The 72,089-nt window shown below is 39.4% G+C and overlaps 1 protein-coding gene across 2 annotated transcripts; it reads left to right on the plus strand.

The window, feature by feature from the left end:
• Nucleotides 1–6,934: 6,934 nt before the first annotated feature.
• LOC101720934 (acyl-CoA desaturase 1-like) lies at nt 6,935–21,753 on the plus strand. 2 transcript variants are annotated; one of them, XM_004838666.4, is made up of 7 exons: nt 6,935–7,072; nt 7,538–7,829; nt 8,301–8,580; nt 11,918–12,048; nt 13,535–13,740; nt 15,117–15,349; nt 17,876–21,753. In XM_004838666.4, exons 2-7 carry the CDS (start codon nt 7,806–7,808, stop codon nt 18,073–18,075), a joined length of 1,074 nt encoding a protein of 357 aa, XP_004838723.1. In that variant the 5' UTR covers nt 6,935–7,072; nt 7,538–7,805; the 3' UTR covers nt 18,076–21,753. The 2 variants fall into 2 exon arrangements, with proteins under 2 accessions (XP_004838723.1, XP_087041251.1); XM_087185125.1 differs by lacking the exon at nt 6,935–7,072 and having other exon boundaries at nt 7,397–7,829.
• The last annotated feature ends 50,336 nt before the right edge of the window (nt 21,754–72,089 follow it).

Consider the following 72,089-nt stretch of genomic DNA (forward strand, 5'->3'; position numbering starts at 1 on the left):
GAGGGTTGTCAAACTAAGAGCCTAGGAGAAAGTGAGATATTTGTTTTGAACTAATTTAAATAAGACACTCTTCCTAAATGAGTACTGGGTGATAAACAGATAAGCACACCTTGTCAACCCGAGTCATTCCAATTTTATTTTCCAAGATGTTCACTTACTTATGACATAGACCAGCCTTTGAATTAGAGTGAGTAGAATAGCCAGTGAATAAAAAAAGGAAATATTCTAGAATTTGATACACAAATGGTAATATTCTGAATAAAAATAACCTGAGGTAAAAGTACCCATGTCCTTTATCCTCAGTGAAAGCTACATATTGTCATGAAGTAATCTCTACTGAATCTTTCTCAACTGCTTGACTCTGGATTGCATGCTTTCTGACCTGTTTGCAAAGCTCTTCTTTTGGAAAGTCTCAGTGGCATCATTCTAGCTAATCCCTTTTCTTCTCTCTTGTGTTGGATCCTCTGTTCCTTGATCCTTTGTGTTCCTTTTTTGTGGTTTACTGCATTGTTTTGGAGAAGCACATTTTGTATCAGTCTTATGAAAGTGTTTTTGGGGCCAGGGATTTAGCTCAGTGGTTCTGCTGCCTGCCTCGCAAGCCCAAGGTCCCAAGTTTGATCCCTGGTACCCCCCCAAAAAAGAAAAAGAAAAAGTGTTTTCAAGGTATCTTCTCCAGTTTCCCCAAATTCCATTATGATATGCCTTGGTATGGAACCATTCTCATGCATTATTGAGAATATTCTTTGGACCCTTTTATCTAGAAAAATATGTTTTTCAGTTCTGAGATTTTAAAAAATTTTTTGACTGATTATTTTCTCCTTATCTTCCAATTTTTTTCTCTCAAATCTCCTGAATGGATACATTATTTACAAAAATTCTTTATTTTGTTTTTCTTTGTACTTGGCTAAGAGCATGGGGCTGAACCTTTTTCAGTGATTGAAGGACAGGCAAAAGTCCTGGGCCCCAGCTGCATAAATTACTCTGCTTCCTTCCTATAATAAGCTTGCTTACTTTCCGGGAACAAAGCAATACACATTAACTTTCCTGAGGTCACTGTACCCAGGTCAGGCCATCTCTAGTGGCTGACATTTGGCTGTAAAGTGACTGCTTGGCACATACTGGCTATTCCCATATTTGAATTATTCCTGTGCCAACTTGGCTTATGAAATGTTTATCAGCAATTTATGATATTGTAACAAAAGGTACAGATAGGCCCACAGGGATTCCCCCCCCCCCCCACAGGGATTTTTGATCTCCACTTTCTTAATTTCTTTCATTAGAAGAATAAGGGAAAAAACAAAGTTACCAGGAGGATTTTGAACTGACCTACCTTACCATTTTCTGGGCCTCAGCCAGAGAACCAAAGAATGACAATATGCATGGGTTTATAAAGCAAGCTAAGAAAGTGTAAAATAAGATGACATTATATCCATTGGGTGTGGCAGTACATTCCTATAGTCCCAACACTTGGGAGGCTGAGGCAGGAGGATTGTAAAAATTTGAAGCCAGCCTAGATTTCATTAGTTCAGGGATGGCCTGGACTATATAAGGAGACCCTACCTCAAAACAAACAAACAACAACAGCAAAGACAAAATAAATACAAAAACCAAACCAATCAAACAAACAGGGCCGGGGATTTAGCTCAGTGGTTCCACCACCTGCCTTGTAAGCCCAAGGACCCAAGTTCAATCCCCAGTACCAAAAAAAAAAGTAACAAAAACCAGATAAAGTTATATCCTTTCCTGTTATCTTAATATATATCCCTTTCTTTTCTTTTCTTTCTTTTTTTTTTTGGTACTGGGAATCGAACTCTGGTCCTTGCGCTTGCAACAGCAGGCGGAGAAACCACTGAGCTAAATCCCCAGCCCTATATATCCCTTTCTAACCTCGAAGGCTGGGATTTAGAATTCTCAGACTGTTCAGAGTTCCACAGCAGAAAATGTTGGTGTGAGCAGAGCAGGCTACCAACCCTGGCCTCTCACCTCTTCTAAAGGGAAAATTCTTTGAGACATGGGAATATCCTGTTCTTCCCCAAATAGAGCCAATCCTTAGTGCACTTAGGGTTCAACACCCCACAATACATTGCCCCCTCCATATAAGAGCTCTCCTTACCCGCATTCAGGCTCCAGAATCAGTGCTACACAGCCCCTGCATGAAGCTCCCTCACCTGGTTAGATGGCAGCACCTCACACAGGGCATCCCTTCTCCCAGTCATCTACCCCCTCCATGAAGACATATGTCTTGCTTATTCAAGAGAGGAAAGGAAGAGGAGAGGCCAGGGGAGGAAAAGGAGAGAGAAAGCAGAGGGAAAGTGATAAAGGTAGAGAAGAGGAAGAGAAAGAGTAACTGATTTACTTTCATTATGGAGAAAATAAAGTCTGAAGTAATCTGAAGTAATGTTAATTCCACATTGGAAAATACTTCTTTTGCAAAGCAATAGTGCAAGTGCAAGTTGTTGGGTTCAATCCCCAGTAGCACAAAACCATATAAACAAATGAAAGACCCTAACTTTTTTTTTGTCTGAGAATGATAGGGAATAACTGCTTACACTAACTTTTAATTTTTCTTTTTCCTCATTGATAAGGTTTACACTTGATATTTAATGTGGAAAAAGTGAGAAAGGAATTTTTCTAGGTTGTACAGCAAATGATTTGCTGACTATGATGAAAAATTTGGAGTATTAAGTCTGTGACCATCTTCTCTCAAGTACGAGTTGGTCACAAAGGTAGAGCCATCTTCAATTAAGTCCTAAATTCACAATTAAATCCTAAATTTCCCAAAATAATCCTTAATCCCTCGAAGAACACAATATGGTAAAATCTATAACCCCACACTCATTCATATGTGAAAATTAATCTTTTTTTTGTTTTGTAAAATTCTTTTATTGGTACATTGTAGGTATACAACACAATTACATTTCTCATTGGGAATTGTACCTTTACATAATGCATCTTGCTTCTGATTTTTTCCCCATTCCTAGCCCTCCCTTCATCCCCTCCACCCTTCCCTATTTACAAAGACTTTATTTCCATTTTTTCCATTTCTCATCATTTTTTCCTTTCCCTTCTTTCCTTTCCCCTGTGCCTCCCACTACCCCTACCCCTTTGGACCTTTTCTTCCTATTTTACATTATTGATTATTCATTCTAATAACTGGTACATTTTAGGTATACAGTATAATGACATGCATCATTAGAAATTTTCACCTTTACATAGTCTCTCTTGGTTCTTGCTTTTCACCCTTGCCCAGCCCTCCCTTCAACCTCTCCAGCCCTCCCTATTTACAAAAATTTTGTTCCCGTTTTTCCATTTTCTCATATTAATCCCATTCCCTTCTATCCTTTCCCTTAGCCCTCCCACTTCCTTCCCCTTTGCCCCTTTTCTTCCTATTGCACATTACCTATTATACATTTCGTCCTTATTTACACTTTCAGTTTCTCACACCAGAGAAAATATTCGGTATTTACACGTGTGTCCTATTTATTTCACTTAAGAGTATTGCCTCAATGTGCATCCACTTAGCTATAAATGTCTCTAATTTCTCATTTTTTATGGCTGAGTAGTACTCCATTTTATAAAAAACCACATTTTCTTTATCCAGTCTCCAGTTGATGGGCATTTGGGCTGTTTCCAAGTTTTAGCTATTACAAACTGCGCTGCTATGAACATGGGCACACATATATCACTGTGGTATGATTCTTTTAATTCTTTTGAGAAGATACCCAGCAGGGGAAGAGCTGGGTCAAATGGGACCTCTAGTCCTAGTTCTTTGAGGTATCTCCATACTGATTTCCACAGTGGTTGCACCAGTCTGCACTCCCACCAGCAGTGGAGCAGGGTTCCTCTTTCCCCACGACCCCGGCAGCATTTGTTATTGGTTGATTTCTTGATAGCAGCCATTCTTTCTGAGGTGAGGTGGAATCTCAGCATTGTTTTCATTTGCATCTCTTGAATGACCAGTGATGTTGAACATTTTTTCATGCATTTATTTGCTACTTCTACTTCTTTGTGTGAGAAATGTCTGTTCATTTCAGATGCCCATTTTCAGATTGGGTCTTTAAATTTGGGAGGTCTGATCTTTTTAAGTTCTTTATAGATTCGAGATAGTAGACCTTTGTCTGAGGAAGAGCAGGTGAAGATTTTATCCCACATTGTGGGTTGTCTCTTCACACTGCTGGTGGTTTCTCTTGCTGTGCAGAAGCCTTTTAATAAGAAGAGATCTCATTTGTTGATTGTTTGTGCTAGTTCACGGGCAACTGAGGTTTTGTTCCTAAAATCTTTTCCTACACCGATGTCTTCAAGGGTTCTGCCTAACCTCTGTTCCAACTGGTTCAGAGTTTCTATTTTAATATTTAGATCTTTAATCCATTTTGATTTTAGTTTAGTGCATGGTGAGGGATATAGGTCTAGTTTTAATCTTTGCAAATTGAAGCCCAATTTTTCCAGCACCATTTATTAAAGAGGCTATCTTTCTTCCAGTGAGGGTGTTTGGCTCCTTTATTGAAGATGAGATGGCTGAGGGTGTCTGGCGTTGTTTCTGCATCTTCCAGTCTGTTCCACTGGTCCTCAAGTCTGTTTCTTTGCCAGTACCATGCTGTTTTTATCACAGTAGCTTCGTAGTAGAGTTGCAGGCTGGGGATTGTGATACCCCCTGCCATGTCTCTGTTACCTAGAATTGCTTTTGCTATTCTGGGTCTCTTCTTGTTCCAAAGGAATTTTTGGATTGTTTTCTCAAGGGCCATGAAGTATGCTGCTGGGATCTTAATTGGAATTGCATTGAATCTATATAGCAGTTTTAGAAGTATGGCCATTTTCACTATATTAATCCTTCCTACCCAGGAGCAGGGGATGTCTGTCCATTTTCTGATATCATCTTCAATCTCTCTTTTCAGAGTGCCATAGTTTACAGAGAAGAGGTCTTTGATTTCTTTCGTTAGGTTGATTCCTAGGTATTTCAATTTTTTGGATGCTATTGTGAAAGGAATTATTTGCCCTATTTCTCTCTCAGTGAGTCTGTCATTGGTGTAGAGGAAAGCTATTGATTTTTGTGTGTTGACCTTGTAACCAGCTACTTGACTGAATTTGGTTATTAAGTCTAGAAGACTTTTGGTGGAGTTCTTGGGGTCTTCTATGTAGAGTATCATGTCATCTGCAAATAATGACAATTTGACTTCTTCATTTCCTATCTTTATTCCTTTTCTTTCTCTTGTCTAATTGCTGTGGCTAATGTTTCCAGAACTATATTGAACAAGAGTGGTGATAGTGGACATCCTTGTGTTGTTCCTGATTTGAGTGTGAAGGATTTCAGTTTTTGACCATTTAGTATGATATTGGCTGTTGGTTTCTCATAGATGGCTTCTATCAGTTTGAGGTAGAGACCATCTATTCCAATTTTTTATAGGGTTTTTATCATAAATGCATGTTGGATTTTGTCAAATGCTTTTTCTGTGTCTCTGTAGGTAATCATATGGTTTTTGTCCTTGGGTCTATTGATATAGTGTATTACATTGATTGATTTGCCTACGTTGAACCATTCCTGCATCCCTGGGATGAATCCCACTTGAATAGGGTGTATGATCTTCTTGATGATCTTCTGCATTCTGTTTGCCATTATCTTATTAAGGATTTTTGCATCTATGTTCATTAGTGAGATTGGCCTATAGTTCTCTTTTTCGGTTGGGTCTTTCTCTGCTTTGGGGATCAAGGTGATGCTTGCTTCCAGGAATGAATTTGGGAGTATTGCTTCCCTTTCAATTTCATTGAAGAGTTTAAACAGTAGTGGCAGCAGTTCCTCTCTAAATGTCTTGTAGAATTCAGCAGTGAAGCCATCAGGGCCCGGGCTTTTCTTAGGTGATAAGTTTTTAATTACATTTTCAATTTCATTGGTTGATATTGGGTTGTTCAGAATTTTTAGGTCTTCTTCGTTCAACTTTGGTAATTCATATGTACCTAGGAATCTGTCCATTTCTTCTGTGTTGTCCATCTTATTGGTGTATAGGTTCTGGAAGTAGGTATTGATGATCCTCTGGATTTCTGCTGGGTCTGTTGTAATTTCACCCCTATGAAAACTAATCTTCAATGTGATAGTATTCGGAGAGGAAAAGATGGGGCCATGAGGGACAGGTTTGTGAGGTCAGAGCCCCTCGGGGTCCCTGAGCATTAGAGTTCTGAGCTGGGGTTAACAATTTGGGTACCAACATTACATTTCTGTGTTCAAGTCCTGCTTGCCTTGACCATGAGCGTATTATTTATCTCTGTATATCCTATTTTTCTCCTTTTAAAACTATGATCATGGAGTAATCATATCACAAGTTCATAATGAAGGTTCCAGAAAATAACTCTTGTGAATTGGCTTGCATGAATCATTGAATACCTGCTCGCTATTTCCACAGCCCCCCTTCTTTTTGTACTGGAAATTGAACCTAGGGCCTTTAAACTGAGCTACTTCCCCTACCTTTTAAAAAACTATTATTATCATTATTTTATTTTGAGACAAGGTCTAAGTCTCTAAATTGCCCAGGCTGGCGCTCTAACTTGCAGTTCTCCTGTCTCAGCTTGTACTGGGATTGCAGGCATAAACCACCATACTTGGTTCTGCTCTCTGCCCTTATTCCAAATACTAGTCTTGTGACATTCAGCTAGGTGAAAACACCAGTCTGTGCTTTCTGCTCTTTCCTTGCAGAGAAGACTCTAAAATTCCAACCTCATGATCAGAAGAATCTCTAAAACGTCCTGGAGCGGTGGGCAGGGGGTAGGATTGTCCACTGGTTGCCTAGAGCTGGTAGTTCTCTGAAGAGCTAGTCTAGTGACTGAGCATGGTGTGCCTGTGCAGGTCTACAGCTCCTTGCCAAGTGTAATTCGAACTGAGCTCCCAGTGGGCTAGGATTGGCATCCTGGAGCAAGTGGGTGGGCCTAAATTACTGTCAGTCCAGGGCCAATGCCCGAGGTCATTACAGAGGGAGCACGGATGCACCAGCCCTTTCTTCTCTGCTATTGGTAGTGCAAGTCAAACTTCCCCTCCTACAGGATTAGAGGAATGGGAAGAAAGAATGGAACTGTACTTGGTGCTATGGTGAGTTTTTCATTGTTTCTTGTGCATCTTTTCTGTGTGTCAGGGGCCCAAGCTGGGACCTAAACTTCTCTGCTGGACCGGGTCCTCTCTCCCAGGGTGCGCTCCAGACTGTCCCCTGCAACATGCCCTAGGCTCAGTGGCTGGTTAGTGAGAGGTCAAAGGCAGAAAAAGAGAGGAGGGGGAGTGAGGACCGGTCGGCAGTGGAAACAGCAGATTGTGCCGGGCCAATGGCAGCAGCAGAAAGAAGTGGCACCAAATTCCCGCTGACCAATGGCGACGCAGAATTGAGGAAGCCTAATTAGCATTTCCCTCGGGGCTAGGGGTGGGGGAGCGCGGTGTAGGCGACTACAGTATTCCAGCCCACGAGTTGTGTATTAAAAAGCGTTAGATCACCTCTTTCCCGCACTCGTTTCCACGCTCGACTGCCTCCGCCAGTCTGAGATTTTTGTCCCTCGTTCTTAATAGAACGGACCTAAGAAAATACAGGTTACAATCACGTCACTGCCAGCGGTAGCCTTAAAAACCTAGCCGTGGGACATCCACGGACGGCAGTTTCGGTTCCGGACTTTCTTCGTGTGTGGAAGGCGCAAGAAGTGTTCAGAACCGCGGCGCACGGGACCTTCGCGCACAAGAGAGCTCTAGAAACGAAGTCTGTCCACCCTCGGCGCCTGTAGCCTGAATCCGCTCAGTGGTCTCAGCCCAGGGAATTGAATCTCCGCCTCTGATAGCCCAGATGCCTGCTCACATGCTGCAGGAGGTGAGTTTCCTGGGAACGGCCTGCGTCCAGCGTTAGCGAGCACTGATTGGCTTCTACTTGACTGCTGGGGAGAGAGAGTTCAGAGCTCTGGGAGGATTTGGTCCTGTTTCTCGAGTTGCTCTGTTTTCAGTTGGCTGCTCTGCTTTCATTTAGTACTAGATTATTAACAGGATATTTGATTTCTCAAGTTTTGTTCCTTAGATGTTCTTAAATGTAAAGAAAAATGCAGTCGTGCCAGCACCTATATGTATACACGCGAGGTTTCTTTTATGTGTTGCTGGGGTGCCGGTGTTTTCACTTTCCCTTCTGCCCCTTCACTCTGTGTTGCACTCCCAATCTGCACAGTTTTGGGGAAACTTCCCTCAGTTTCACTTTGGGGTACACTTCACCCTCACATGACCTGGGTGCCCTTTCCCCCAGCTACAGTTCTGAGCAAAGGCTCTGTGTCCCTCCTCCTTCCTCTCCTTCCAGATCTCCAGCTCCTACACGACCACCACCACCATCACAGCGCCTCCCTCTGACGACCTGCAGAATGGAGGCGAGAAGGTGGACAAAACGTCTCTCTACTCAGAAGACATTCGTCCTGAAATGAAAGATGACATTCGCGACCCCAACTATGAGGATGAGGAGGGTCCTGTGCCCAAGCTGGAGTATGTCTGGAGAAACATCATTCTGATGGCTCTGCTGCACGTGGGAGCCCTGTATGGGATAACACTAGTTCCCACCTGCAAGTTCTATACCTGGCTGTGGGGTAAGCAGGTTCCCTGACTCTGGCTAGTACCCCTGGATGCTCATACTGTTAAGAGATGGGGTCTTACACACAGCAGTGGCCCCTCTCTGTCAATATATCCCAGCCATCTACCCCCCTAGGAGGCTGACTATACTGGGAATGGAGCCCAGTGCGGTTGGGATGCAGGAGTGTCATTTCTGTTAGTTTCTTAACAGGGGTGTTGGAGAGTGGCTCCTGAGCCCATGTGCAGGGGCTGTGAGAGGAAGAACAGGGCCAGAGAGGCAGCTTCCCCTGAATGAGCTTTACTGTTTGAATCATTAGCTTGGCTCCCTGTCTCAAGCCTGCGTGCCACGAAAGAATCAAGACCCCTCTGTGGGAGACATGGGCTCCTGATACTAAACCAGGGGTTTCATGAGCTATGTGTTGAGCCCAGTCATGGTACAGAGTAAGGGAAAACTGCTTAGGACTGTAGATCATTGAAGAGAAAGTAACACAAAGGGGCTCACCCACAAAAATATGTCAGGCTGGTTTGACATGGAGGGAGATAAAGACAGCTCCTGTATTACCTAATTGCATAGACATGTTGCTCTTTTGCTCCAGGTATGACTCCAGGGTATACCATATGCCAGTCAACCAAATGTTTTTAGAATCTGATTGAAGAAGTGTTGCATGTTCAATTCTCCACCCAGCCTTCTCCAGCCCTTCTCTCCTGGGCCCTGGCATGTCAACCATCCCTATCCATCCCTCCATGACAGGGACAGCCAGGCCAGAGAAAGGAGTCCTATGCAGCTCCAGCCTTCAGGCTGCCTTAGTGAAGGAGATAGTTGCCACTGTTCACTTATCTGTCCTTAGCTAAACACTTTCAGGGATCTGTGGATGTGTGCCAAGAGCGAGCCTGTGTCCTGAATCTGAATCTCTACATATGTGCTTTTTATGTGCCTGCTCAGTGCTTTGTGAAGCAGGGAACAGCATGGAACTAGGTGTGTTATTTCTGCTTTCTCAGAGCTGGTGAGCCATGACTCCCTCTGTAGAAGACAACCAGAGGTTTTCTGGAAAAGTCTCAGGTGTGGGATACTTTCTGGTACCTGTGTTGGAAGGGAGTGATGTAAAAGGGCTAGTTGGCCAGGAATTAACAACTGTTCCCCCTAAATTTCATAGCTCTCAAAGATTATAAGATCTGGTCCCTCAAGTTTTGTCCTGGAAATTCTCCAGGAGCTGCAGGGAAATGCAACTGAAAGATCCTCTTTCTCAGAAACACTGTTTTTCCTGCTAATGATTGAGGACAACTGTACTTTGTCAAAATTAGGTTGGTTAGTTCCATAGGTGAGTTGTCAGTCATCCCAGTCTCACCATTCTTCCTATTTTAAGAGGCTTCTGTCTCATTTTGTGGTTTGTAAGAGCCTTGAAGACTCTTAGAGGAGTTGAAGAAGTATCTGTGGCGACAATGACAGCCAAAGGGCAAAACACTTCCAGTGTGCTTCTTAAGGCAAAGTGATGAGGTGTTGCCTAACCAGTGATGTGGATATTAACAATCCTTCTGTGGAAGAGAAAGAATGGGTGTAACTGGCTGCAGCATCCTATTTGACAGACTCAGATGTTAATAGAATGCCAGAGTGCCTATATTTTTTTCCAAATTATTCTCTACCTGTGGACATGTGTTTCAAGGGGCAACAGGCCACAGTAATTGGTGGTGTGAAACAAACTTGGATTTTTCCTTGGGCCTCAGCTGAGTGTTTTTGCTTTGCCTAAAGCCTGTTCCTTCTTCCTGGCCATTTCAGAGTTCTGGCTCCACTGGCCTTTTTACAGTTAGAGGTGTAGACACTGTATCAGGGAAGAAGGTCTCAGTCACCACATGGCTAAAGGCTACAGATCACCTGAGACCTCAATCCCAGCTCAGAGGGTTTGTGCCAGAACCTTCCATGGACAGATGCTGCCCCTGTGGCTCTTCTGGGGATTCTGTAGGAGAAACGGGACAGAGTGCAAGAGGGAAGAAAAGGAGAAGATACTGTTTAGTAAAGTGTTATCTTTGGCTGTAGAATAACACAAGATAGTTTGTTAAAATATGTGGTGTCTCTAGACATAACTAAGATCTGAGGATCCATAGTTTCCAGCTGCCTGCTAGGGATGACACATTATTAACAGTTCCTAATAAGGCCTCAGTTCTTGCTTCCCAGAGCTGCTGATCAGAAGAAGAAAGGTATATAGGTATATACTCAGCACCCCTTTCTCCACTAAAGATCATATGAGGATGGTGAGACAGACAGGACAATGTTTCAGTGTTCTGCCAGTTTTCACTGTCTCCCAGAATTATTTAGAATTAGCATTGATGGTCAGAGTCTGGGGTGACAGAGATGTTGCAGTGGAGAGACCTGGGACCTGGGCAAAGGTCATGTGAGGTGGATGGCAAAGCTGAAAGAAGAACTTGGTGACTGAAACTAGGCTGCAGGTTTTTTTTTTTGTTTTTTCAGACAGGGTCTCACTGTAGTTCAGATTGGCCTTAACTCATTATGTAGCCCAGGCTGGCCTCAAACTCACAAGGATCCTTCTGCCTCAGCCTCCTGAGTGCTGGGATTACAGGCGTGGCTCAGGGCTGCAGTTTTACTAGCCACGTGAGTTTGGATAAATGCTTAATCTTTCTCAGAATACATTTTCTCAGCTGCAGGGTGTGGTATGACTAGCACATGGTCCAATGAAGTTGTGCAGTGAATATGAGAATATACTTAAATTATTGCTGAAGTTCGAGCCACTGTGTGCAGGGCTTATGTTCTCTAATCTAGCTACAGTCCCTGATGCAATACTGAAACTTTTTTTTTTTTTTGCCAGCTGGAAAATAGCCACAGCTCTGTGCCCCAGGAGTGTCTACAATTTAGGGCTCCTCTAATTGGTCAGTGCCAAAATTGCTGACTGCTATTTTCAGAGCATCTGTGCTCATGGGTCCTAAGGTCTCTAGGAGTAACTCGTGGCACTGAACATTTTAGAGAAGGTCAGCTGAAGGTCAAAGGAGATAGGATATGGGATAAAGCCCTTTTAGGGCCAGGGATTTAGCTCAGTGGTTCTGGTGCCTGCCTCGAAAGCGCAAGGTCCTGAGTTCGATCACTGGTACCCCCCCCCAAAAAAGATAAAGCCCCTACAGACTAGGGCAGTAAGTGGCACAGTGGTGAGAGCCCTATTCGCTCTCCTGCCTGCCTGACTCCTTGGTTCAAGTGGTAACAGTTATGAGGCCTCAGAAATGAACTCATTGTTAGTATCCAGGGAAAGTAAACCCTCACACAGAGACTAAAGACACAAACTGACATCAGGAGTGTATTCCTTGATTGAACTTGCATGTTTGTGACCCCTCACTGTCTTGTCCTGGCAGCATGCATGTACTATGTAGTGAGTGGACTGGGCATCACAGCAGGAGCTCATCGCCTGTGGAGCCACCGAACTTATAAAGCACGGCTGCCCTTGAAGATCTTCCTGATCATTGCCAACACGATGGCGTTCCAGGTAAGAAGCTGTCACTGCTTGGCTTTCCTGTCTTTACCCTACTGATGATCTAGGGAGAAATGGATGGGACCAGTGTCCAGAGAAGAGCCCTAGCAGTAAGGCTACTGGCCTTTCCATTCTCCTGTGGTCACATAAGTATAGGATAAGTGTTGAGGTCCACCAAGCATGGAGTGATTTAGATTTACTAGGATAGAATATAGGTAAATGGGACAAGGTCTTCTGATATGGAGTCATTTTTTTATCCCAAGGTCCCTATGTTATCACACAGTATGACTATTGTGATTTTTCATCATGAGGGATCATGGTGCTAAGCCAGCCATTGACCCTGGTTTCCTGGGCAGTCAGTGGCACTAAACTCATACTTTATGGTGACCCCCTTAGGCCCTATGGCAACAGGATAGAAGATGATACGTTACGGACTCATGGCCGCTGATGTCAGATAATAAAAGCAAATATTTCCATAGTGTTGACTATGTCCTGGCCACTGTGCTAAACATTTGACCTAGATGAGGAAACTGGGTCATTGAGGTGTTGGGTAGAAAACTTTGTGACACTGTCTGGAGTTGCCATGTTTATTAACTCAGGTACCGAGGTTGGATCAGATAACACGTTTATAAGAGACAGAATGAAGAGAACTGGGAAGGTGACTCTCAGACTCTAGAAAGGGGCACAGGATAGCTTGTGCTGTGGGGCTTAGCTTGAGCAAGAGGAGAATAGGAAACAATTTCCTTGTCTTTACAATGTCTGAGGTGCTTACGTCCTTTGTATAATCATCTCTGCTCTAGCAAGTTAAACCTTGAGATTCTTGATGGTATCCTTGTGAGTCAAAGGAAAGGAGTAGAGACACAGATACATTTTTGAAGGGATGAAAAGAGTTCCAGAAAAGCCCAGAAGTCTTCTGGAAACATGGTCATGATCATGAGTTTCCTGAGGCCTTGTTACTGGGTTGAGTGACCTGTCATTTGGGGAGGTATCATTATAGAGCTCCCCATAGCTTTAGCCACAAAGCAGTGCCCTAGGACCTGATACGCTTGACTCATGCTCTATGCCCAAAGGTCCCTTCAGGACCTTCTCCTATATTCCTTGCTTGAAGAATTGCAGAAATTATCACAATGCTGGGATTTACCTCCATTCTCCCCAAACATCGCCTTTAGGACACACTAGTACTGTTTCTATGCTCTGTGTTTACAAAGGTCTTTTCCACATAAGTTTTGGGGCAAGTATTTTTTTTTTTTTTTGGTACCAGGGATTGAACTCTGGACCTTCTGCTTTTGAAGCAGGTGGCAGAACCACTGAGCTAAATCCCTGGCCCCTGGGGCAAGTATGTGAAAGAATGTGATTCTTCCATGTCTCCTTTGCACCCAGACTCTTGGGGACTTGGTGAGGCTTGGGCTGAGAGCCCTGAGCCCGTGCAGACATTTGGGCACTGAATTTACCCAGAAGGTCATCTCTCTTCAGGCCTGTGTTCCTTTTCTCTGTCCTCCAGAATGATGTGTATGAATGGGCCCGAGACCATCGTGCCCACCACAAGTTCTCAGAGACACATGCTGACCCTCACAATTCCCGACGCGGCTTTTTCTTCTCTCACGTGGGTTGGCTGCTTGTGCGAAAACACCCAGCAGTCAAAGAGAAGGGCAAGTTGCTTGACATGTCTGATCTAAAAGCTGAGAAACTGGTGATGTTCCAGAGGAGGTGAGTGATGGCAGAATGGAGATAAGGATGTAGTTCTGAACATCTGGAGTTCACAGACCCAGTCTTTTCTCTTACAATTTATAAAATAAAAGCAGAAGGTTTATGAGTTTGCATGTTCAAATCATCATTTAAAATTCCAATTTTATTATTTCACAGATCCATAGTAATAAACTAAAACTCTATGAGTTATTTTAGTGAAATGAATTCATTGCAAACAAATGTTTATTGACGAACAATCAGAGACCCTAAGATGAATGCAGCTAAGTCTTACCTTCAAGAATTATGAAACCTCTTGGGAAGGGGAAGGATAAGCCAAGTGCCCAAATAGTCATGATACAAGGTAGAATATTTTCTGTAGCTGACAGGTATAAGGAGGAGGGAGCTTGCTTGGTGGGGAAATCTAGGGAAGGATTATAAACAATCTACACAGTGATTGATTTTTATAATTTTAGTGAGCCAGGATACTGCAAACAGAAAGAAAAAGGTGAGGTAAAGCCTGAAACAGGTTTCCGAAACATAGCCCTTCTATTGAAGTATAGGGGCTACAGGAAAAAGGACTTCTAGAGTGACTGAAGGTGTCATGGAGAGTCCTGGTCACAGACTACCATATGATTCATTTGGCTAAAGGTAGCCACTGAATGGAGCAATGTGCACAGCCACAGGTGAGCTGCAGGACAGGGAAGAAACTAAGGAACTAGAGATGAGAGGCAGTGTCACTGAAAGAAGTTAGGAAGGGCCCAGGTTGGGGAAGCAGTGGAAACAGGAATGGAAAGGAGTTGGACACAAGGAATGTGAAGAACATAAAAGCAGAAGGGATGACTGCTGAAGGCATGCAGGCCTTGGAATGTCAGTGGCCTGGTCTAAGACCTGCAGGTGATTGAGAACACTCATTGTACCTCCTGAGGGGAAAGCAAAGCAAAGGATTAGGGGCTAGTAGCAGGAAATGCAGGCACAGCACTTAACAGCCCCTCTGCCAATGGCCAAGATAGGCAAGTTAAAGGAGCCGAGGGACAGATACACACAGCAGCCTGGGTGCGGAATTCTGCTGATGAATTTGTGATTTGACCTTTGGCTCTTTAACTGTCCTGACCTTACAGTATCATGAAAAGGAACGTTGGATTTCAAGTCAGGAAACAGATGTCCAAATCCTTGCTGCACTGTTTCCTAGTGGGGAAATCCTTAAGTAATTTAATGTGTCCACATTGTCTCATGTGCAGAGTGAGATAATAACATTATGCTCAAAAGATTTGATGCTAGTTTCTGTCCCCTGCATTCATAGTGTAGGAGGAAAAATATAGTCCTGGCCAGTGAGAATGGAAAATAAGGTAAGCGTAAGAGGCCTTTCTCCAAACTCAGTGTGTGCTTTCTCAATGTAGGTATTATATACCCGGTCTTCTGTTGCTGTGCTTCATCCTGCCCACACTGGTCCCCTGGTATTTTTGGGGTGAAACTTTTCAACACAGCTTGTATGTTGCCACCTTCCTGAGATACTCCCTAGTGCTCAATGCCACCTGGCTGGTGAACAGTGCTGCCCACCTCTATGGATATCGCCCATATGACAAGAACATTAACTCTCGGGAGAACATTCTGGTTTCACTAGGAGCTGTGGGTAAGTCAGCTGTTCATAACGAGATCAAATCACATGTCTGCTGATTAGGGTCTTTGGGTAGACGCCATGCAACCAGAACAACCAGTTTTTATGACCAATTTGTAGCTCAGTTTTTCAAGGTATAACTAGGGTGCAGTATATTGGGAAGCCCTTAAGAGAGGTAGGTATCAACTCTTATGTAAAATGGAAAGGGTGAAAAATTTAAGTTGTAAACAACATCTCTTAATGCTTACCTATATTGTGTCCTTTTGAGTTTTCCTTTTTCTAGTTACCTCTGACAGGGCTGTAGTCTACATGAAGCAAGGAATGCATAAATTAAAAAGTAGGGTGATCTGCATAGCTGGTGAGCCTACTGCTTTATATTTAAATGTGCTGTGTAAAATGTAGAAGAATTATAAATTAGTTTTTAAAAGTTGGACATGCCATACTTTTTTTTTCGATATAGTACTGGCAGTTCAACTCAGAATATTCACTCTGAGCTACATCTGCAGCCTTTAAAATTTTCTTTTCTTTTAAAATAAATTTTGAGGTAGGGTCTTGCTAAGTTGTCCAGGGTAGGTGTGAAATTGTGATCTTTCTGACCCAGATTACCAGAGTGCGGGGATTGTAGGCATGCACGATCATGACCAGCATCATGCCATATAATATTCTGCTTACTGATCTGATATTGACTATTCTTAAATTTTATTCTCTCTATAATTTCAGTTCCAATTGCCAGATCAAAGAAATCAGGGTTCTACCATCTGTGTCCACTTTTTCCTCCTTCCAGATGAATATAGACTGACTAAGGCCTCAAGTTAGCTTTCTTATACAGACCCAGGGACCTCTTGTCACCATCAATCAGAAATGTTATTCATCCAGTACCACTTAGCCAATTGTACTGTTCACAGATTTGTTCACATCATTGCTTAATACTCATTAACCTGGGTCATGTTTATTACCATTTTTTAAAGCATTTTTCCTATTTCTTTCATATTCCATATATTTCTCTCCTCCCTTCAGGCGTCTTGTACATCGTGCATGTTCATAATGTGAAATAAATTACCCACATTATACAAATCTGAGATTTTCATAGAATTGGAATAATCTAGATTGAGATATATGTGTCCTGTATTGGAAAAAGAATTGTAGTGAGCTGCCAGCCTCCTACTTTGTCCCTACTGTCATTCACTTCTCCAAATATACTCTTTCTTCCCTCTCACCTCGTCCTTTGCTCTCCTCCAGCTCTGTTTCCTGCCATTCTAATCCCTTTGTTCCTTGAATTATCTACCACAGCTACAAGCTTACTTGTCTCAGATACAGCTGATATTGCTCTAGCCTTCCTTGGGCTGACTCTGTCCCGATTCCTATTTGTGTCCCTCCTCTCCCTGTGTCTTTAAATTTTAACACCCACACATATAGGCCTGGTGAACTGAACACTCCCTCAGAGCCTCACTGTAAAACCCTGCCTGGAAGCTAGCAATTTTCTGTCATCACCTCAGCCTTGGCATTATCCATGCACCAACTTCTACCCCACTCCCTTCTCATTTCTCACCATGGACAACCCAGTGTCTAGAGGGCTTTATACCTTGAGAACCCCTGGTTGGTCATTTCTTTGGCAGGACTTTCTCTCACTTCTCATTCATTTCATTTCTAGCCTATCTGAGAGTTTCTTTGTTCATGTGTCCAATAACCTATCTTACTGCCTATTCTTTACCCTGATCTGATAAGGGTCAGTGACTTCTGTATTGGAATAGATTCAGAACGAAGAGTCTTGCCAAGACTTGGCAAATATTTGCCCATTATGGAAATTAGCTTCATCTAGAATTTCTTTATTTCCTCTCCAGCAAAATGAAAGTCTCCCAGCAGTTCTCAGAATGTCTGAAGTTAGAGGGAATCTCTATACTCAGAGCAGTTCTATTTCATTAGGACCTCTCTGGCCTCAGGGTCAAAGCTTAGAGAATCATAAGCCACAGTAGCTTGCTGTGAACTGGCATTGCCTGTGGAGATTCTGCCCATCTCTGGGCCTCCTTTTCTCTGACTTTTGCCTGCTGCCATCCATTCTCTTGGAACCTCTGACTTAAAAAGGGAGCATCCATACAGTAGGGAAAGGTCTGCTGCTTACATTTCTTTGTAAGGAAGCCATAGTCTTTCTTCCACACTCTGCTCTTCCCACCCCACTCCAACACAGGCAAATACAGAGCCTGTGGAGTCTCAGGCTATTACTTGCTGACACTCTGGCATTTTCCAGCATAAGATTTATTCCCAGCACTACAACTTCTCTCTATTCTTCTTATCCTCTGGAGTTACTTTCTGTCACAAAGGCTTCTAGACAACCTGGTAACAAGGAATCAACTCATTGCTAAAAATGCCTCTTGAGGCATCTACAGTATTTGCTTCAGAGTAGAAGAGTGGGGGTTTATCTACTCACTCAGCAACACCAGGTTTCTATGAGGTTTGAGGTACCCTGCCAGGTAAGAGGTATGCAGAGATGAGGAAGACTGCATCTATACAGTTCTATCATTTCTCTTTTTGTTTTTGTTCCAGGTGAGGGCTTCCACAACTACCACCACTCCTTCCCCTATGACTACTCTGCCAGTGAGTACCGCTGGCACATCAATTTAACCACATTCTTCATTGATTGCATGGCTGCCCTTGGTCTGGCTTATGATCGGAAGAGAGTATCCAAGGCTGCTGTCTTGGCCAAGATTAAAAGAACTGGAGATGGAAGCTACAAGAGTGGTTGAGTTTTGAATCATCCAGGTTCTTCTTCCAAAAGTCAGCTGGGTACTTGTTTAACGTTGTGTTAATTAACTACTGAGTAATGCTTCCTAGGTGGTATAGGTGATGACCTTAACTCATTCCAGCACAGTATTCTTGTAAAATGCACAAGCATTGAAAGGTAATAACTCTACTTTATGCTACTTAGCTGGTAGACTTTTCTTCTCTCTCTTCCGTTCCCAGTTTCCTTTTTGTTGCTTAGTCTCTATTACCTTCCTTTCTTTCTACCCTCACTGCCTCCCATGCAAGCAATTGGTCAGCCATAAATTGGTATCCACCTTCCAAAGCCTGGCAGCCTTTCTAGAGTATAAAAGTAAAGCCCCTTGCTCTAGATAACTCTTTTTCCTTGATCCCTCCTGAGCTTCAAGTTATTCCACGAAGTCTGATGCAAAGTTCCTATTTACTGTCATCAGGCCATCCATTGCAAGATGAAACAGAAAATAACTTTGAGAAAGAATTTGCAAAGTTGGTAAATCATCATGCAAGATTGTTATTATGCAGGATAATAAGTAAAGTTGGGAGTTGAGCTGGGAAACTGAGCATGGGTAATCTCTTACTGTAATCAGTCCAGGTTTCTTGTTCAGAAAGACATGGAGGTCCTCCTCACATCTTTCTTCCTTTCTCTTCTGACTCTGAGTAGAGAATGGCTATTGAGCCTGGTGATCCTAGGATACAATAACATATCTCAGTGTCTTCATATAGGACACTGACAACAAAGGAGAAGAATTTAATAAATAGGAAAAGTAGTTTTTGCTGGGGAAGGATGTTTTCTTTTTAATAAAAAGGTGATTTCTTATTTCAGAGAATAAGAAGTCTTTAGGTGAGCTTTGTCCAGAATTGGTGTGTACAGGAGCTCATGGAGTTTTGAGGACTCTGTGAGTTGCTTATCCAATTCTGTCATCTTTTTTTCTGTGCCATCCACAGGATATTTGTCACTTCACTTATAGTAATAGGATGACTGTGGCATTTTTGTACATCTAACCATGGAAGAATTTTAGGAGGTGAACTTGGAAGTTAAATATACATACATATATAATCTTCATTGGAACATGAAACTATTTATATTGCTTCCTCTGAAAAATAAATGTTAAAGAAACATGAAGGAGAGGAGGAATTCCTCATCTGGGGTAACTATTTCTCCCAATGTTGAGCAGGTGATGGACAAGTTGAGGGGTAGCATCTATAGCCAATCCCAAGGAACTTTCCAAAATAAGGGCTCTGAGAACATATTTCTAGTGGGATTCAGAAGTTACTGAGTAAGCTATTGGGTCTTCTAGTGAAATGAGTTAGACATTAGATCCTTTCAATACAATTTCTCCTTGGATTGAGTAGAAACTAGACTCCTCCCTACTTTTCCCTCATTTTTTGCTTTGTCACATCCAGCCTACATGCAGGACTGCCTGAGGGATGGGGTAGGAATCTTTAACCAACCTGATTCTTGATTCCTGGCTCTATCCCATCTCTCCTTGTTCTCATTATTCCCTGATATTTTCTTTTTGCTCTGGGTAGGCAGCTTCCTGTTTGTATCCAAGGCAGCGAGGACTTGATATCCAGGCAGCTCCCTTGCCTACAGTCAAAATGCTAATTGTCTCCAAACTGCCAAGTCCCGTTAGCAATGTCCTGACTATCCTTTTGTGTAGTCTCCAGATCTTCTATACCTCCACACCTGGGGTTACTGGCACACTGATATCTTGAGAAATTTGGCAAATCTTCTAGAGAAATCCTGAGCTCAAAGAGACTGTCTTTCATGAGTTATGGCTAAGCCAAATGCACATTGTGCCAATGAACCAGCCACAGAAAAAAGGCAAGGTTTATTGTTAGTTTCTCTGTCTGGGTCAGAGCAGAGAGCATGTTCAGTGTCCCTTTTGTGTTTAGAAAAGCTATTCGGCCAAATCAGTGCTTCCAGATGACAGTGCAATGAGGAGGATGAAGGAGAAAACCTAGTCCCTTAGGAAGCACAAGAAGCAGAGGCAAATTCCCAAGTGCCTCACATTAAAAAGAGGCCATAATCCCAAGATAAATGTGGCATGTCATGCCACATAATCCATGATAGTAAGATAAAAGGAAGCTGGAAAAATACAGAACATTAGTGATTAGTGTCTTGAAGATCATAGGCCTCTCTTGTCCCTTTAACTCAGGCATCAATGCAAAAGCCTGTCTCTGCTCTATCAGGATTGGCAGTGTTTGATACCAAATCCATGTCTACTATTGAGCCCCATTGGTCAGGGAGCAGGGCCTTTCTTCCTGTGTTAATTGAATAGAGGTTCTAGGGACAAGCCTGCATGAGGGCAGCCTTGTCTTTGAGCTGTTCAGTAAAGAATCTCTGGGAAGATCACTGAAGATAAGATCTGCTATCCTGAGTGCCTACCCCTTGGAAATGCCTTTTAGGTAGTTTTAATTCTATAGGTCATCAGATGCCAGCTTTATAATCCATGAAAAATAAACTCAATTTTCTCTTACTGAATCCTATTCCATAGATCTGATTCACGCCATTTCCTATAAAAAGCTGGGCACAGACCTTAAGCTGCAGGCCCCAGGGAATATGTTGGTCTGAACATAAAGGCTTGTCAGATCAATAAGAAACACTATATTCAAGATTCTAAAGCTTAATTCAAGCAACACATTAATAAGAAACTCAGATCTGATCAAGAGTGAATTTCTAGCAGTCCTTACCTTGTGGACTGCTGACAACTTATTTGAGTGCCTTACCTCTTTTCTATTCCATGTTGAATATGAGTCTTCCTTCACTGCCTCTGTGGAGTCCCTTAATACCTTTGAGCCTCCAGCATGGCAGATATAAAAAGTGGCCTAGCTTGAGTATTACAAGTACTTCAATCTGCAGGATTCAATTATGGGCTTAATTTTGGAAACTTGTCTTAGGGCTGTTTTTATTAAGTGCTCAGATTTGATGGAGGGTGGAAGTAGTTTGAACATATTTGATTTGTAGTATTTTTAGATTAAACAATGATTGTAACATTTAAAACGGAAGTTTTCCTCCAAGGTTAGCTATTATCCTGCATATTTTCTTTGTACAGATAGCAATAGTGAGTCCTACATTAACGATGGTAGAGCCCTCTTGACCTAATCACTTCTTAATAGTCCGAACTCTCCATAATACTGCATTGGAGACATAGTTTTTAACTCTTGAATTTTATGGGATACATTCAGACCACAGCATTGGACACATGACTTTGTTATAATGTGTCTCACTATTCCTTCTATTATGAGGTAGCAATGTTGACCAACCTCTTAGTTCAGGTTTCAGGTGTGACTAATGCTTTTAATAAAGTTTTAAAATCCTCACCAGGGAAATTCTCAAGTACTATGTATTTTTATTATAGCAATGTCTACCATGTACTTAACATGTACCTAAGTGCCGAATGGCATCATTATTCCAAACCATTCTCTTGAGAGATTAATGCATTTGAGTGTTGGATAATTAGCCAGACAAAATTTGAGAATTCGTATTGTTGCTATAAAAACATGCAGGATACCTTTTCCTTCCTTGGGTGGCATTTTTCCTTTTTTATGACATATTAGTTATTTGTAACCTAAGAATAATTTTGTAATTTCTGTTAATCAACTGAAGCTATTTCTACTGACTTGAGATGTGCTTGTTCATAATAAAAATGAATTGAATCTGATTTTACTGTGTTTCGGAGCTTTTTGGTTGTGCTATTATAGTCTTGGGAACTGTCTCTGTGGCTCTCCACCATATCCATGTCATGCACCTTTAAAAGTAAAACATATAAAAGATACAGGATTGACTCATACCCCAGTAAATGGTCCTGTGCCTTTGAAAGGTAATTGGAGGTTAAGATCTGGGAAGCAGGAAACTTGCTGCCTTTAAATCACACACGTTACCACAATTTGGCACCTTGGCCTCCAGAAAAGCGAGGTCTCTCCATGTGTCCTGTAGTCACAGGGACCCAGCTTAGAGATCCTGGGAGAGACCAGGAAACCCAGTAAACCACCCCTCCACAGCGCCCTCATTCCCTGGGGTAAAGAGAGGGACAGATGCTGCACCTCTAGTACAGTAGCAAGACTAGTCTCAGGGCAAAATCTCCAGTCTTGCCTTATCCACGAAGAGGACAGTGTGAGCAGGGGCAGGGAGGACAGGCTGCCACCTCCCCGGCACCACTAAAGCACAGCCACCATTGCCATTCAGGTGCTCTCATAAACTACCGTCCTAGAGACCTTCGCCACTCCCGTCCGTCCTCTCCCTGAGCCCCCATTAAACTCCTAAAGAGCAAAGCTGCCCGGCAGCAAGAAGCCTCTCTGCAAGGCGCGGGCAGCCCTGCTCTCTGCGGCGGGGAGGCACCCGAGGCAGCAGCTAAGGCGATCGCCTGCAGACCTTTAGTCCTGCCTCACCCTTGTTCTGCCAGGGCCCCTGGCGGGGCGTGGCTGGCGAGCGCCCGCGCACCGGACGTGGCTAGGCGTCCTCTGCCCTCCCCCAGGGTTACTGAGGGGCCCCGACCGGTCGGGGTTACTCTCGTTCATTCACCCGACAGCGCCTGACTCCACGCAGCCAATCAGCAGCGAGTGGAGGCCCCGCCCCTGCAGCGCTCGGGGCGTTAGGGGGGTGGGGGGCGCAGCTTTTTCCTGTGGTGAGCTGGGCTGGGACTCGGGTCTCCAGTCTTTGCGCACCTGGCAGTGGAGCGCCAGAGTGCAGACGGGCCCCAGCCCTGAGCTCAGAATCGCGTACACCAGGGAGCTTGCGTTGACGGCGGGGGTGGGGGGTGGGGTGTTCTCAGTAGAGGCCTCCTCCTCTGCGGGAGGAAACGCAGGAGCTTTGGACTCGCGCACTGCTAGCTGTCACCCTCGGGAAACCGCGGAGTGTGCTCCGGGTTCCCGAGGTCAGCGAGGTGGGGTGGTTAAGCAGACAGGCCGGAGGCGGGGCACACTTTTATTCTTGCAGCTGTGTAGTGCATACTCCTGTCAGGTAGCCAGCAGAGCACCAGGAGTCAGCCAAACAGGCTGAGATTGGGTCATGGTAGCGGAAAAGCACGTACAAGGGCCGTGTTCAGCAGTTCCAGGCTGATGTCACCGGGCATGCAGGGGTGTCCAATGGAAGTGGAGGGAGAAGTGGAGTGAGGCTGTGAGTGCTGGCAGGGAGCGTGCAGATTGCTTCTTACATGATGAGGAGTCATCAGATGTGTTGAAGTAAGAGAGAAAAATCTCTCGTTCCAGAAAGTTACGCTGGTGGCCAGAGCCGAATAGAAAGAAATAGACTAGGGCTGGAAGGTAAGATTGAGGCATTAGTCCCACACACTGAGGTGTGGCACCCTGGGACCTCCAGATCTGAGCTGGTGGTAGTGGGAATGAAAAGGAAAGCCAAAGTCGAGGCATTTTGAAGCAAAATCAGTCACATTCAATGGATTGGATCTGGGAAATGAGGGTGGAGAGTATTCCAAGATGACTAAGAGAAGCAGTTCCACAAACTAAATTATGTAGCTTAAAAAAGCAGGTTTGGAAAAGGGTTAATAGTTGTTTAAAAAAAGAAATTGTACAAATGGTTTGTCAAATCCATTTTTGCATGAAACACAGGAGAGAAACATTGCCAGTCAACGGTCACCACGCAAAAAGTCTAAAAACACAAATTTTTTTGTCCAAAGTAATTATCTTTCCCTTGTAGCTTTAAAAAAATTCCACATCTCCCCACTGCTACCTTTGGTCTCACAGTACAATGACAAGGAGGGAGAGGATTGGTTAAAACAGCCCTGTCAGCTGTTTGCTCTTCTTTTTGTCCCACTCAGTAATTTGCAGCTTTAGAGCACTATGGAGATAAGAGACATAAGAGCACTCCATGCTTTGGGAGTTTTGATAACCAAACCCAACACTTCCTCACCATAGATCTCAAGCTGCAAAAGACATTGAGTGATATACAGTACTTTACTGCGAGATCCTTAGAAGTGCTACCTGCCAGCCTCATCACCTCTGCAGTGAGCTATTCCAGAAATGGGTAGTATACACACAGCAGCAGTAGCACTCACCTGCCTATTGTGGTTGGAATCTTCAGATCTGTAGGTATGCAGGCCAAAGCAAATTGAAGCCTGGTCCTCTGTAAGTGCCATATTTCCTTACCTTTGCCTCCCTCCCTGGTATGGGCTAGCATTGCATCTGCTTGGCTGCATGACCCTTGTTGCCACCTCACACCACCACTGCTGCTCTCGCTGCACTAAAGGTCACTGCATCAGCCCTGCATTACTCTAGCCTGCCTCAGAATGCCACTGTAAGAGTCTGATTTTTGTTTTGTTTTGTTTTTTTGGTTTTTGCCCTTGTGATACTGGGCATTGAACTCAATGACTTCATACTGAACTCTATCCCCAGCCCTTTTTTTTTTTATTTTGACACAGGGTCTCACTCAATTGATTAGACTGAGCTTGAACTTGCAAGCCTCCTGACACAGCCGTCCAGAGTGCTGGAAGTAGGAGTGTGCACTACCAACCTTGCCTGTATGTTCAGATTTTTTATTAGTATATATTTGCAATATGAAATAGTTACATTCACTATGGGTAGTTGGTACGTGTCCATGACACATCTTAATTCTTTTTAAATCTCCTTCCTGTCCCACCCCCTCAATCTATGGGTCCTCTTCCTATTTGCAAAAGATCTATCTCCCTGTTTCCTTTTATCTATCTTTTATTTTGCTTTTTATTTATATTTTGAGCTTGTCATATAAGAGAAACCATACAATATTTAAGCTCGTATATCTAATTTGTTTCACTTAATATTATGGTTTTAAGGTGCATCTATTTTTCTACACAAGACACAAATTTATCCTTCCTTATAGGAGAGTAGTATTACATTGCATATTAAATGCCTTATTTTCTTTATCCATTGATCTGTTAATAGATATATAAAGTGCTTGTAAGATTTAGCTATTATGAATTGTGCTGCTATAAATATGAGTATACATATATCACTATAATATAATGTCTTTAGCACTTTTGGGAAGATACCTAGAAGAGCAATAGCTGGGTCAAATAGGATTTATAATATTTTTAGTTTTTTGAGTAATCTCCATATTGATTTCCATAGTGGCTGCACTAGTATACCTTCCCTTCAACAATGTAGAACAGTGCCTTTTTTCCCCACAGATTCACTAACATTCATTATTATTTGATTTCTTGATAATGGCCATTCTTTGTGGAGTAAAATGGAATTTCAGTGTAGTTTTAATTTACATTTTTCTAATGGCCAGAGATATTGTACATTTTTTATGTATTTATTGGCCATTTGTGCTTCTACTTCTGATAAATGTCTATTTATTTTAGTTGCCCAGTTTTTGATTGGCTCTTTTGTTTTTTATTTTTTATTTAGTTCTTTATACAGTCTAGATATTAATCCTCTGAGGTGGAACTGGCAAATGTTTTTCTGATTTTATAGGTTGTCTCTTCTGTTGGTTGTTTCCTTTGCTGTGCAGAAGTTTAAAAATTTGATGTAATCCCATTTGTTGGTTCTTGATGTTATCTCTTGTGCATTGGGCTTCTGTTCAGAAAATCCTTGCCTATGCCTATGTCTTCAGAGTTTTACCTATTTTGTCTTCTAAGAACTTAAGTGTTTCTGTTTTAATATTTAGGTCTTTGATCCATTTTGATTTTAGTTTAGTATATAGTAAGAGATATGAATCTAGCTTCAGTCTTCTGCATGTGTATAGCCAGTTTTTGTAGCACTGTTTACCAAAGAGGCTATCTTTCCTCCAGCATATGGTTTGGCCCCTTTGTCAGAGATCAGGTGTCTGCTGTGTCTGAGGTTGTTTCTGTATCCTTCATTCTGTTCCATTGATTCACAAGTTTGTTTTTATACCAGAGCCATGCTATTTTATAACCATAGCTTTGTAGTAGCATTTGAAATCCAGAATTGTGATGCCTCCTGATTTGCTCTCTAGGATTGCTTTTTTTTTCTTAATATGCAGTACCAAGTTTCTTATATTATATTTGTTTGTTTTTTGGGTACTGGGGATTGAACTCAGGGCCTTGTGCTTGCAAGGCAAGTGTGGCACCACTGAGCTAAATCCCTGGCCCGACCCAGGATTGTTTTTGTTGTTCTGGGTCTCTTCTGGCTTTATAGCAGTATTAGGATTGTTTCCTCTAGTTTTGTGAGGAACACTTTTGGTATTTTGATTGAGATTACATTAAGTTTATATATTAGTTTTAGAAGTATGGACATTTTGGCAATGTTGGTTCTGCCTATCCATGTACAGGTGCTATCTTTCCATTTTCTGATGTCCTTTTCCATTTCCTCTATCAGAGTACTATAGTTTTTGTTGTAGAGGTCTTTCACTTGCTTGGTTAGGTTAATTCCTAAGTGCTCAATTTTTCTTGATGCTATCATGAATTATTATGCTATTATGAATTATTTTCCTAATTTCTTTTTTGTTGAGTTCATTATTGATATACAGGAACATTCTTGAATTTTGTGAGATGATTTTTGTATTGTGCTACACTGCTAAGTTTGCTTATTAATTCTAGAAATGTTTTGGTAGAAATATTTGGGTTTGCCATTTAAAGGATCATGTCATCTGCAAATAATGACAATTGACTTCTTTCTTTCATATATATATATGAAAGAAAGATATATCTATATATCTATATATCTATATCTGTTTTATTTCTTTCTCTTCCTGATTGCTCTACCTAATGTTTTCAGTACTATAGTGAACAGGAATCATGATAGTAATCATCTTTGTTTTGTTCCTGATTTTAGAGGAAAAGTTTTCAGCTTTTCTCCATTTAATATGATGTTGGCTGGTGGTTTGTCATACATAGTTTTTATCAGATTGAGATAAAGTCCTTCTGAAGCCATTTTATTCAAAGTTTTTACAAATCATAATGCATGTTGGTTTTTGTCAAAAGTGTTTTCTGCATCTATTGAAATGATCAGGTGAGTTTTTTCCTTGCCTCTGTTTATGTGGTGTATTTATTGATTTGCATATGTTTAACCATCCTCATATCCCTGCAATGAAACCTATTTGGTCATGATGTATGATCTTTTTGATGATTTGTTGCATTCTATTTGCTACTACCTTATTTGAGGATTTTTGCATCTGTGTTCATTACAGAGATTGGCCTAGTAATTTTCTTCTTTTAAAAATTAATTTTATTGGTACATTTTTGGTATATAATATGCTGACATTCATAATTGGGAATTTGTACCTTTACATAATCTATCTTGGTTCTTATTTTTTTCCTCAATCTCCTTGCCCTCCCTTCAACCTCTTCACCCCTCCCTATGTACAAAGACTTTGTTTCCATATTTTTCTTTTCTCATATTTATTCCTTTTCCTTCTTTCCTTTCCCCACTTCCACTTCCCCTTTGGAACTTTTCTTCCTATTTCACATTATCTATTATACATTTTAATCCTTATTTACACTTTCAGTTTCTCACACCAGAGAAACTATTCAGTATTTACACGTGTCCTATTTATTTCACTTAAGAGTATCGCCTCAATGTGCATCCATTTAGCTATAAATGACTCCAATTACTCATACTTTATGTGTGAGCAGTACCCCATTTTATTTAAAAACACACATTTTCTTTATCCATTCTCCAGTTGATGGGCAATTGGGTTGTTTCCAAGTTTTAGCTATTACAAATTGTACTGGTATGAATATGGGTGTACATATATCACTGTAGTATGATTCTTTTAATTCTTTTGGGAAGATACCCAGCAGGGGAGTAGCCGGGGCAAATGGGAACTCCAATCCTAGTTCTTTGAGGTATCTCCACACTGATTTCCACAGTGGTTTCACGAGTCTACACTCCCACCAATGGTGGAGAAGAGTTCCTTTTTCCTCACAGCCCCACCAGCATTTATTATTGGTTGATTTCATGATAGCAGCCATTCTTTCTGGAGTGAGGTGGAATCTCAGCATTGTTTTCATTTGCATCTCTCAAATGACCAGTGATGTTGAACATTTTTTTCACATTTGTTTGCTATTTCTACTTCTTTGAGAAATATCTGTTCATTTCAGATGCCCATTTTCGGATTGGGTCTTTAAATTTGGGAGTTCTGATTTTTTTTCCCCATTAAGTTTATTGGTACATTTTAGGTATAAAATACATTTACATACATCATTGGGATGTTGTACCATTACATGAGTATATATTTTTTATTTTTTTCCCTTTCCCCTTCCCTCCCTTCACCCCCTCCACCCTTCCCTATTTGCAAAGATTTTATTTCCATTTTCTGCCTTTTCTCATATTTTTTCCCCTTCTTTCCTTTCCTCTACCTCTCCCACTTCCCCTGCTCCTTTAGACCTTTACTTCCTATTACACAATATCAATTATACATTTTTAAAACTAAAATATCAAGACCTAGGAGACATTACTACAGATTTTACAGAATTTAAAAGGATATAGAAAGCATATTTCAAAAATCTGTTTTGAAATAAATTTGACAACTTCTAAGAAGTACCTTGGAAGACAAATTAATGAAACTAACTCTGGAGGAAATATAAAATTTGAATAGCACCTATTAAAGAAAGTATATTTTCTAGCTTGAAAACCTACCTATATGACAACAACAGGCTAGAATACATTTTAACTGATAAATTATGTCAAACATTTAAAGCAGAAAAAAACCAAACACTTCTCCCCTCATTTTAGGAAATCAACATTGTGCTAAACCTAGAACTGGATAAAGATAATAGAAGAAAAAAATATGAACATAGAAATTTGTTTAACAAAACAAACTCTTAGAAGTCAGATCTGGCAGGATGTAGAAAGTGGTTTTGTTATAGGGATGGCAGTGTTGGTTCAGCATTGGAAGATCCACCCCCATAAGTCATCACTTTAACAGAGGGGAGGAAAAAGCCATATGATCCTGTCAGTAGTTGGAGAAAAAGTATTGAACTAAATTCTACAGCTGTTCATGGTAAAAGCTCTCAGGAGACTAGAAGTAGAACAGAAACTTCTTAACAGATTAAAGACATATACTCCACACTTCCAGCGAGAATGCCTTATATGAATGGAGAAGATACAATGCTTTCTCCTTAAGGTGGAGAACAAGGACAGATATGCTTACTCTTTATCTGTCCATTAAACTTTGAAACCTAGGCCCCATCAAAATAGTCTGGCAATAAAATGACACAACTAGGATAGGATTGGCACAGCAGAAGCAAAATCTTTATATGTAGATGAAATGATCGTCTACAGAGAAAATACTATGAAATCTCTAGGAGCCCCTAGAACTTGTATTTGAATTTAGCAGGATTAGAAAACACAAGGTATATATAAAAATTCAGGTCTATGTATACTTGCTATAAATGAAGAATTGGATATTGAAATTTGAAAGTTATGTAGGAGTACAAAGGACCTAGAAAAGTTAAAAACAAAAACAAAAACAGTGTTGGAGGATGTTTAATACCTAATTTTAAGACTTCTGGTAAAGCTACAGTAATCAAGGCAGTGTTGTTGTAAGGAAAGACATATAGATCATTTGAATAAAATAGAGAATCTAGAAATAGATTCTATATGGCCCAATGAGTTTTGAAAGATTATTTAACATTAGCATTTTATAGAATATAAACTCAATTCAAGAGCCAAGGAAAAGACAGTGTTTTCAGCAAATGGCACTAGAACACCTGGTATCTGTATATAAAAAATTAACCTCAACCCTTTATTTCCATACATGAAAATAACTTTAAGGGATCTATGAACCTAAATATGAAAGCCTAAAAGTATAAAACTTTAAGAAGAAATTATAAGAGAAAATGTTTATGAATTTAGGGTAGGCAAGAACTACCTAGGATCCAAAATCATGATGTATAAAAGAAAAAAAATTGATAAATAAGATTCCATCAAAATTTAGAACTTTGAATGACATCATTAAAATGAAAAGTAGTCCTTAAACAGACCGTATTTACAATGCATATAACCTATGACAAGAATATATAAAGAACTCTTACAGCTCATTAATAGACAACCCAATTAAAAAGTAGACACCTGCTGCGCAAGCGCAAAGACCTGAATTCAATCCCCGGTACCAAAAAAAAAAGTAGACACAAGAAGATGATAAATAGCTAGTACAGCACAAGGAAAGGTGTGCAACTCTAGAATCAGAAAAATACTAATCAGTACAATAACAAGATTGAATTATACACTCATTAGGGAGATGAAGTTAGAAGTTTTAAACCTTGTCATGATTTTTTCTTTTTGTTGGATTCTCCCTCTTTGCGTTTAATTTGTCATGCCCAACGGATTCATTCTGCTGGGCTTCCTGGGGTTGTGAGCCTCATTGTCTTTTCCTAGGATATTGTCTAAAATTTTTTGGAGTGCTAGTTTGGTAATCATGAAGTTCCTGAAGTGCTCTTTATCATGAAAGTATCTTATTTCTCCAGCAATTTTGAAAGATAGTTTTGCAGGTACATCAATCTGGGTTGGAGGCCGTTTTCCTTTAGGGCCTGAAATACAGCACTCCAAGTTCTTCTTGCCTTGAGGGTTTTCATTGAGAAGTCTGCTGTGATTCTGATGGGCTTTCCTTTGTATGTGATTTGTTTCTTTTCTCTCACTGCTTGTAGAATTGTGTTCTTCTGTTGGATTTCTGGAATCCTAACTATTATATGCCTAGGTGTAGATTTTTTTTGATCAAGGCTCATTGGAGTCCTATATGCCTCACTTATCTGTATGTCAAGTTCATTCCCCCTGCTTGGGAAGTTTTCTGTCATCACTTCTTTGAACAGTTTTTTTTACGTCATCTGCACTCTCTCCTCTTTCTTCATTGACTCTAATCAGTCTTATGTTACTCTTCTTTGCATTGTCTAGCAGCTGCTGGATTGATTTCTCGTGTTCCCTTACAATTTTAAAGCAATTTTTCTTTTCCTGGCCACTAATAGCAATCTTTTCTTCTATATCTGAAATTCTATCCTCACATTGGTTCATTCTGCTCTGCAGACTTTCAGTGGAGTTTTTAATCTCCTGGAAATCTGTTTGCATCTGTTTTATGGGCTCCATTTGTTTCCTATGTTGGGATTCCATCATGTTCCTCAGATCCTCTATTTTTAAAAAAAATTCTATTGAATTTATTTATTTATTTTTATTAAATTCTTTTATTGGTACATTGTAGGTATACAACACAATTACATTTCTCATTGGGAATTGTACCTCTACATAATGCATCTTGGTTCTTATTTTTTCCCCATTCCTAGCCCTCCCTTCACGCCCTCCACCCTTCCCTATTTACAAAGACTTTATTTCCATTTTTCCCATTTCTCATCATTTTTCCTTTCTCTTCTTTCCGTTCCTCTGCCCCTCCCACTACCCCTATGCCTTTGGATCTTTTCTTCCTAAAAAAGAGGCGATCTTTCCTCCAGTGAGGGTGTTTGGCTCCTTTATTGAAGATGAGATGGCTGAATGTGTCTGGTGTTGTTTCTGCATCTTCTAATCTGTTCCACTGGTCCTCAGGTCTGTTTCTTTTCCAGTACTATGCTGTTTTTATCACAGTAGCTTTGTAGTATAGTTGCAGGTTGGGGATTGTGATACCCCCTGCCATGTCTCTGTTACCTAGAATTGCTTTTGCTATTCTGGGTCTCTTCTTGTTCCAAATGAATTTTTGGATTGTTTTCTCAAGGGCCATGAAGTATGCTGCTGGGATCTCAATTGGAATTGCATTCAATCTATATAGCAGTTTTGGAAGTATGGCCATTTTCACTATATTAATTCTTCCTACCCAGGAGCAGGGGATGTCTGTCCATTTTCTGATATCATCTTCAATCTCTCTTTTCAGAGTGCCATAGTTTTCAGAGAAGAGGTCTTTGATTTCTTTCATTAGGTTGATTCCTAGGTATTTCAGTTTTGTGGATGCTATTGTGAAAGGAATTATTTGCCCTATTTCTCTCTCAGTGAGTCTGTCATTGGTGTAGAGGAAAGCTATTGATGTTTGTGTGTTGACCTTGTAACCAGCTACTTGACTGAATTTGGTTATTAAGTCTAGAAGACTTTTGGTGGAGTTCTTGGGGTCTTCTATATAGAGTATCATGTCATCTGCAAATAATGACAATTTGACTTCTTCATTTCCTATCTTTATTCCTTTTCTTTCTCTTGTCTAATTGCCATGGCTAATGTTTCCAGAACTATATTGAACAAGAGTGGTGATAGTGGACATCCTTGTGTTGTTCCTGATTTGAGTGTGAAGGATTTCAGTTTTTGACCATTTAGTATGATATTGGCTGTTGGTTTCTCATAGATGGCTTCTATCAGTTTGAGGTAGAGACCATCTATTCCAATTTTTTGTAGGGTTTTTATCATAAATGCATGTTGGATTTTGTCAAATGCTTTTTCTGTGTCTATGGAGATAATCATATGGTTTTTGTCCTTGGGTCTCTTGATATAGTGTATTACATTGATTGATTTGCCTATGTTGAACCATCCCTGTATCCCTGGGATGAATCCCACTTGAATAGGGTGTATGATCTTCTTGATGATCTTCTGCATTCTGTTTGCCATTATCTTATTAAGGATTTTTGCATCTATGTTCATTAGTGAGATTGGCCTATAGTTCTCTTTTTCGGTTGGGTCTTCCTCTGCTTTGGGGATCAAGGTGATGCTTGCTTCCAGGAATGAATTTGGGAGTACTGCTTCCCTTTCAATTTCATTGAAGAGTTTAAACAGTAGTGGCAGCAGTTCCTCTCTAAATGTCTTGTAGAATTCAGCAGTGAAGCCATCAGGGCCCGGGCTTTTCTTAGTTGATAAGTTTTTAATTACATTTTCAATTTCATTGGTTGATATTGGGTTGTTCAGAATTTTTAGGTCTTCTTCATTCAATTTTGGTAATTCATATGTGTCTAGGAATCTGTCCATTTCTTCTGTGTTGTCCATCTTATTGGCATATAGGTTCTGGAAGTAGGTATTGATGATCCTCTGGATTTCTGCTGGGTCCATTGTAATTTCACCCTTTTTATTCCTAATTGCATGGATTTGGGCCTTTTCTTTCCTTTTTCTGATAAGAGTGACTAAGGGTTTGTCAATTTTGTTGATTCTTTCGAAGAACCAACTCTTGGCTTCATTGATTTTTTTGTATCGTTCTCTTAGTCTCCATTGCATTGATTTCTCCTCTGATCTTTATAATTTCCTCCCTTGTATGAGTTCTGGGGTTGTCCTGCTCTTCTTTTTCTAGAAGCTTGAGGTGCAGCATCAGGTTTTTTAATTGGGCTCATTCTGTTTTCCTAGTATGCATATTCACTGCTCTGAATTTCCCCCATTAAACTGCTTTCATTGTGTTCCATAGATTCCGATATGTTGTATTGTCATTGTCATTTAATTGAAGGAACTGTCTGATTTCTTTAATTTCCTCTGTGACTAATTGGCTTTCAGAAGTGTGTTGTTCAATTTCCATGTGTTTATGAAATTTTTTGAGTTTCTTTTGCTATGGATCTCCAATTTCATCTCACTATGGTCTGATAATATACAGGGGATAAGTTCAATTCCTTTGCACTTACTTAAACATGTTCTATGTGTGAGTATGTGGTCTATTTTGGAGAATGACCCATGTGCAGCTGAGAAGAAGAATGTGAATTCTGATTTTGTGGGGTGGAAGACTCTGTAAACATCTGTTAAGTTCATTTGTTCAAGAATTTGATTGAGTTCTAGTATTTCATTACTTATTTTTAGTCTAGTTGATCTATCTATTTGTGACAGTGGGGTGTTGAGGTCCACCAGTGCAATTGTATTAGTGCATATATGACTTTTCATGTTTGTTAGTATTTGTTTTATATAGTTGGGTGTGCTAGTGTTTGGTGCATAGATATTTATGTTTGGTATCTCTTACTCTTGGATTCTCCCCTTTACAAGGATGTAGTGTCCTTCTTCATCTCGCTTAATCAGTATTGCTTTGAAATCTACTTGATCTGCCAAGAGGATAGCTACTCCTGCTTTTTTTGGGTTCCCGTCGCATGGAGTATTGTTTTCCACCCTTTAACTTTCAGTCTATGAGTTTCCTTTTGAATTAAGTGTGTTTTTTGTATGCAGCATATTGTTGGATTTTGCTTCTTGACCCATTCTGCCAGTCTATTTCTTTTGATTGGTGAATTGAGACCATTAACGTTGATGGTTATAACTGAAACGTATTGACTTATCATTGCCATGACTTTTTCTTTTTGTTGGGTTCTCCCCCTTTCCATTTAATTTCTTGTCATGCCAGATGGGCTCATTCTGCTTTGCTTCCTGGGGTTGTGATGCTCAATGTCTGTTCCTAGGATATTTTGTAAAATTCTTTGGAGCGCTGGTTTGGTATTCACGAAGTCCCTGAAGTGCTCTTTGTCATGAAAGTATCTTATTTCACCATCAATTTTGAAAGATAGTTTTGCAGGGTCCATCAATCTGGGTTGGAGGCTGTTTTCTTTTAGGGCTTGGAATATGTCACTCCAAGCTCTTCTTGCCTTGATGGTTTGTGTTGAGAAGTTTGCTGTGATTCTGATGGGCTTTCCTTTGTATGTGATTTTTTTCTTTTCTCTAACTGCTTGTAGAACTTTGTTCTTCTGTTGAGTTTCTGGAATTTTAACAATTATATGCCTATGTGTAGATTTTTTTTTTGATCAAGGCTATTTGGAGTCCTATATGCCTCACTTATCTGTATGTCAAAGCTCTTTTCCCCTGCTTGGGAAGTTTTCTGCCATTATTTCTGTGAAGAGTTTTTTTTATGTCATCTGCACTCTCTCCTGTTTCTTCATTGACTCCAATCAGTCTTATGTTATTCTTCTTTGCATCGTCTAGCTGCTGGTGGATTGATTTCTCATGTTCCCTTATAATTTTGAAGCAATTTTTCTTTTCCTGGTCATTAATTGCAACCTTATCTTCTATATCTGAAATTCTGTCCTCACATTGGCTCACCCTGCTGTGTCGACTTTCAATGTTGTTTTTCATGTCCTGGAAATCTAGTTACATCTGTTTTATGGATTCCATTTGTTTCCTATGTTGGGATTCCATCATGTTCCTCAGCTCCTCTCTAGATTTATTAATCATGTCTTGCACTAGGAGGACAATTTCTCCTGTTATCTGAGAAAATATTTCTCATTTCCTTTTTTTCCAGATCCCCTTTTGTTGCCAATTCAGTGGGTCCAGGTGGTTGAGTATTAGAGTGTTCCATCTCATTTCCCTTTGGGGTTGCTGTGGGTGATCTGAAAGTCTGATTTTGAGACTTATTTATGTGTTTTCTCATTTCGACTGGGGGGTGGGCTGTTGCTGCCTGCGTGGATTACCTCCTCTGAGCTGGGAGAGGTGGGACAGGTGCCGGGAGCAGTGATAGGGATGGTGGCCCAAAAGCCCTTTCCTCTGGACTGGGAGCAGCAGGAGGGATGGTGGCTGGGAAGCCCCTTCCTCTGGACCTGGAGCAGTGGGATGGTGGCTCAGAAGCCCCTACCACTGGGCCAGGAGCAGCGGGACTCAGTCCCGTGGTCTGGTGGTCTGGTGGTCTGGTGTCCTCTGCGTCTTTATATTGTGGACCCAGGTGTCTGTACAGAGGAGCGGTGTGGGCGATGTCCAGTGGATTGTTGCCGGGGCACCGGAAGTTATTTTCTTTTAGGGCTTGAAATACCTCACTCCAGGCTTTCCTTGGGTTGAGGGTTTGTGTTGAGAAGTCCGCCATGATTCTGATGGGCTTTCCTTTGTAGTTGATTTGTTTCTTTTCTCTAATTGCCTGTAGGATTTTGTTCTTCTGTTTGGTTTCTGGGATCTTGAGTATTTATATGTCTAGGTGTAGATTTTTTGATCATGGCTAGTTGGAATTCTATATGCCTCACTTATCTGTATGTCCAATTCTCTACCTCTGTCCATGAAGTTTTCTACTATTACTTCTGTGAACAATTTTTTATGTCAATTGTACTTTCTCCTTTTTTTCTTCGTGGATTCCTATCAGTCTTGTTATTCTTCTTCTTTGCATCATCTAGCAGCCGATGGATTGATTTCTCATGGTCCCTTACTATTTTTAAGAAATCTCTGTTTTCATGTTTCTTAACTGCAATCTTGTTTTCTATATCTGATATTTTTCTATATCTGATATTCCCTTAATCTGCTCTGCATGCTTTCAATGTAGTTTTTAATCTCTTGAATATCTGTTTGAATCTGTTTCATGGATTCCATTTCTCTCTTATTTTGCATGATCATGGTTTCCATTTCTTTCTTATGCTGGGCATTCATGGCTTCCAGCATATTTCTGAGCTCATCTATTTTTTTTAATCTGTTTCTGTTCTAGAACCTCTAATTATGACTTTCACTCTGCTCACCATCTCTGTAGTTATCTGGGAGATTATTCCTGCTTTGAATTTTTCTAGAGCGTCATTCATCTATTTTGTTACTTCCTGTGCTATCATTTCAAGGTGTCCATGTTGTTGATTATCAGACTTTTCCACCTCATTTCCCCCAAAATTTGCCTTTTGTGAGGTGGAAGTCTGAGTTTGTGCTTTGATTAGATGTCTTCTCATTTTTGTTTTTGGTACTGTCCTTGGTTTAGTTCCTGGGTTGATACTTTGAAGTTGCTTATTGTAAGTATCTTTGTTGATGTATTTAGAACCCTTATGGAATGATTAATTTTCAGAGGTGTCTTTCAGATATAGCTGTTCTTTATGTTTTGAGTCTCTAATGGCTCTGAGGCTATCTCATTTTCATTATTCCAGGAAGGACAACTGATTAGATCAATCACAACACCTTAGCCCAAGTACAATCAGCAACACAATAGCATGTAGTACCTCTTAGAAAATGACAATTTTTGGCAGTTATTAATCTATCACCTTTAACTGTGTGATTTAAATCAAAATCAAGGACCAACCCAACATATGTTTATAGTGAATAAATTCTTCAATATAGCAACTTTACCCTTTGAAATGGGGAGTTATAAGGAGTTGGGGAGGGAGGAATAGGTAGGTAGAAGAGTAGGGGAAGGTTAGCAGTGAGTTCAGAGGGCACTGGCAAGAGAAGAAAAGAGAAAAAAAGACAAATAAAGAAGAAATATGAATTAAGGCCAGAACAGGAACAGAAAGGGGAGATGAACAATGTGGGACAGCAAGGGAGTGATGCAGATATAGAAAGAAAGAAAAGAGAAAAGAAAGAAAAAAGAGAAAAATAAAAATTTAAAAAATGTAGAAAAGAAAAAAATTAAAAGTAAGAGCAAAAAAAATAGAGGTAATTTTGAAAATAACAAATAAAAGATAAAAATGAAGGCCTTCCTTCAGGCTATGTCTCTGCAATAGACAATAGACAATGTGGGCAGCAGTGTGCAGCTATAAGTCAATAAGTCTCAGTAAGCCAGTCAGAGATCCGTGAGATTCAGGCAGATTTGTGACTGCAAGTCCCAAGTTGAGCTCCTTGTCCTCCTGCAGGTTTGGTCTCTACAAACTTCTATTGCAGGTTCCAGCTGCCTTTCCTCTGAAGATAGTCCAGGTTCTGATGGGAGGTGATGATCCCTCCAACTTACCAAGCATGGTGGTCTGGTGTGCCATTATTGCAGAGATTCTCTTCACTTTTCCAGTGGGCTTGTTTTCATCAGGGAGCATGAGAGAGCCCCTCTCTCTGTTGTTCACTTCTGCAGCTCAGGACAATGGCCTTTATGTCCCCCTGTCCCTCTGTAGTGTGGAACCAAGTAGCTGCACAGACAAGTGGCCAGAGCTGGGGGTGGGGTGGGGTCTGTTATTGCAGGTGCCCACATGGCTAAGCTGGCGGCTGGTGGGCTTGCTGGGGGTGGGTCCTCACCATCTCCTGGTCGCAAGTGAGCAGAGCGAGCCAGACAGGGCAGGTTGCAGTTAGCTTGCAACCGCTCTGCCTGGGGGGCTAAGCTGGCCTTCAACAGTTTTTTTAAAATGTCATTTGTGCTTTCTCCTGGTTTTTTGTGGATTCCTATCAGTCTTATATTATTCTTCTTTGCATCATCTAGGAGCTGTTGGATTGATTTTTCATGGTCCCTTACTATTTTTAAGAGATTCTCTTTTCATGTCACTGATGGCCATCCTGTCTTCTATATTTGAAATTCTGTCCTCACATTGGCTCATTGTGATGTGTAAACTTTCAGTGGAGTTTTAAATTTCCTGGATATCTGTTTGCATCTCTTTTATGGATTCCATTTGTTTCCTATTTTTGGATTCCATCATGTTCCTCAGCTCGTCTATTTTTTTTTATCTGTTTCAACTCTAGATTTATTAATCATGTCTTGCACTATGGGCACAATCTATGCTGTTATCTGAGAAATTATTTCTGATTTCATTTTTTCCAGATCGTCTTTTGTTGCCAGTTGAGGGAGTCCAGATAATTGACTATCAAATTGTTCCATCTCATATCCTTTTGGGGATGCCTTAGGTGATCTGGTAATCTGGTTTTGGGACTTGTTTATGTGTCTTCTCATTTCAACAGATGCATCCTGCTGTGCCTTTGTTAAGGTGATTTTTGGCTCATCCAGTGGTCTTCAATTCTCAGAAAGCCGCCAAGTGGCCTTTTCTCTGCTGCTCACTGCTGTGACAATTCCTGGGTTCATAATGTAGGCCTTCTGGATCCCTGCACTGCCCTGTATTCTGGGTGGGGTTCTGGATGGGGCCTGTCACACTTGGATGTTATCTGGGCATGTCTCTGGCTGGGCCCTGACCACCTACATGGCTGTTGTCTGGGAGGGCCTTTGGCTGAGGGCTGTGCATGTGAGTCACTTGTGTTTGAGTAGGCTTCTGGTTGAGGTCTGCACACACTTACCAATGCAGTCTGTGTGGGTCTCTGGCTGTTGTTTGCCAGGCTACATAGGTCTTTCCCAGGCAGGCCTTTAACTGGGGCCTGTGGGCCCAAGGTGCTGAGGTCAGAGTTGGAGTCTTGTCTGGGACCTCCCACACCAGCGCTGCTGTGGTCCACACTGGCTTCTCACTAGGCCTAGCTTCTATTTCTGATACTTTCTCCTCATGTTGGTCATTTTTCCTGGTCATTCTTTTAACAGAATTTTTTATCTCCTGGATTTCCATTTGGTACCTTTTCATGGACTCAATTCCCTCCTAAATTAGTCATTCATGTTTTGAATAATTTTGGTTAAGTCTGCTAATTTTTTATTTGTATCTTCTTTAATTTCAGTGATGAATTTGCTAATTAAGTACATTTCTTTAGTTATATCATCTTGAGCTTGCTATGTTTCTTTGTATATTTTTTATCATTTTGTTTAATTTAGGTGTTTGATTTTTTATTTTCTCTCCATGGATTCCCCTTGAATCTGCTGCCAGGAAGTTAGAAATTTTGGAAGGCATTGCGTTGCTTTGTTTGCTTGTGTCGTGTGTGTGTGTGTGTGTGTGTGTGTGTGTGCGCGCGCGCACATTGAAGGTTTAGGATCAGTTAAAGTGGAAAGACTTGATAGTAGTGCAATCTCTTTAGCTATTGTTTGCTTTCCTTTGATGTGATTTTGTCTTTGTTTTTGTCTTGGTATTATCTACCTCTTCAACCTACACAATTTAATAGTATTGGACCAAGTCACTGTTTTTCAAGGGGAGAATTCCTACCAGTTGTAACAAAGTCAAAAGAGCCAACTATCCATCAACCATGTACATCAAAACTTGTTTTAACAATTTCTCCCTTTTATCAAGTCCCTTTAAAGACTGTACTGTAGTGCAGACTAGGATGTAGGGCGTTGGGGAGAAGGAAAAAGAAAGAGATAAAGAAAGGGGGTATGTCAGTAGAAAGTGAGGAACAGAAAAGATATTTCAGTGGGTAAATAATTGACAGGAAATCAGGCTCTGGGATTTTTTTATAGCTGGAGTTAAAGGCTAGTGTTGAGTGGGGTTGAGAGGATATTTGTGGGAGTAGGAGGAAGTATGAAGAGGGAGTGAAATGTAATTAGGAATTAAGGGAAGCTGTGAGGTTGTAACCTGTTAATATATTGGTAGTTAAAGCAGCGATTAATCCTTATTGGGATAATTCTTATACAAACACCATTTATATGCCATATGAAATGTGGAAAGGCAGAGAGGGAAGGGAATTTAATAAGAAAAAGGGTTAGAGAGGGCATGTTGGTGCATGCCTGTAATCCCAGCACTTTGGGAGGCTGAGGCAGGAGGAGTACAAACTCAAGCCCAGCCATTGGCAATTTAACAATTTCAATTTAGCAAGACCCTGTGTCAAAATTAAGAAATAAAAGAAAAAGAGGAAAGATAAGAGTGAGAGGGAGGAAAGGAGAAAAGACAAAGAGAAAAGAGAAAAAAATTAAAGTAATAAAAATAATTTTACAAAAGCAACAACTGGGGAAAAAAAGCTCATGTAGAAGCAGTAAATCAAAGTATTATCACAGTCCTATTTATATTTCATTCTAATTTTTCAATAGCAGGTGTCTAAGCCAGTGTTCCTCCATGGTTTGCTTAATTGACTGCCTGTGAGCAAAGAGGTCTGCTGATCTGGATTACCCTCTGGGCCAGCTCCCAGCTCCAAGCAGTACTCTGTGCATGGCTGACTCTAGGCATCTGTCTCTGTCCTAAGATTCATCCGAAGGTACAATGTAATTGGCTCAGCACCTAGTTCTCTTTCAACATATTTTTAAGGCAGAGTCTCACTATGTAGTTCATACTGGCCTTGGACTCACTATATGGAGCACAGGCTGGCCTTGAACTCACAGCGATCTTCCTTCCTTAGCCTCCTGAGTGTGTGTGCCACCAAGCCCGACTCTCCTTCAACTTTTGCCTGGGGTCTCTTCCTCCGCACAATTGCTTGCGTTTTCCCTCCTCAAGCCTTGCACTTATTGTCTTACTGAATGTCCTCTTATCTGGGCACCATTCTCTGACCTTTCACACAGCATCCTTTTTGGGGTCACTCTTTCCAGAGTATCACTCCTAACCTGTGAACCTGGTGAAACTCCACAGCTTCCTGCCTTTAGTAGTTGCTGGCAGGAATGTTGGTAGATCCTCTGTTGGTGCCTATATGTGGGCTCAGGTAGTATAGAGCATGTTCCTTAAGCACAGCACTCCTGGTGTATGGGGAAGGAATGGGCAAGTAATTATTTTTGGGTCAGTCTAGTCTCCTATTTCTCTATGTTCTGGCCACTCCCAGACATTATTTACTGGTATAGCCTTCAGGCCACAGTCCTCTCAGCTCTGTTTCATGTCTCTAATCTGAGTAGTGTGCTGGTTTTCAACTTCCTAAGTGCCTGCTTGTGTCCTCTCATACACCATTCTTTGGCTTTCAGTTTCTCTGAAGCCCTGGTTTGTGAATATCTATCCAAAGAGTTAGTTATTGGGAGCCTATTCCATCACTCTGACTGCTGCTGAAGTCCTAGCTTCCTCTTCTAGGGAGCCCGATCTTCTCCTATCACGGTATTCATGCCTGACCTTGGGTACAAGGAGTGCTGCAATCCAGAAGTGGTCTGGCTTCCCTTTCTAAACAACCCCAGTACTGGAATTTGGTCCTGTGAGCTTCTCCTTTCAGTTGCCTTCCCATAGCTCTCTTTCTGTATATCTCTTGTGTCAGCGTACCTGCTTTTCTTGGTGTATGATTCAGTGTTCCACCCTTGCTGCTGCCTCCTAGCTTTCCATCTTTTCACTTAGCTCGGAGTACTTTTAACTGCAATTTTCTAACAAAACTAAACTTGTTTTATGGACAAACTGGTTTTTTTTATTATTGTGGATAATTATTGGTAGGATTAAAAAGAGTTATGCTTCTTGGTTAAAATATACTACAAAACTGGATTTTCTTTGCTCTTAGTTTGCTTTCATTTTCCTAGTGTAGCAGTTCAGTTATTATGAGTAGGCAGTCAGAGAGGCCTAATGATAGGGTTGGATAAAAGAAAATAAAATAGCTCACCCAGGTTAAAAGCTAATTCAAACAACCATTTAATCAAACAGCAGGTTAATTAAGCAGTTGGTTAAGCTTAGAAATGTAAAAGAAAACACAAGAACAAAGAATAAAAGGTTGGAATGAGAATAGAGAGATAAAGACTCTTCCCTCCAGGAAGAACACTCTTACTCAGGGCATGCTAACAGCTTTAACATTTCTTCTCCACCTCTACACTTGGACTTCAATGGACTTGAGAAAAAAATGGAAGATAACTGGTTTTTTGAACTCTTTTAAACTCATCTCCTTTAAAGCAAGTCCCCATGTTCTACCTATTAAGGCTGAGGCAAAGAAAGCATGACTGGACTTCTTTCTCGTCTTGCTTACCACTTGCACTGGAAGCCTGGAGATAGATATCCAAAGGTGAAGGTGAAGACTGGAGCTCCTTTGAAGAAGATGTGAAACTTCCTTTTCCTTTTTATTCCATTCAAACTACTAGCCCATGTGTTGGTGCTGCCCACATCCAGGGTGAGTCTTCCCTATTCAGCAAGTCAATCATCTGGACACACCTAGAACTGTGCTAATCAATCAGCTAGGCATTTCTTATTCAAGTTGACACCACAGTTAACTATTGCAGGAGCCAATAGCTACAATTCCCTGGTCTCTATAGACTGCCTCTCTCTTCTCTTGATTTTTCTGTGGTGCACATTGCCAGGCTGACAATGAAGTTCTATATTAAAGATATGTTAACTGAGGCCTGAGAAAGGAAAAACCAATAGCAGTGATGGTGAACCTTTTAGAGTTTTCAATGACAGCAAACAGTCTACTGCAGCATGAATGCCTTAGTTTCACTACCACTGACAAAGAGATAGTATGAGCCATGAGAATGTTAAGAAGGTGGGTACAGGTGCCAGTAAGAGCAGCAGTCCAGTTCTGGTCCCATTTCCTTGAGGAATACCAGCTCATTGCTGCTGGCACTGGACGTTTCAGGCCTAAGGGACACCTTGGGTAAAGACACAGAGTAAGCAGGGATGGACAAGGATGCTTCCTTTCTTCTTCTTGTTTTTCAGTACTAGAAAGCTTGGCTTTACTGCACTTCTGTGGAATGCATACTTAATAGGTAGGAGTCCTTTGAGCTCCTGGTTCAAAGAAGCATCACCTAGTTTCTTTCTGCATGCATACCTGGCCAGAGCAACCCCCTGGGAAATGGAAAAAGTGGTTCCCAAAGGAAAATATATAAATGATAGCACTGCTCTTTGTACAACACTGTTTTTGTGTGGTAAATATTTACATAAGAAAGAGATGTATCTCCCAAAGGAGCAGTTTACCATGGTAACTCTAATAGAGAGGGCACTGAGGAGCCTGTACTGTGGTAGCAGCTATTCCAAAGGTTAAGGTAAACCATCAGCCTTTGACCCTTCTTTAAGGAGCCCTTGCGTTCTTGGTGTAAAAGAATTTTTCTCTCTTCCCTATCTGACTGTTGTTGGTTTTAACTTGCTGGGAGCACTGCATTGTAGATCACTATGGTCAGGCCTAACTCACCTCCTCTAGGGGACTAGCCAAGGCCCCTCGTGAAATGAGGAACACAGATCTTGTTCACTTCCTCCGGAGGATGAGGCAGGGCCCCATGGGAGGAAAACGGGCCACAAAAGGGAGTGGAGGAGCAAAGCCTGGCAGAGAAGACATGTCTTCCTCTCTGCCCATTCACCATAAAACCATCAAGCATGATGTCCTGCAGACCTTAGCCTCTCTCCCTGTGCCAGTCACAGGCACCCTCTTTTACCTCCCCCTGCACTTCCCTTATCTCTACACTATAAACAAACGCCCTGCAGACCTTTTCTCCCATCAGGAGTAAGGCTCCACCTGGTCTCAACTTTTGTATCTCTTTGTTCTGTCTTTTTCTTCATCCCTCACCATTCTCCCTCTGTAGACCTTTCAGCCACACAGGCCATGACATTAACTTATTATGAGAGATTTCTGTTATGATCCAACTAAAAAATTCTAAAAAAATTCCCCTTAGGGAAAGTTTTAACTGACAGGTCTATTTATAGTTACAAATTCAAACTATAAAAGGCCCATTGTAGTTTAATTCAGCCAAAAAAGAGAGAGCTCTGATTTAAAAGTAATTGTTTTGTATGCTCTGTTTGTTTCTTGTTTATTTGTCTGCCTGTTTAATATGTTTTAATAACTGGTTAAAGTACCCACAGCTGCTTCATTAAAGTTTTTTGAACTCATATCAATTTCCTTTTTCCTTTTTATTTTTGCCCTTTAAACTTCTGGCTCATTTGAGACTCTTCCTAGAAAACCAGTTATATACATTTTCAGTTTAGTGAAACTCACTTAAAATATTAGAGGAAAAGAGATCTGGAGGGTTCCAGACTTACATGAAGCTTACAGGTGAAAAACATTAAGGTTTGATAACATAAAGTTGATATATGATAGGTTAATGTGTATGTTACTGTGTGTTAACTTTGAGGTATATATTATCCTCCAAAAGTTCTAGTTTAGTTGGCTGATAGATAGACACTCATGACATTAGCCCAAATGCTTATTGTTCACAAGACTTAATAGTAGGATAATTTAACTTAGTTGGTAGGAGTAAAAATGTCTTTAAAGTTGGAGCCACGTTTTGGTCCAGTATATTAGTCAATCAACATATAAAAAATTGGGTTTATAAATGCAATATCTATCATTTTCTGTGTCAGGGCTGATTTAAGTGAGTCCTTCACAAACAAATAGGACAAAGCAAAGAGGCTGCTTTTAGCAAACAGCAGCAGCTTCTCAGTAAATAGGGAAAATGGACTCAAAAGGAAGTATATAACACCCCCCCCCCATGCTGAGGAAGTCCAGTAATTGTTTACACACCTCAGCAGACCGTCCATGGGCATCCAAGTCATAAATATTTCACCCCAGATTTCTTAGCCTCTTAAATACCTATATAAGCCTAATTCCTTTTCCAGTTAATTGCTAATATGTCTCTCCTGGTGTTAGCCCATCCACTTAAGGATAAAATCTCTCCCAGCTAGCTGCTACTATCTCTCTCCCAGTGTCAGCCTATTCACACACAGAAGTGATAATCTTGGCTTTTCCCAGCTAGCTGCTAGAATCTCCGGATTTTAGTTTCTGATTCTAGTCCCTGTTCACTGGAATAAACTTTTGTTTTTCTCATGACAAAGAGTGTGGTTTTTGACAAGTAGATTCTTTATAACATTCTCTGCACAACAATATAAGAGTTTTTCCTTGGAAAGGATCAATATAGTGAAAATGGCCATACTTCTATAACTGCTATATAGAGTCAGTGCAATCCCAATTGAAATCCCAGCAGCATACTTCACAGACCTTGAGAAAACAATCAAAAAATTCATTTGGAACAAAAAGAGACCCAGAATAGCAAAAGCAATTCTAGGTAACAGAGACATGGCAAGGGGTATCACAATCCCCAACCTGCAACTCTACTACAAAGCTACTGTGATAAAAACAGCATGGTACTGGCAAAGAAACAGACTTGAGGACCAGTGGAACAGATTAGAAGATGCAGAAACAATGCCAGACACACTCAGCCATCTCATCTTCGACAAAGGAGCCAAACACCCTCAATGGAGGAAAGATAGCCTCTTTAATGAATGGTGCTGGAAAAATTGGGCTTCAACTTGGCAAAGATTAAAACTAGACCTATATCTCTCACCATGCACTAAACTAAATTTGAAATGGATTAAGGGTCTAAATATTAAAATAGAAACACTGAATCACCTGGAACAGAGGTTAGGAAGAACTCTTGAAAAGTTTGGTGTAGGAAAAGATTTTATGAACAAAATTTCAGTTGCCCATGAACTAGCACAAACAATCAACGAGTGGGCTCTATTCTTATTAAAAAGCTTCTGCACAGCCAGAGAAACCACCAACAGTGTGAAGAGACAACCCACAATGTGGGAAAAAATTTTCACCAGCTGTTCCTCAGACAAAGGTCTACTATCTCGAATCTATAAAGAACTTAAAAAAATCAGACCTCTCAAATTTAAAGACCCAATCCTAATATGGGCATCTAGAATGAACAGACATTTCTCAGTCAAAGAAGTGGAAAGAGCAAATAAATATATGAAAAAAATGTTCAGTATCACTGGTCATTAGAGAGATGCAAATGAAAATGCTGAGATTCCACCTCACTCCAGAAAGAATGGCTACTATCATGAAATCAACCAATAACAAATGCTGGCAGGGCTGTGGGGAAATAGGAGCACCGCTCCACTGCTGGTGGGAGTATAGACTCATGAAACCACTGTGGAAATCACTATGGCGATACCTCAAAGAACTTGAACTGTAAGTCCCATTTAACCCAGCTATTCCCCTGCTGGGGATCTTCCCCAAAGAATTAAAAGAATCATACCACAGTGATATATGTGCACCCATGTTCATAGCAGCACAATTTGCAATAGCTAAAACTTGGAAGCAGCCCAAATGCCCATCAACTGGAGCCTAGATAAAGAAAATGTGGTGGTTTTTTTTTTTTATAATAAAATGGAGTACTACTCAGCCATAAAAGTGACAAATTAGAGACATTTATTGCTAAATGGATGCACATTGAGGCAACACTCTTAAGTGAAATAAATAGGACATGTGTAAATACTGAATAGTTTCTCTGGTGTGAGAAATTGAAAGTGTAAATAAGGATCAAAATGTATAATAATGTGAAAGAGGAAGAAAAGGGGCAAAGGGGAAGGGGAAGAGACGGGTAGGGGAAAGGAAAGAAGGGAATGGAATTAATATGAGAAAATGAAAAAAATGTAAACAAAGTCTTTGTAAATAGGGAGGGATGGAGGGGTTGAAGGGAGGGCAGGAGAAGAGGGAAAAATAGGAACTAAGAGAGATTGAGTAAAGGTGCAAATTTCCAATGATGAATGTCATTATATTGTATACCTAAAATGTACCAATAAAATAAAATTTAAAAAAAGTTTTTCCTCAGTTAAGGATAATATATAGCCTAACATGTGTTAACTGCTATGATTTGCTTTTTATGTCATCTAGAATAATTGCCAAGATAAATAAATAGGGATCCCTTGAGTTTGGGGAACTGCCAGATAACACTTCCCTCTGCCTTGAAAAGTAGCTGCCTGAATCAATTTGTTCAATTTTCTCCACTGATGAGTGAATTCTCTGTTTTTCCCCCAGAGTGTTACTATGGCACACCCCAACAAAAGTTCTTAAATAAATTATTATAACATATAATTAAACTGGAGATATATATATATATTGGTACCAAGGATCAAACTCGGGACCTTGCGCTTGTGCGGCAGGCAGTGGAAAACTGGCTATATTTTTGAGTCTTAATTGTTCTATGTCAAAAGCGGTAATAAAATATTAACCTGCTCTTGGTTAAACTTATAAAACTAGTTTAGAAAGCAAGATTATGTATTTTACCAAGATAATTTTTTGTTTTCTATTGTTAGGGTTTTTGGCTACTAAAAGCTGAGCTTTAAGATTTAAAGATATTTAAATCTTGGCATGTAAAATGTTCTAAATAACAGTTTATGATTAGTTAAATAAACAACTATTATCTTAGTTTATGTTATAACCAATACAGGTGGATATATATATATATATATATGCTGTGAGTCTAAGTTTTAAAGTTAATCTTACAGAATTGAGACTTCTCATGTAAAAGGTAGTTAGCTAGTTAGCTTACAAGTAGGTATTCAGTAAGGGACAGGGACTAAGATAGAGTTGGCTAGTTACAAAGAAAATAGCATATACATTAAGAGCTAAATCAAGCCATACAGACAGTTAAGCTTAGGAATGTGAAAGCACACAGGTAAAAGGATAAAGAATGAAGATACAAACCCTAATTCTCAGGAGAGACCTGTCTTAGGCAGAATATGCTGTTAGTTAACAACCCTTCCCTACCTCCAGGCTGTGCTGGAAGGAATTTAGAAATACAGAGTAACCAGTTTTCTTTGAACTCCGTTTCCTTTAAACTCAAAATTTTGTTTGCTGAAAATTAATTTTTGCCTCCTACTACCTCTACTCCTCAACAAGAAAAATGAAGAAATTTGACTACAGATGGCTTGTCTTTGTGTTTTCTGGGTGAGGAATACCGTTCCTAAATGTTTTTTTCCCCTCACACTAAAGCCCTTGAGCAATAGAGCCAGAAAAAGGTGTATAAACTTTTGACCAGCTATGTCTAAATTTTAGCAAAATCAAAATCAGAAAAGACTTAAAATTTGAGGCAAGAGCTTTTTCTTTTTCTTTTTAAATTTTAATATTTTTATTAGTACATATTTGCTGTACATAATAATTAAATTCCTCATGGGGCCAACTCTATTTTAGTCCCTGCCCCTCACTGATTGCCTACTTGTAAGCTAACTAGCTAACTGCCTTATACCTAGCTAACTAGCTGACTGCCTTTTACTTGCCTTAGGCTGGGTCTTTAAATAATGGCTGAGGCTATTATGACTTCTGCATTTCCCAGACCTAGCACATACTTTTATTTTGCTTTTATATTCTTTTTCTCTTGTTCTGCCAAAGTTTGCTCTGCAGAACTAGTTTCTCTCATACCCCTTCACCCCGCACTTTCCAAATAAACTCTTGACACTGTTTTTAACTTATTGCATTCAATTCTTCATTCAAGAGATGAGAAGAACATGGACTCTAACTGATGGGGAGTTGGTTCATGTATATAACACATCTTGATTCTCTTTTTATCCCCTCCCCTCCTCTCCCTCTCTCATTTCACCATCTCTTGGTCTTCTCTCTTGTGAAAAATTTCTTATTATCTATCTTTTATTTTGCTCTTTATTTATATTTGTGTTTCTCATATAAAAGAAACCATATGTTATACAAGTTTGTGCATTGATTTATTTCACTAAACATTATAGTCTCACATTGCATTCATTTTCTTACAAATGACTCAAGTTTATTCTTATTTTTTTATTTATTTTTTTCCATTAAGTTTATTGGTACATTTTAGGTATAAAATAGTTACATTCATCACTGGGATCTAGCACCTTTACATGATATATCTTGATTCTTATTTTTTTCCCCATTCCCCTGCCTTCCCTTCACCCCCTCCACCCTTCCGTATTTGCAAAAACTTCGTTTGCGTTTTTTTCCTTTTCTCATATTTTTTCTTTTCCTTTCTTTTTTCCTTTCCTCTACCCCTCCCACTTCTGCTACTCCTTTAGACCTTTTCTTCCTATTACACAATATCAATTATACATTTAAAAAAATTACAATATCAAGATTTAGAGGACATTACCACAGATTTTACAGAATTTGAAAGGATATAGAAAATATATTACAAAAATCTTTTCTGAAATAAATTTGACAACTTCTATGAGGTACTTGGAAGACAAATTAATGAAACTGACTCTGGAAGAAATAAAAAATTTGAATAGCACCTATTAAAAGTATATTCCTAGCTTGAAAACCTACCTATATGACAACAACAGGCTCATAAACATTTTAACTGATAAATTATATCAAACATTTAAAGCAGAAAAAAGAAGGAACACTTCTCCCCTCATTTTAGGAAATCAACATTCTGCTAATATTAAAACTGGATAAAGATAATAGGAGAAAAAAGTATGAATATAAATAAAAATTTGTTTAACAAAACAAACTATTAGAAGTCAGATCTGGAAGTATGTAGAAAGTGGTTTAATTATGGGGATGGCAGTGTTGGTTCAGCATTAGAATATCCACCCCCATAAGTCATCATTTTAACAAAGGAAAGGAAAAAGTCATATGATCCTATCAGTAGTTGCAGAAAAAGTATTGGATTAAATTCTACAGCTGTTCATGGTAAAAGCTATCAGAAGACCAGAAGTAGAACAGAACTGTCTCAACAGATGAAAGACATGTACTCCATACTTTCAGCAAAAACACCTTATATGAATGGAAAAGATACAATGCTTTCTCCCTAAGGTGGGGAACAAGGGCAGATATGCCTACTCTTCATCTGTCCATTAAACTTTGAAACATAAGCCTAAACCAAAATAGTCTGGCAATAAAATGACACAATTAGGGTAGGATTGGCAAGGTAGAAGCAAAATCTTTATATGTAGATGAAATGATCATCTAGAGAAAATACTAAGAAATCTCTAGGAGCCCCTAGAACTTGTATTTGAATTTAGCAGGATTAGAAAACACAAGGTATATATAAAAATTCAGGTCTGTGTATACTTGCCATAAATGAAGAATTGGATATTGAAATTTGAAAGTTATGTAGGAGTACAACGAACTTGGAAAAGTAAAAAGAAAAAAATAACTGTTGGAAGGCATTTATTACCTAATTTTAAGACTTCTTCTAAAGTTACAGTAATCAAGGCAATGTTGGCATAAGGAAAGATATAGATCATTTGAATAAAACAGAGAATCTAGAAATAGAGCCACACATATGGTCCACTGATATTTGAAAGATTATTTAACATTAACTTTAAAAAAAATTTTTTTTGGTACCTGGGATCGAACATGGGACCTTGTGCTTGCAAGACAGGCAGCAAAACCACTGAGCTAAATCCCCAGCAATATTTACATTTTATAGAACATAAACTCAACTCAAGAGCAGAGGAAAAAATGTTTTCAACAAATGGTACTAGAACACCTGGTGTCCGTATATAAAAAATTAACCTCAACTCTTTATTTCCATTCATAAAAATAACTTGAAAGGATCTATGAACCTAAATAAGCAAGACTAAAACTATAAAACTTTAAGAAGAAATTATAAGAGAAAATGTTTATGAATTTAGGATAGGCAAGAATTTCCTAGGATGCAAAAAGCATGATGTATAAAAGAAAAAAATTGAGATTACATCAAAATTTAGACCTTTAAAAGACATTGTTATGAGAATGAAAAGTAGTCCTTAACCAGAGCATATTTATAATGCATATAACCTATGACCAGAATATATAAAGAATATCTTACAGGGCCAGAGATTTACCTCAGTGGTTCCACCACCTGCCTTGAAAGTGGAAGGTCCTGAGTTTGATCCCCATGATAAAAAAAAAAAAAGAACTCTTACAGCTCATTAATAGACAACTCAATTAAAAAGTAGACACAAGAAGATGATGAATATCCAGTACAGCACAAGGAAAGGTGTACAACACTAGAATCAGGAAAATACTAATAAGTACAATAACAAGATTGTATTATACACTCATTAGGGAGGTTAAGTTAAAAGTTTTAAAAGAACAAATGTCAGCTTATCTGTGAACCATTTAGAACTTTCTATTACTGCTAATGTGAATGTAAAATGATAAAACGATTTTGGAAAACAATATAGAAATTTCTTGTATTACTGTTAAGAACCAACAGTTCCGTTCTAAGTTTTTACTTAAGAGAAATGAAAGCACATGTTCACAGTAGATTTGTATGTACAGGTTGACTGTCCTTTATCTGAAATTCTTGGGATCAGAAGTGTTTCAGATTTGGGTTTGAAATCCACTTGATCTTCTAAGAGAATAGCTACTCCTGGATTTTTTCAGGTTTCTGTCACATGGAGTATTGTTTTCCACCCTTTAGCTTTGAATCTATGAGTTTCTTTTAAAATTAAGTGTGTTTCTTGTATGTAGCATATTGTTGGATCTTGCTTCTTGACCCATTCTGCCAGTCTATTTCTTTTGATTGGTGAATTAAGACCATTAACATTGATAGTTATAACTGATACATATTGAATTATCATTGTCATGACTTTTTCTTTTTGTTGGATTCTTCCCGTTTGCATTTAATTTCTTGTTGTGCCTGTTGGATTCATTCTGCTGGGCTTCCTTGGGTTGTGATCCTCATTGTCTTTTCCTAGGATATTGTCTAAAATTGTTTGGAGTGCTGGTTTGGTATTCATGAAGTTGCTAAAGTGCTCTTTGTCATGAAAGTATCTAATTTCTCCATCAATTTTGAAAGATAGTTTTTCAGAGTACATAAATCTGGGTTGGAGATTTTTTCCTTTAGGGCTTGAAATACATCACTCCAAGCTCTTCTTGCCTTGATGGTTTGTGTTGAGAAGTCTGCTGTGATTCTGATGGGCTTTCCTTTGTATGTGATTTATTTCTTTTCTCTCACTGCTTGTAGAATTTTGTTCTTCTGTTGGATTTCTGGAACCTTAACTCTTATATGCCTATGTGTCATTTTTTTTTTTATCACAACTAGTTGAAGTCCTATATGCCTCACTTATCTGTATGTCAAGTTCTTTCCCCCTGCTTGGGAAGTTTTCTGCCATCACTTCTGTGAACAGTTTTTTATGTCATCTACACTCTCTCCTGTTTCTTCATTGATTCCAATCAGTCTTATGTTATTCTTCTTTGCATCATTTAGCAGCTGCTGGATTGTTTTCTCATGGTCCCTACTATTTTGAAGCTATTTTTCTTTTCCTAGTCACTAATTGCAATGTTATCTTCTATATCTTAAATTCTGTCCTCACATTGGCTCATTCTACTGTGTAAACTTTCAATGGAGTTTTTAATCTCCTGGAAATCTGTTTGGATCTGTTTTATGGATTCCATTTGTTTCAAATGTTGGGATTCCCTCATGTTCTCCAGCTCCTCTATTTTTTAAAAAATCTGTCCACTCTAGCGTTATTAATCATGTCTTGCATTATGGGCACAATCTCTTTTATCTGAGAAATTATTTCTGATTTCATTTTTTCCAGATCCTCTTTTGTTGCCAGTTCAGGGAGTCCAGGTAGTTGAGCATCAGATTGTTCCATCTCATTTCCCTTTGGGGTTGCCTTAGTTTATCTGGTAGTCTGGTTTTGGGACTTGTTTATGTGCCTTCTCATTTCAAAAGATGCAGCCTGCTGTGCCTTTTTTGAGGCAACTTTTTGCTCACCCAGTGTTCTTCAATTCTCGGCAAGCCACAGAGCTGCCTTTTCTCTGCTGCTCACCAGTACACTAATTCTTGGGTTCAGATAGGTGGCCTTCTGGATCCCTGAGCTGAACTGTTGTCTGGGTGGGCTTCTGGCTGTGTCCTGTTCACACTTGAGATGGTATCTTTGTGTGCCACTGGCTAGAGCCCCTATGTAACTGTTGTCTGGGACAGCCTTTGGCTGGGGGCTGTGGACCCTAGTTCCTATTGTGTGAGCAAGCTTCTGGCTAGGGTCTGGCTCACTTACTGATAGGATTGGGTGAACCTCTGGCTGTTGCTTGTGTGCCTGTGTAGCTCTTTTCCAGGCAGGCCCTTGGCTTGGGCTGGTGTGCCCCAGCCTCTGGGGTCAGATTGGAGCCCTGCTGAGATCTGCTTGCAGCCACACTGCTCTGGTCCACACTGCTGCTCCCCCAACTAAGGTGGTCTGGTGGATCTTTATTGCAGAGATTTTCTTCACTTTTCTGGTGGGCTTTAATTTTTATCAAGGGGCCTCAGAGAGGCACTCTTTCTGTTGTTCACCTCTACTCTACTTTTTCAAGCTCAGAACAATGTCCTTTATGACCCCTGCAACACTGTAGTGTGGATCCAGGCAATGGTTTGGCACAGCCGGGGTGGGGGTGCTGGTGCCTGAGCAGCTCACCTCCTCGGTGCTCTGGGGTGATGGTACAGTGGCCTCAAGTTTATTCTTCTTCATGGCAGTGTAGTACTCCATTTTGCATAAACACCATACTTTCTTTATCCATTCATCTGTTTATGGACATATAGGCTGCTTCCAAGATGAAGCTGTTATGAATTGTGCTGCTATAAACATGGGTATGTATTGTCACTATAGTATGATGTTTTTAACTTTTTCAGGAAGATACCAAACAGAGGAATAGCTGGGTTGAATAAAATTTCTATTTTTAGTTTTTTTGAGACATGGTCTTGTTATTGTTCATGGTGGTCCTTAACTCACTGTGTAGTCCAGGCTGGCCTCAAACTTGTGGGAATCCTCCTTCTGCCTCTGGAGTGTTGGGATTACAGACTGTACTACCATACCTGGATATATTTTTACCTTTTGAGGGGTCTCCAAACTGATTTTCAGAATGACTGTACTAGTTTACATTTTCAGCAACAAGGCAGAAGATTCCTTTTCTCCCTCAGCCTCACTAGTGTTTGTTACTCTATGATTTCTTGATGATGGCCTTTTTTTGTGGAGTAAGGTGGAATCTCAGTGTTGTTTGCATTTCTTTAATGGCCAGACATGTTCAACATTTTTTATGTATTTTTGAGCCATTTGTACTTCCTCTGAGAAGTGTTAATTCATTTTAGTGGCCCATTATGGACTATTTTTTGGGGGGGATTTAGTTTTTTATTTCTTTATATATTCTAGATATTAGAATATCTATGTGAAAAACATCTGGAAATTTTTTTCCCATTCTGTAGGCTGTCTCTTCACTTTGTTAGTTCTCTTTTTGTGGAGAATCTTTTAAATTTGACATAATCCCATTTGTTGACTTGATACTATTTCCTGTGCAATTGGTGTTCTGTACCAAAAGTCCTTGCCTGCATCTATGTCCTCAAGGATTTTACCTATTTTTGTTCCAGCAGATTGTTTCCATTTTAACATTTAGATCTTTGATCTATTTTGATTTTAGTTTAGTACATAGTGAAAGATATGAGTCTAGTTTCAATTTTTTTCATGTAGATAGCCATTTTTCCCAGCACCATTTACTAAAGAGGCTATCTTTTCTCTAGTGTATGTTTTTGGCCCCTGTCAAACATCAAATAGTTAAATGTGCTTGAGGTTGTTTCTGTATCTTCTGTTCTGTTCCATGATTCTCACATCTGTTTGTGCCAATATCATGCTGTTTTTTTTTTTAATCATAGTAGGTTTGTAATATAAAATCACATCCAGGATTGTGATGCCTCTTGCTTTTTTTTTTTTTTTTTTGAAAGATAACTTTTCAGAATATATTAGTCTGTTGGAAGTTGTTTCCTTTTGGGGCTTGAAACGTTTCACTCTAAGCTCTCTTGGGCTTTAAGGTTTGTGTTGAGAAGTCTAATGAGTTTACCTTTATAAATGATTCATTGCTCTTCTCCATCAGCTTTTAAGATTTTGTTTCAACTTGAGTTTTCACTATGATGTATTATGGGGAAATTCTTTACTGATTGTGGCTATTTGGGGTTCTGCATGCTCCCTCACCCTTATCTCTTTTAAATTCTTTTCCCATATTTGGAAAATTTTCTGCTATTAATTCAATAAGCAAGTTTTCATGCCATTTTTGCTGTCTTCTGATTTATTAACTAATTTTTATGAATCTTACATTAGCCTACTTTGCAAATATATATATATTTGTATACATATACATATATATTTGCAAAGTAGGCTAATATACACATATATAATATATATACATATATATACAAAGTCTGCCAAAAATATATACACACACACACTTCAGGGAAAGAAAAATTTGTATAGATATTGCATAGATATTTTAGTACTAAATTTATTGAGACATCATCAGATTAATACAAGTTACCTTTGGCCTGTACAATTACAAGAAGTGGTCAAACTTGTGGCCATTAGCTTCCAGACATTTATTAGTACAGCAAACTGCTGCTTGAATAATATTGGTCATTGAGATTGCTGCACATACATTTTCAATTTCTTCTGTAAGGGCCAGCAGTGCCATGGGTTTTCTGTGACATACAACATTCTCTAGGGTCCCACATATGAGGGTAACACCATCTGTTGAAAAAATATCATACAAATTTTCTTTTCCTGAAGTGTGCATACATTTATTTTGGCAGATTCTGTGTATATACATTCATATATATTACAAACATATATATTAGATTAAATAGGAAAAAGAAAAGAAAGTACGCTGCTCACATACAGAAACACAAAAGTAGAGTCCTTTCAGTCCTCTTATACTACCAGCAGAATTCAGGCAGTATGCTCTCCCTCCTACATTCACGAATGGAGAAATTGTGTGTGTGTGTGTGTGTGTGTGTGTGTGTGTGTGTGTGTATGTACAGAACACTGAGATTTCTTCTTTCCATCTGGCATTCTGTTCCTGTGGACCTGTCCAGACAGAAATTTTTTTGCCTCTCTGTTATGATCAGACATCTTCAATTGTGTCAAAAGGGGAGACAGTGTAGTGTGGATTGTCAAGTACCCAGTTTCCCATCATTTTTTAATGTGGGCCTTCTGGATCATCACCCTTTTCCCTCTGAGTTAATTCTTGCAGCTACTTATGCCTGCTCTTTCTATAAGGCTCAATATGATCTCTTCTGCCTGTTTTGCTCTCCTCTGGATCTCTGTATGTGCCCCTGTACTCCATAGAGTTATTATCCAGCCCTTGAAATTTATGGTGTCCAGGATTCACCTGCTTAGCAGCTTTTTACTGTGGTTGGGAACATTTTTGCACAGAAACTTTTTCAAAGTAGGCTTATAATGACCACCTATAGAGTCAAGAGTTAAAGAATGCAAAATGGCTGTCTGATCACAAAAGGGCTGAAGTTCCAATTGAAAGCCAAAGGCCTTGGGGCTCACTGCATGGGCTGGTGTGAGTCTGTATCAGAAAACTGAAGGATCTGTGTTGGAAGGCTAAAGAGTCTGTGTTGGAAGCCTGAAGGAACTGGAAGTAAATATCCAAAGGCAATGGCCAGGAGTGAAATTCCTCCAGAGAAGCAAAAAGGAGAGAGTTCCTTCTTCTTTCCCTCTTTATTCTATCTAGGCTACAAGCCCATAGGTTGGGGCCACCACAATTCAGGGTGAGTTTTCCCTCTTCAGTTTGTGGCTTACCAGTCAGTCCTCCAGACATCTCCAGAACTGTTCTCCACTAATCTGCTAGGGATTTCTTAATTTATTCAAGTTGACACCACAATCAACTACCACATTAGCCCTAGCCCAAATCCTAACTTTAACCCTAACATTAGCCCTGCTGCAAACCTAATTTTAACCCTAACCCTGAATCTAACCCTTTACAAACTTAACACTTGAAACCAAACCTAAAAATAACCCAATTATTAAACCTTGATCCTAACACTAAACCCTACACTTCATTATAATACTAATATTAATCCACAACTCTAACTCTGATTTCAACCATAACTTTAACTCTAACATTAGCCCTGCTGTAAACCTAATTGTAACCCTATCACTGAATCTAACCCTTTACAAACTTAACACTTAAACCAAACCTAAAAATAACCCAATTGTTAAACCTTGATCCTAACACTAAATCCTACACTTCATTATAATACTAATATTAATCCACAACTCTAACTCTGATTTCAACCATAGCCTTAACCCTAATCCTAGATCTAGCTTTAAACCAGTCCAAGCCCTAATCCTAGATGTAGCCCTAACCTTATCACAAACCACATTTCTAAACTTCACCTAACATTAGACGGACCCTTACCCCAACTGTAACTCTAGCCCAAACTTAACCACAGACCTAGTACTAACCTAAACCTGGCCCTATTCCTAGCTCTAAACAAAACCAAAACATAAACCTGAAGATAGTCATAAGGCTGAGATCTTTACCCTAACTCTCACCCTAACAATAACTAACTCTAAATCGAACCCTATTTATAAACTGATCCTACCCTAATCCTAAAACTATCCTTAGCATTAATCCTTATCCTAGATCTAGCCCTATCTCTGATCTTAACACTAAACCTATACCTAGTCACAATCCTAACACTAACCATAGCTCTAGCCAAAATGCAAAAAATAACTCCAACCCCAATGCAACCCTTACCACTATTCCAGGACTAACTCTAACACTACACTAACCTGAAGCTAACCTTAAAATAAACACTAACCCTGAAGCCTAATCCTAACTCCAACACTAACCCTAAACCTATCCTTATCCCTAACAATTACTGTAGACTTAGCCCTAACCATAGCCCAGGTTCTACTTCTAACCCTGGTTCTAACTTGCCTTAACATAAACCTCACCCTAATCTTAAGCCTAAACCCTAATACCAAACTCATCAAAACCATACCATAACCTACATAACTCTATTCCTAAACAAACCCTAACCCTAAAACTAGCTTTTATTTTAGCCCTAACGTTTCCCCTAGCCCTGGTTCTAAACCAAACCCCATCCCTAATGCTGGCACTAGCCATAACCTTAACCCTAACTCCAAACCTAACCATTACATTAGTCCTAACAAAACCCTAGCCCTAACTAAAACCAAAAACCTACTTAACTAAACCTAACCTAAAACCTAAACCTAAACCTAAACCTAGACCTAGCTGTAACCCTAACAATAAACATAATTATAGTCTCAGCACTAAACCTGATTCATACTCTAGGCTTAGCCCTAACCATAGCCCTAATCTTAACATGAATCAAAGCCCTAAAGCTAATCCTATCCATAGGCCAAGCTCTAAATTTAACCCTAATCCTAAACATTGGCATAAAATTAACCCCCACAACCCTGTCCATAAACCCAGCACTAAGCCTAAAGCCTAACCATAACTCTAACCCTTCCATAACACTAACCCTGACTCTAACTGTAGGTATAAGACCTAACATAAACATTAACCCCAAACTTAACACTAAATAGTAACCCTAGCTCTAACATCAACCTAATACTAACACTAACATTAGTCCTAATGTTATTCTAACTAAAGCCCCAACCCTTGCCTCAACTCTGTTCCTAAACCTATCCCTAACCTTAGTCATAATCCTGACATTAACCAAATCCTAGCTTGAGCTCTATCCCTAACCTTAAAATTAAACATTATCTCACCCTATGCTGGACCCTAACCCCATCTCTAAAGTTAAACCTTATCCTACTCCTATAGCAAACCCTAACCTTAGCTATACACTAAATTCAAAAACGAACCCTAATCTAATCCAGACCCAGACCATAACCATAAACCTCCCTTTTTCTATGCCTCCTCAAAACATCCTGAAACACTAACCTAATCATAAATCTAACACTACCAGCCTGTCACAGCACCTGGAAGGAAGCTCCCCCGCTGCCATCCCAGGCTTCTAGGGCAGAGAAGGTGAGCTGTGTGGGTGCCAGAAGCACCCCTCGCCCCGTGGAAATGAGAAGACACATAAACAAGCCTCAAAAACAGACTTCCAGATCAGCTATAGTAACCCCAAAGGGAAATGAGATGGAACAATCTGATACTCAACCACTTGGACTCTCTGAACTGGCAACAATGGAGGATCTGAGAAAAATGAAATCAGAAATAATTACTCAGATAACAGCAAAGATTTTGCTCATGGTGCAAGACATGATTAATAAATCTAGAGAGGACACAGATAAAAAAATAGAGCATTTGAGGAATATGATGGAATCCCAACATAGGAAACAAATGGAATCCATAAAACAGATACAAACAGATTTCCAAGAGATTAAAAACTCCATCGAAAGTCTGAGCAGCAGAATGAACCAATGTGAGGATAGAATTTCACATATAGAAGATAAGATTGCAATTAGTGAGGAGGAAAAGAAAAAATGCTTCAAAATTGCAAGGGAACATGAGAAATCAATCCAGCAGCTGCTAGACGATGCAAAGAAGAATGACATAAGACTGATTGGAGTCAATGAAGAAACAGGAGAGAGTGCAGATGACATAAAAAAAGTGTTCACAGAAGTGATGGCAGAAAACTTCCCAAGCAGGGGAAAGAACTTGACATACAGATAAGTGAGGCATATAGGACTCCAACTAGCCTTGATCAAAAAAAATCTACACATAGGCATATAATAGTTAGGATTCCAGAAATCCAACAGAAGAACAACATTCTACAAGCAGTGAGAGAAAAGAAACAAATCACATACAAAGGAAAGCCCATCAGAATCACAGCAGACTTCTCATTGCAAACCCTCAAGGCAAGAAGAGCTTGGAGTGATGTATTTCAGGCCCTAAAGGAAAACATCCTCCAACCCAGATTGATGGACCCTGCAAAACTATCTTTCAAAATTGCTGGAGAAATAAGATACTTTCATGATAAAGAGCACCTCAGGAACTTCATGAATACTAAACTGGCACTCAAAAAAATTTTAGACAATACCCTAGGAAAAGGCAATGAGGATCACAACCCCAGGAAACCCAGCAGAATGAATCCATTGGGTGTGACAAATTAAATGCAAAGGGGGAGAATCCAACAAAAAGAGAAAGTCATGACAAGGCTTTTAAAACTTTTAACTTCATCTCCCTAATGAGTGTATAATTCAATCTTATTATTGTACTGATTAGTATTTTTCTGATTCTAGAGTTGCACACCATTCCTTGTGCTATACTGGCTGTATAATATTATCATCATCTTATGTCTACATTTTAATTGGGTTGTCTATTAATGAGCTCTAAGAATTCTTTATATATTCTGGTCATAGGTTATATGCATTGTAAATACGGTCTGATTAAGGACTACTTTTCATTTTAATGATGTCATTTAAAGTTCTAAATTTTGATGGAATCTCATTTATCAATTTTTTTCTTTTATATATCATGTTTTTTGTATCGTAGGTAGTTCTTGCCTACCCTGAATTCATAAATATTTTCCCTTATAATTTCTTCTTAAAGTTTTATACTTTTAGGCTTTCTTATTTAGGTTCATAGATCCCTTCAAGTTATTTTCATGTATGGAAATAAAGGGTTGAGGTTAATTTTTTATATACGGATACCAGGTGTTCTAGTGCTGTTTGCTGAAAACACTATTTCTTCCTCGGCTCTTGAATTGAGTTTATATTCTATAAAATGTTAATGTTATATAATCTTTCAAAACTCAGGGGACCATATAGAATCTATTTCTAGATTCTCTGTTTTATTCAAAAGATCTATATGTCTTTCCTTACAGCAACACTGCCTTGATTACTGTAGCTTTACCAGAAGTCTTAAAATTAGGTATTAAACATCCTCCAGCACTGTTTTTGTTTTTGTTTTTAACTTTTCTAGGTCCTTTGTACTCCTACATAACTTTCAAATTTCAATATCCAATTCTTCATTTATAGCAAGTATACACAGACCTGAATTTTTATATATACCCTGTGTTTTCTAATTCTGCTAAATTCAAGTACAAGGTCTAGAGGCTCCTAGAGATTTTGTAGTATTTTCTCTGTAGATGATCATTTCATCTACATATAAAGATTTTGCTTCTGCTGTGCCAATCCTATTCTAGTTGTGTCATTTTATTGCCAGACTATTCTGGTGGGGCCTAGGTTTCAAAGTTGAATGGACAGATAAAGAGTAAGCATATCTGCCCTTGTTCCCCACCTTAATGAGAAAGCATTGTATCTTCTCCATTCATATAAGGCATTCTCGCTGGAAGTATGGAGTATATGTCTTTAATCTGTTGAGAAGTTTCTGTTCTACTTCTAGTCTCCTGATAGCTTTTACCATGAATAGCTGTAGAATTTAGTCCAATACTTTTTCTCCAACTAGTGACAGGATCATATGGGTTTTTCCTTTCCTCTGTTAAAGTGATGACTTTTGGGGGTGGATCTTCCAATGCTGAACCAACACTGTCATCTCTATAACAAAACCACTTTCTACATCCTGCCAGATCTGACTTCTAATAGTTTGTTTTGTTAAACAAATTTCTATGTTCATACTTTCTTCTTCTATTATCTTTATCCAGTTTTAGGATTAGCACAATGTTGATTTCCTAAAATGAGGGGAGAAGTGTTCCTTCTTTTTTCTGCTTTAATTGTTTGACATAATTTATCAGTGAAAATGTTTATGAGTCTGCTGTTGTCATATGGGTAGGTTTTCAAGCTAGGAATATACTTTCTTTAATAGGTGCTATTCATATTTTATATTTTCTCCAGAGTTAGTTTCATTAATTTGTCTTCCAAGGTACTTCTTAGAAGTTGTCAAATTTATTTCAAAAAAGATTTTTGTAATATGCTTTCTATATTCTTTTAAATTCTGTAAAATCTGTGGTAATGTGTCCTAGATCTTAATATTGTAATTTAAAAAATGTACAACTGATATTGTGTAACAGGAAGAAAAGGTCTAAAGGAGCAGGGGAATTGGGAAGGGTAGGGGAAGGGAAAAAAGGGAAAGGAAAAAGTATGAGAAAAGGAAAAAAATGGAAACAAGGTCTTTGCAAATAGGGAAGGGTGGAGGGGGTGAAGGGATGGCAAGGGAAGGGGGGGAAAAAGAACCAAGAGACTCTTGTAATGGTACAAGATCCCAATGATGAATGTAACTGTATTTTATACCTCAAATATACCAATAAAGTTAATGGGGGGAAAAAATCTAACACTACACTACTTCCATCTTTAACCTTAAAACTTGCTCTACCATAGCCCTAACCTTATCCCCAACCTATCCCTAAATCAAACAATGGTCCTAATCCTAGCCCTAGCTGTAACCTTAAATTTGACCCTAAAATTAAACCTTATTCTATCCAAATACCAAACTGTAACTTGAACTGGGGCCCTACCACTACCCCTACATTGACTGCTATATCCCAACAATAACAATAATCCTATCTCTAACCAGAAACTCTAACTCTAACCTTAAAATTAGTCCTATCTCTAACCGAGCCCTGACCTTAGACCTAATGCTAACCATAATCCTTATCTTAGCCCTAATAGATTAACACTAAACCTAATCATAGCTCTAAATATATTAACCTTAAACTTAATTGTAGCCTAATTTTAGCTCAAACCTAAGTCTAGCCCTAACCCTAAACCTAGCTCTAATCCTAAACCTAGCCCTAACCATAGCCCTAACTCTAACCCTAACTTAAATTCCTAACCCTAATCCCAATGCTAGAGTAACTCTACCCTAACCCTAACCATAATCCTAACCCTAACCTTAGTCCTAAACCTATCCTAACCCTATCTCTAACCCAAGTGTAAGTCTAATCCTAACCCTAACACAAGATGTAACTATGATCCTATCCCTTATCATAATCCTAACCTTAGCTCTAGCTCTAAACAACCCTAAACTTAACCCTGGCGATCATACTAACCCAACCTAATCCTAAATGAAATGATAACTGTGGGTATTAATCTAACCTTTACCAAAACCTAAACAATCACAAACCTAAATCTAACAATAACAATAAACCTTACTTGAACACTAATACTATACCCTAACAACAAATGGTAACCATTATACTATCCCTAAATCCTTATCCTAATTCTCACTCTAGCATTAACCCTGAACCTTACTGACTAATCTTAATGCTAAACACACACCTGATCCTGAACTCCAAACAAATCCTAAACTAATCCTAACCTAAACTGATCCTAACCATAAACCTAACTCATTCCTAATTTTTCCATTAACCTATCCTAACAATAACCATAACCCAATTATAAAGCTAACACAAATACTTACCCTACACTTAATCTGAACCCTATAACAAACCATAGTGCTTGACACTAGAGTTACCCCTTAATTTAACCATGGACTCAACCTTAAAACTAGACCTAAACCTAACCCTAAACCTCTGCTATCCCTAACCAAAGGCCTAACCATAACCATAAACCTAACCCTAGCCTTAGCTTTAATTGTAACCCTAACTCTAAATTTAACCCTAGCCCTACTAATTCTAAGTCTACAACCTCACCCTAATTCTAACCCTAATTGATGCTAACCCTACCCTAAACCTAACACCAGCCCTAATCTTTTTTTTTTTTGTATTAAATTCTTTTATTGGTACATTGTAGGTATACAACACAATTACATTTCTCATTGGGAATTGTACCTTTATATAATGCATCTTGGTTCTTATTTTTTCCCCATTCCTAGCCCTCCCTTCACCCCCTCCACCCTTCCCTATTTACAAAGACTTTATTTCCATTTTTTCCATTTCTCATCATTTTCTCCTTTCCCTTCTTTCCTTTCCCCTGTGCCTCCCACTACCCCTACCCCTTTGGACCTTTTCTTCCTATTTTACATTATCGATTATTCATTCTAATCATTGGTACATTTTAGGTATACAATATAATGACATTCATCATTGGAAATTTGCATCTTTACATAGTCTCTCTTGGTTCTTGTTTTTCACCCTTGCCCAGCCCTCCCTTCAACTCCTCCAGCCCTCCCTATTTACAAAAATTTTGTTCCTATTTTTCCATTTTCTCATATTAATCCCATTCCCTTCTATCCTTTCCCTTAGCCCTCCCACTTCCTTCCCCTTTGCCCCTTTTCTTCCTATTTCACATGACCTATTATACATTTAGTCCTTATTTACACTTTCAGTTTCTCACACCAGAGAAACTATTTGGTATTTACACATGTGTGTCCTATTTATTTCACTTAAGAGTATTGCCTCAATGTGCATCCATTTAGCTATAAATGTCTCTAATTTCTCATTTTTTATGGCTGGGTAGTACTCCATTTTATAAAAAAACCCACATTTTCTTTTTCCAGTCTCCAGTTGATGGGCATTTGGGCTGTTCCCAAGTTTTAGCTATGACAAACTGTGCTGCTATGAACATGGGTGCACATATATCACTGTGGTATGATTCTTTTAATTCTTTGGGGAAGATCCCCAGAAGTGCAATAGTGGGGTCAAATGGGACTTCCAGTCCTAGTTCTTTGAGGTATCTCCATACTGATTTCCACAGTGCTTGCACCAGTCTACACTCCCACCAGCAGTGGAGCAGTGTTCCTCTTTCCCCACAGCCCTGCCAGCATTTGTTATTGGTTGATTTCATGATAGCAGCCATTCTTTCTGGAGTGAAGTGGAATCTCAGCCTTGTTTTCATTTGCATCTCTCAAATGACCAGTGATGTTGAACATTTTTTCATGTATTTATTTGCTATTTCTACTTCTTTGTCTGAGAAATGTCTGTTCATTTCAGATGCCCATTTTTGGATTGGGTCTTTAAATTTGGGAGGTCTGATCTTTTGAAGTTCTTTATAGATTCGAGATAGTAGACCTTTGTCTGAGGAAGAGCAGGTGAAGATTTTTTCCCACATTGTGGATTGTCTCTTCACACTGACCAGCCCTAATCTTAAAACTAGTCCTAGCTTAGACCTAAACTTAAGTCTAACCTACCTCTAACCCTGGCCCTAAATCTTTCACTATAACACTAGAACAAACCCTAGCCCTAACCCTAGCCCTAACCCTAATATTTACTTGAACCCTAACCCTAAGCCTAAACTTAACACTAACCCTAGCCCTAAACTTACTTCTAAGCATAGCACTAACCCTAACCCTAGCCCCAAACTTATCCCTAAACCAAATCCTAACCCTAAACCTAACCCAAGACCTAACTCTAATCCTAAACCTACCGTAAATTTACAACTAACCTTAACCCTGTCATTACCCTACCCCGATCTAACCCTACTATTACCTTTATGCCTATTCCTACCCCTAAACTCTAACCCTAAAACTAACCCTAAACTTACTTCTATGCCTAAAGTAACTCTAACACTAGCCCTAAACCTAATCCTAATTCTAGCCCAAGACTGAAACTTAATCTTAACCCTAGACATAAAACTAAACTCTAATCCTAACCATTGGCCAAGCCTAACCCTATCTCTCTAGTCCTAGCCTAGTTCTAGACTTAGACATAAACATAACCTGAACCTTAGACTCACCACTGAATATAACCTAAAACTTAGCCCTAACTCTAGCCTAGCCATACACCTGGCTCCTAACTCTAAAAATAATTTTAAACCTAACCCAAGCCATAACCACAGCCCTAGCCCTGTCTAATCATAACTATAACACTATCACTACCATTACAACTAAGCCTAGTCTCTGACCTAGCCCTAGTCCTAACCCTAACCAAAGTAAAAACATCAACCTAGCTATAATCCTAACACTAGGCCCAATCATAGCCCTAACACTAACCCTAAGAACAGCCTAAACCCAAACCCTTACTCTAATTCCAACCCCAGGCCTATACCTAACCTTGATGTTAAAAGTACTACCCTATCTCTAAAACTAGCCCAAGCCCTCACCCTAAACTAACCATAGACCTGGACTTAACTAACCTCTAGTCTTAATTAAAAACCTAATCCTAAAACTAACCCTAGCATTAATTCTAAACCTACCCTAAACCTTGGCCCACTGTAATCTGAGACTTAGCCCTAAACCTAATAGTAGCCCTAACCCTAAATGTATCACTAACATTAAACCTATGCACAACCCTAATCCTACCTCTAAATTTAATAATATCCCTAGCCCTAAACATGCATCACAACTTACCACTAACCCTGAACTCAACCCTAAACCTACTCTTAACCCTAAACCTAAACCTAGCACTAACACTAAGCCTAACCATAACCCTAACCCTAGCAATAACACTAGCCCTAACCCCTAACCCCAATCCAAAACCTCAACACTAACTCCTAACCCTTACTTTAATCCAAAACCCTAGCATTACCCCAACACTAAAGCAACCCGAAACTTAACACTAATCCCTAAACCCTTAATCCACTAGCATAATTTTTGCTTCCTGTTCCCATGACCTTATGCTCTGCTAGCTTACAAGTCTTAGTTCCAGAGAGGGGAAGGCTTGTATCAGGAAGCACAACAATGATACCACTGAACTGGAAGTTAAGACTTACCTCTGGTCCTTTTGGTTTCCTCATGCCTCTGAAGAAACAAGCTAAAAAGGGGGTTACAATGTTGAGAGGGGTGATTACCCAGACTATCAAGAGGAAATTGAATATTACTCTACAATGGAGGAAAGGAAGAATATGCTTAGAGTGCAGGAGATTCCTTAGGGTGCCTTCTAGTGTTACCTTGTCCTGTTATTAAAGTCAACAACCCAATCCAGGCAGAAAGACAAATGATCCAGAACTTCAGGAATGAAAGTATGGGGAAGAATCAAGACCTGCTGCAGTGCTTCCTGAAGGCCAAGGGAATACAGAATGGGTAGTAGAAGGTAGTTCTAAATATCAGTTATGACCTCATGATGAGCTACAGAAATGAGAATTGTAATTATAATAGTTCTCTCCCTATATGAGATAATGTAATGTTGTGTTGAAAGATTTAATATTGATTCCTAAGTATTGTTAAGCCTATGCTATAATGTTCAAATTATGAAATGTTAAGAGTAAACATCACTCAAAGAAAACTTGGCTTCTAATCTAGAGAGGGAATTAGTGTATTTCTGTTTGTATGCAGGATAGTTATAGCATGTTAGGTGTAATTATGAACTTGTCTTTGTATCTGGAGACTATGGTTTAAAGAAATGAGTCTGGTTGTCAAGTTGACAAAGGGTGGATTGTGATAGTTGATTGACTGTGTCAACTTGAGTAAGAAACACCTAACTAAATTGGCTCACCATAGTTCTGAGTGTGGAAGACCAACCCTAGGGAGGATTATTGCTAGAATGTTATAAAAAGGAAATGAAAGATTGCTTCTGTTTTCTTTAGAGGAGCTCCAATCTTTGCCTTCACCTTGGATGTTATCTCCTGGCTTGTGGGGCAGACTCTTCAGCCTTCCAATACAGACTCTTCAGCCTCCAGCATCAACATGTTAGCCTTCCAGCACAGACCCTTCAGGCTTCCATTACAGATGCTTTGGCCTCCTGATATGAACTCAATGAGACACTGCAGTGACCTCCAGGCCTTTGACTGGGTCCTTCAGATCTCCAATGTGTAGACAGACCTTTGCACTCTTCCACACCTGATGCTGTGGGTGGCTATTGTAAGCCAATCTTGTAAATTCTTATGTATTTGTATATCTCATATTATATCTGTTTCTCTAGTAAACACTGACTGAAACAGACATGAAATTTGGAGAAAAGCCCTCCATTATGACTGTTTCCTGGTTGGGCCTGCCACTGGCTGCACTTCCCACAATGCTTCCAGTTCTCCTCTGAATGAGGAATATTAAGGGCATCTAGAGATGCACCTTCAGCTCAGTGAAGTTTCATCACTGGAATCCCCCTGCCAACAATGTCTCCAGGCTGCTTTCTGAGAGATGGGCATTGGCCACTAGCTGTGGATACTTGGGGGAGGCACAGTTGCCCTTCAAGTAGCCTGGTTCTGGACATTCCTCCTGAGAAATTTTTAAAGAATCCTCTGTAGGGACCACTGGCTGGATTACCCTGGGATGCTCACAGAGTAGACCTGAGTGTCTAAGGTACTCTCCAATCAGTTTCCCCTGAGGCAGGGAAGATGAATATAACACCTTTCTGTCTCATTTTATGTGAGTCAAATATTTTTTGTGTTCCATTAAAAAGGGAAAGAAGAATATGTGTGGGTCCTTATCCAATTTGACTTGAGTTCTGGTAAAAGAGACACCAGGGGTGAACATGTGAAAGACTATCTGAGGAAATGACCAGGGGTCAGTTGTCTATGTCAAAGAGAGAGGGCTCATGAAAATTCTACAGGTAATTTTTCCTTGGACTTCACCCTTCAGACTGTGAGAAAATAATTTTGTTTTGTTAAAGCCAAATCTGTAATATTTTGTTTTGGCAATATTAGAAAAATAGTACATTATACTTTATTGGACTGTATTTTGTTATTTCCTCTAAGGTTTAACAATATAAATTTTAATATACCAAGATATACTTGGAAAAGTACTTAACTGATAAAATATAAGAAATTTTCAGTGGAATTGTTCCATCTATCAACACTAGGGTTTACACTATTTTTTGTACATGTGTGTTCACTTATTTTATCTATGACATTATGAATCCATCATATATCATGATTTTTTAAAAAATAATATCTATTTAAAATAAATTAAAAGAAGAAAAAAATTACATAGTCTTGTAGGCTAACTTGGAAATTTTACATTTTTTTTTAAATGGTAAGAGGTCTTTCTGAGTATTTATTTATTTATTTATTTATTTATTTATTTATTTATTGGTACTGGGGATTGAACTCAGGTCCTTGCACTTACTTGTGCAGCAGGTGACAAAACCACTGAGCTAAATCCCCAGCCCAGAAATTTTACATTGTTGATGATCCTGATTCTTTATTCAACATCTAAGTTAGGATCAAATATAATTTTCTTTGAGTCTGAAGAACTTCTTGTAGCAATCTTGTGATGTAGGTCTACTGAGGATGAATTATTTTGGTTTGTGTTTTTTGAAAAATTTCTTCAATTCACATAATTTTAGGGCAGTTCCACTGGATGCAGGATCATAGACCTAAAGATAATTTCTTTTTAAAAAATAAAATAACTTTACTATCAAACACACACACATACAAAAAATTAAAACCATTCGAAGAAGAACAGTGCAAGGGGGAAACTTACAATAATATTCAAATACAGTAGAACTCAACCAAAACAAAACTGAAAAGCACTTAAACATTTTTCCATATAACTTAAAAAAGTATCTCAAGCACCAACAAGACATCAGAGGATGTGATTTGTTTCAGAAAGATCCCCAAAACCAACATTGAACAAATAATGATCTGGAAAAAAACTCCAGTTAGTTAGCAGACTCCACATAAGCCAAACTTCTCCCTAATTTAAATTTCGATACAGTCATATGACACATGATGGAAACACAATCCGAGAAATATGTTATTAGGCCATTTCATCCGTGTGTATCCTTAATTACACTTTCAGTTTCTCACACTAGAGAAACTATTCGGTATTTACACATATGTGTCCTATTTACTTCACTTAAGAGGATGGCTTCAATATGCATTCATTTAGCTATAAATGTCTCTAGTTTCTCATTCTTTATGGCTGAATAGTACTCCATTTTATAAAAAAACCCCACATCTTCTTTATCCAGTTTCCAATTGATGGGCACTGGGGCTGTTTCCAAGTTTTTGCTATTACAAACTGTGCCGCTATAAACATGGGTGCACATATATCAGTGTGGTAAGATTCTTTTGGGAAGATACCCAGCAGGGGGATAGCTGGGTCAAATGGGACCTCTAAGCCTAGTTCTTTGAGGTATCTCCATCCTGATTTCCACAGTGGTTGCACCAGTCTGCACCCCCACCAACAATGGAGAAGGGTTCCTTTCTCCCCATATCCCCACCAGCATTTGTCATTAGATGATTTCTTGATAGTAGCCATTCTTTCTGTGGTGAGGTGAAATCTCAGTGTTCTTTTCATCTGCATCTCTCAAATAACCAGTGATGTTGAACATTTTTTCATATATTTATTTGCTGCTTTTACTTGTCTGAGAAATGTCTGTTCATTTCAGATGCCCATTTTTGAATTGGGTCTTTGAATTTGGGAGGTCTGATTTTTTTCAGTTCTTTATATATTCTAGATAGTAGTCCTTTGTCTAAGGTACAGTTGCTGAAAACGTTTTCCCACATTGTAGGTTGTCTCTTAGCTCTGTTGGTGGTTTCTCTTGCAGTGCAGAAGCTATTTAATAAGATAAGATCCCAGTTGTTGATTCTTTGTGCAAGTTCCCATGCCACTGAGGTTTTCTTCATAAAGTCTTTTCCTATGCCAATATCTTCAAGAGTTCTACCTAACTTATCTTCCAGAAAGTTTAGTGTTTCTGTCTTAGTATTTAGATCTTTAATCCACTTCGATCTTAGTTTTAGTGCATAGGTAAGGGTCTAGTTTTAATCTTTGGCAGGTTGAAATTCAGTTTTTCCAACACCATTTATTAAATAGGCTATCTTTCCTCCAATGAGGGTGGTTGGCTCCTTTGTCAAAGATGAGGTGGCTGATTATGTCTGGAGTTGTTTCTGGATCTTCTAATCTATTCCACTGATCCTCAGGTCAGTTCTTCTGTCAGTACCATGCTGTTTTTATCACAGTAGCTTTGTAGTATAGTTTTCAATTGGGGTTGTGATACCCCCTGCCATGTTGTTTAGAATTGTTTAGAATTGTTTAGAATTGCTTTTGCTATTCTAGGTCTCTTCTGGTTCCAAATGAATTTTTGGATTGTTTTCTCTAGTTCTGTGAGATATATTGTTGGAATTTCAATCGGCATTGCATTAAACCTATATAAGAGTTTTGGAAGTATGGCCATTTTCACTATATTGGTTCTTCCTACACAGGAACAAGGGATGTCTTTCCATTTTCCTATATCCTCTTTGATCTCCTTTTTCAAAGTGCTACAGTTTTCAGTGTAGAGGTCTTTTGCTTCCTTTGTTAGATTGACTCCTAGATATTTCATTTTTGGGGATGCTATTGTAAAAGGAATTGTTTCCTGAATTTCCCTCTCAGTGAGCCTGCTATTTGTGTACAAGAAGGCTATTGTTTTTTGTGTTGACCTTATATCCAGCTAATCTACTAATTCTGTCAATTAAGTCTAGAAGTCTTTTGGGAGAGTATTTGGGTCTTCTATGTAAAGTATCATATCATCATCAAATAATGACAGTTTTACTTCTTCCTTTCCTATTTTTATTCCTTTTATTTCTTTCTCTTTTCTAATTGCTGTGGCTAATGTTTCAAGAACAATATTAAACAGGACTAGTTCTAGCGGGCATCCTTGTCTTGTTCCTGATTTAAGTGTGAAAATTTTCCATTTTTGACCATTTCGTATGATGTTGGCTGTTGGTTTTTCATAGATAGCCTTAATAAAGTTGAGATAAAGACCTTCTATTCCAATTTTCTGTAGGGTTTTGATCATCAATGGTGTTGGATTTTGTTGAATGCCTTTTCTGCATCTATTGAGATGATCATATGGTTTTTGTCCTTGACTCTGTTAATATAGTGTATTACTTTTATTGATTTATGAATATTGAACCATCCTTGCATCCTTGGGATAAATCTGACTTGTTCAGGATGTATGATCTTCTTGATGATCCTTTGTATTCTGTTTGCCAGTATCTTGTTGAGGATTTTTGCATTTATATTCATTAGGGAAATTGGCCTGTAGTTCTGTTTTTGGGTTGTGTCTTTCCCTTGTTTTGGAATCAAAGTAATACTTGCTTCCAGGAATGAATTTGGAAGTTTTGCTTCCCTTTCAACTTCCTTGATGAGTTTAAAAGAGTAATGGCCATAGTTCTTCTTTAAATGTCTTGTGGAATTCAGCAGTGAAGCCATCAGGACCTGGGCTTTTCTTTGTTGGTAAATTTTTTATTACATTTTCAATTTCACTCATTGTAATTAGGGTGTTTAGAATTTCTATATCTTCTTCATTTAACTTTGGCAATTCATATGTATCTAAGAATCTGTCCATTTTTTCTGTGATTTCCATCTTATTGGCATATAGGTTCTTGAAGTAGGTATTGATGATGGTTTGGATTTCTCTTGCATCTGTTGTGACATCACCTTTTTCATTATTGATTGCATGGATTTGAGCCTTTTCTTTCCGTTTTTTGATAAGGTTGGCTAAGGGTTTATTGGTTTTATTTATTCTTTGGAAAAATCAACTCTTTGTTTCATTAATTTTTTGTATCATTCTCTTAGTCTCCATTGCTTTGATTTCTGCTCTGATCTTTATAATTTCCTCTGTTGTTCAAGCTTTGGGCTTGTTATGCTCTGCTTTTTCTAGGAGCTTGAGGTTCTGCATTAGGTTATTTATCTGAGTTCTCTCTGTTTTCCTAATATGGGCATTCACTGCTATGAATTTCCCATGTAGAACTGCTTTCACTGT

Source organism: Heterocephalus glaber, unplaced genomic scaffold (assembly GCF_053883595.1).
Source record: "Heterocephalus glaber isolate CG9 unplaced genomic scaffold, H.glaber_assembly_v1.0 deba00001497, whole genome shotgun sequence".
In the NCBI taxonomy this organism is placed as follows: Eukaryota; Metazoa; Chordata; class Mammalia; order Rodentia; family Bathyergidae; genus Heterocephalus; species Heterocephalus glaber.

Excerpts from the sequence above, each read along its gene's own strand:
- LOC101720934 (XM_004838666.4), top strand. The coding sequence starts at position 7,806 with ATGCCTGCTCACATGCTGCAGGAG. Across the intron at positions 8,581-11,917 it reads GTTCTATACCTGGCTGTGGG|CATGCATGTACTATGTAGTG; the intron begins GTAAGCAGGTTC and ends TTGTCCTGGCAG. Across the intron at positions 12,049-13,534 it reads CCAACACGATGGCGTTCCAG|AATGATGTGTATGAATGGGC; the intron begins GTAAGAAGCTGT and ends TCTGTCCTCCAG.